We start from the raw sequence: 72,089 nt of genomic DNA on the forward strand, positions 1-72,089 counted from the left end.
AAAAAGCCAAAGAAGAATGGTTAAACCAGGAATGTGAGCAAATAGAAAGAATCCCTATTACTGATCCAAAAAGGTTACACCAACAAATCAAGAATATCACTGGTAAAAAGCTCCTCTGTTCTTCAGGTGGATGTTTGAAAGCAAAGGACAGTACCATTATCATGGAAAAAGATGAGATTACGAAGAGATGGACTGAGGATATACAGGAATTGTTTGAAGACAACCGAGGTGAAAAACCAGAAATTAAGAAAAACATTGAAGGTCCAAGTATTTTAAAATCTGAAGTTCGTAATGCAATAAATAAGATGAAGAAAGGAAAGGCAGCAGGTCCCGATGAAGGAACAACATCTTATATTCCGTCTGGGTAGCCTCCAACCTGATGGCATGAACATTGACTTCTCTAACTTCTGCTAATGCCCCACCTCCCCCTCGTACCCCATCCGTTATTTATCTACACACATTATTTCTCTCACTCTCCTTTTTCTTCCTCTGTCCCTCTGACTATACCCCTTGCCCATCCTCTAGGTTTCCCCTCCCGCCCCCTTTTCCTTCTCCCTGGGCCTCCTGTCCCATGATCCTCTCATATCCCTTTTGCCAATCACCTGTCCAGCTCTTGGCTCCATCCCTCCCCCTCCTGTCTTCTCCTATCATTTTGGATCTCCCCCTCTCCCTCCCACTTTCAAATCTCTTACTAGATCTTCCTTCAGTTAGTCCTGACGAAGGGTCCCGGCCTGAAACGTCGACTGTACCTCTTCCTAGAGATGCTGCCTGGCCTGCTGCGTTCACCAGCAACTTTGATGTTAGGTCCTGATGAATTAGTAATAGAACAAATTATCGCCCTTGAAGATTATGGAATTGAAAAACTTACTGATTTAATCAATGACATTTATGAGACTGGAATAATACCAGAAGAGATGAAAAAATCTGTATTTATCACTCTTCCTAAGAAACCTGGAGCAATAGGATGTGAATTACATAGGACCATAAGCTTAATGAGTCATATCACCAAGATACTTCTAAGAATTTTGATAACAAGAGCTAAAAGTAAGATACAAGCTGAAATAGGTAAAGAACAATGTGGTTTTGTGAAAGACAAAGGTACAAGAAACGCAATATTGATGTTAAGGATACTATCAGAATGAGCTATTCAAGTGCAAAAAGATTTGTTTGTTTGTTTTATCGACTACACAAAAGCATTTGATAAAGTGAAGCACAATAAGTTATTCAATATTTTACAGGGAACTCTAGATCTAGATTCAAAAGACCTCTGCCTAATCAGAAATCTGTACTGGGAACAAACTGCCGCTGTGAGAATAGATGGACAAGTGTGTCAGTTTACGAAAGTCAAGAGAGGCGTTAGACAAGGGTGTGTTTTCTCCCCTGATTTATTGAATGTGTACAGTGAAACAATATTACAAAAAAAAGAGCCATCTTGGGAATCAAAGTTGGTGGTGAAAACATCAATAATTTTAGATAATTGCACTGCTCCTGCGAAACGCTGTCTCATTCTGCCCTGCAGAGCTGATGTACGGTTAGAATGACAATAAAGTTTTTTGAATGTTGAATCTGTGAATCTTTGAATATGTAGATGACACTGTGTTAATTGCAAGTATGGAGGAAGGACTACAAAACTTAATAGATATAGTTGTTGAAGAAAGTGCAAAAATGGGTCTGTCTATCAATTGCAAAAAGACAGAATGTATGGTGATATCCAAGAAGAAGGAGAATCCTATCTGCAGGCTGAGAATAAACGGGGAAGACATAAAACAAGTACAAGTACATAACTTAGGAAGCTGGGTGACATCAGATGGCAGGTGCGACTTGGACATCAAAAGAAGAATATGGATGGCAAAAGACACCTTTACGAGAATGAAGAGTATACTGACCAATACTAAACTAGGTATGACAACCCGCCTCAGAGTACTGAAATTTTATGTTTATCCATTTATGTTATATGGCTCAGAATGTTGGACAATATCTAGTAACATGAGGAAACGAACTGAAACAGCAGAGATGTGGTTTTTGAGGAGAATGCAAAGAATATCATGGATGAAACGAATAACGAGGATGTCATGAACAGAGCAAACATAAAAAGAGAAATAATGTATGAGATCATGAAAAGGCAACGTAACTTCATTGGACATGTGATTAGGAAAGAGGAGTTAGAATGCTCGGTAATTATGGGAAAGATTGAAGGGAAGAAAGCAAGAGGAAGACAAAGACAAATGATGATGGAGACAGCAGCCAGCAAACTGGAAATGAATACCAATGAATTGATCCACTTGACCTGAAACAGGAGTGTGTGGGCCATGGCAGTCAAAGCTCAAACTGGGCACGGCACCTGATGATGATGATGATACCATAAACAATCTTAAGATTCATCTTCTTGCAGGCAGACACAGAATAAAGAAACACAATAGAATCCATCCACAACTAAGACCAACAAACATCCAAGGTGTGGAAAAAAAGAATAAATCATGCAAATACTGAAAAAACATGAGCTGCAGAATCCCCAAAAGTGAGTCCATGGGTTGTGTAGTCTGTTCAGCACTGAGATGAGTGAAAATGGTCCAGGAGCCCGATGGCCGCAGAGCAACAACTGCTCCCGAACCTGCCAAAGTGAGACCCAGGACCCCTGCACCTTCCGTTAGCGAGAGGAGAGGGAGATGGTCAGACGCAGGCTGACAGGACAGGTTTTGGTGAGGGATTTTGGCCAACATGATGAAGTGAGCTGAACACTGCTTCATTTTCTCTGTGCAACATCACCTGAAAATTTCCATGGGCATATAGAATTCTTTATCTTTACCATCTCTCTCAATTCCTCTTCTATCTCTAAATTATCAGACTATCTAACCAACATCCAATGGATGTGTTTTTTAAATTTTTTTTCTAGCCAGCTTTTTATGTTCTACTAAAATCTGTTCTCCTTGTCCCAACTTCTACCCTCCTATTCACTCATTGTCTCTATGTTTGAGGAACCAGTGGGGGAAGCTAGGGAAGGTAGTGTCAGTGGTTTTTGCAGACCCTCGTGACTTCTTCCAGTTAGTCCATGGCATGGTTATTTTTCTTCACTTGTGTCTTTCTTTTCCTTTCAAGGTGGTTGGGGGTCTATCAGATCTACAGTTCAAACTATGGTTCTTTGCAAGCGGTGGGTTTTCAGACCGGTTGTGCAGCCTGGTGCTTCACTACCTCCAGGAACAGTGTGGAGGATGTGCACCTTCGGGGAGCGGCCCCCTAGACGACCCATTTCTTCACCAATTTCACCAAGTGAAACATCAAGGCAGCAGGCAGCGTGTGCGTCTCTTTGAGGAAGGCCTCTGTACTCAAGCAATCCCTCTCTCTCGTCCTCTCTTCCTGATGGAGTGCGAGAGTCTGTGGGTCCTCAAATCAGGGGGACTCAGCAAAGCGATGTGGAAGATTGTAACATTGGAACAGCAAGTTGCTGGTCTCCACTCTCATTGTTGCAGCGGCAAATTCTCTCTCCCTCGATAGGGGACAGAGCCTGTCTGACATAACGAAATACTGGGTTATGAACTATCTTTTTTGATAGACTAGTAGCTGCCTCTCCACCTGTTTCCTGCAGTAAAATGGACCACAAAACATAGGAGCAGAATTAATCCATTCAGCCCATCCAGCCTTCCCCACAATTTAATTAAGGCCGATTTATTATCCATCTGAACCCCATATGATGGTGGCATAACAATGATCAAGTGTGTTGGCTCCTCCGGTTCCACAGATGATATGTTGGTGATCGTTGTTCAGAGACTTGTTCAAGCTGGCCTGGTTGTAGAATGATAGAGAAGGTTTCCGGGTGTGCCGTTTCGTGCCTGCTGATTACATCGCTCAGCTCGGCCAGTGCCTGCTTGAGGATGGCCAGAGGTGGAATGTACACCACTGCCTGGATGATGGTGGAAAACTCCATCTGCAGATAAAATGACCACTAGATGTTCCACGTCGGGTGAGCGGGACTGAGACAGAACCGCCGTATCTGCGCATCATGATGAGTTAATATAAACCATACTCCAAATCTTCTGCTGCTAAAAGACTCAACTGACCTGCCTTTGCGGAGAATGATGAAGTCATCAGGCTGCAGCACTGCGTCCAAAATGCTGCTATCACGTTAATCATTTCCATTGTTTCACTTTAGAACCTTCGATAGTTTTCAACTATTTCTTCATATTTGTACTTCCTGAAATCTGTTGGCATGTTAGTGAATTCCCAATGAAACCTTCCTAAAGACTCACTAATCTTCCAATAGCAGAGATTCCAATAATAGATACCATCATTTAATTGTAATTGCATTAAGGCTTTAATAGTTTCCTGTGAATCAATTTGAACAATCAATAACCAAAATAAAACATGCATTTCTGTAAGGCTTACTGTGATAGCTCTACAAAATATATATCAATAAATGCTGTTTCATTTCAGATTCAGACTTGCAAATAGAAATGAGTTTAAAAATCATAATCCAAATCAGGTCTAATATTACAGGCATATGTTATGAAATTTATTGTCTTTGCAGCAGTAGTACAATGCAATATATAATAGAAAATAACTTGAATTACAGTAAGTGTGTATATATATATATATATATATATATATATATATGTAACAGTAAAGTTAAATAAGTACAAAAACAGAAATTAAAAAGTAGTGAGGTTCATGGATTCAATGTCCATTCAGAAATCTGACGGTAGAGGAGAAGAAAATGTTCCTGAATCACTGAATATGTTCCTTCAGGCTCCTGTACCTCCTCCCTAATGGTAACAATGAGGAGAGGGCATGTTCTGGGTGACATAGAAACTTAGAAACATAGAAAATAGGTGCAGGAGTAGGCCATTAGGCCCTTCGACCTGCACTGCCATTCAGTATGATCATGGCTGATCATCCAACTCAGAACCCTGTACCTGCCTTCTCTCCATACCCCCTGATCCCTTTAGCCACAAGGGCCATATCTAACCCCCTCTTAAATATAGCCAATGAACTGGCCTCAACTGTTTCCTGTGGCAGAGAACTCCACAGGTTCATCCTCAAATGTGACGTGGGTCCTTAATGAAGGCCACCGCATTTTGAGGCGTTGCTTTTTTAAGTTGTCCTGGACACTATAGAGGCTAGTGCCCATGATAGAGCTGACTAAATTTAAAACTCTCTGCAGCTTATTTCAATCCTGTGCAGCCACACCACCCGCCCCCCACGCCCCAACACCAGAGGGTGATGCAGCCAGTTAGAATGCACTCCAGAATACATCTCGAGATATTTCTGAGTATCTTGGGAAAGAAAGTGAACAATTATTACTTTCTTAATGTTTTGTCTTGTTATTTATGTTAAGTTCTGATCATGAAATTATTTATTGTCAATATTCAACCTCTTTCAAAATCTGGGGCTGAGGGCAGTCCTTTCATTCATATTTATCATCAAAAGTGATGCCCTGATGTGAATGTGCTGTATTTCCCAACATGCATTAACAGCAATCTGTCAATGAGGTGGCACACTGACAGAAAAGGATGAGCTAAGAGTGCATAATATGACATTAAAGCTTTAAAAAACTCTACCGATTTCAAGACAAGCAGCAGAATTAATAGTTGATTAAATCCTGATGTTATCAGCATTTTTTCCAAATAAATTAAGCAAGTTAGAGAACAGAAAGGTACTCAGGTAAACATAACATGGGCTAACTCGGAAAGCCACAAAACAGGTGCAGGAATGGTTAACCAAACACACTGATTTCAATGCAGACAGCATACCAACTTCCTGTTGTCTGCTCACTTGAGTGATTGCCATGTATCGTCAGTAGTAACCATGTTGTCTATTGGCCAGATATGTCAGCAGGAACCATGATCACAAGCAGCTTGTGTGGATTCTTAAAGCTAACCTGCACATCTTAAAACGTTGGCTGGTAGTATTAAGATAATGCTGTGTTGTCAAGAAGCAGCAGATTTCATGAGCTGTTAAATTAAGTTCCCAACTTTTCCTCCGAGTGAATGTGGAACTGAGCTGGCAGGGTGGAGATATGTCTCCACATGTCATGTAAAGACACTGCCCAGAAGAAGACAATAGCAAACCACTTCAGCAGAAATATTTTCCAAGAACAATCATAGTCACAACAGAATCAACAAACTCATTCGTAAGGCCAGTGATGTTGTGGGGATGGAACTGGACTCTCTGACGGTGGTGTCTGAAAAGAGGATGCTGTCCAAGTTGCAGGCCATCTTGGTCAATGTCTCCCATCCACTACATAATGTACTGGGTGGGCACAGGAGTACATTCAGCCAGAGACTCATTCCTCCGAGATGCAACACAGAGTGTCATAGGAAGTCATTCCTGCCTGTGGCCATCAAACTTTACAACTCCTCCCTTGGAGGGTCAGACACCCTGAGCCAATAGGCTGGTCCTGGACTTATTTCCTGGCATAATTTACATATTACTATTTAATTATTTATGGTTTTATTACTATTTAATTATTTATGGTGCAACTGTAACAAAAAACAATTTCCCTCGGGATCAATAAAGTATGACTATGACTACTATAACTGCTACGTCATACAACACGGCACTTGATGGTTATGATACTTAATGGCCTATAGAGAGGAAATCCATTCAACAATCGGCATCAAGTCAGACATGGCTTAGAGCTCTTTTCTGATTTCAGTGACAGGAATGGCTGTGAGGAACTACGGTGTTAGTATTTTATGATTTCTAAATGTTCATTTAAATTCTTTTTTATTTTATAAGTTATAGGTTGAATACATTTAAAAGGCTTTACTAGTTTAATATCACAGTTATTCAGAAACAAGCTAACATTTTGATAGCTGCTTCAGCCATTAGGCAGTTGGCAAAGATTAGCTGCTGAAGTTATTTGTTTACGGCTGTTTGCAGACAGGACTTGATTAAGTCATCTCTTTTTGTCAAGTTTACAGAGGGCCAAATGCACAAGGTAAGTTAGAGGCTTCTTAAAATGGGCCAGGGACATGCACAAGTGGCAAATGATGTGTTCTGCCGATGTTAATTGAGGGATAAATAAATGATAGAATACCAAGGAAAAGATACTGGCATGGGTAGGGGAATGGCTGACAGGCAGGAGGCAGTGAATGGAAACAAAGGGGGCCTTTTCTGTTTGGCTGCCTGTGACTGGTGGTGTTCCTCAAGGGTTGGTATTGGGACCACTACTTTTCACAACAACAGTCATTTGGATAATAGAATTAATAGCTTTGTGGCAAATTTTACAGATGATACAAAGAAAGGTGGAGGGGTAGGTAGTGCTGAAGAAGTTATGTGATTGCAGCAGAACTTAAACAAATTGGAAGAATGGGCAAAAAGATGCAGATGGAATACAGTGTTGGGAAATGTATGATAATGTATTTTGGTAAAAGGAACAATAGTGGAGATTATTATCTAAATGTGGAGAAGGTTCAAACATCAGAGGTGCGGAGGGACTTGGGAGTCCTCGTGCAAGACTCCCAGAAGGTTAATTTACAGGTTATGTCTGTGGTAAAGAAGGCAAATGTAATGTTGGCACTTATTTCAAGGGGAGTAGAATATAAAAGCAAGGAGATAATACTGAGCTTTTGTGAGACACTCGTCAAGCCGCACTTGGGAGTATTGTCAACAGTTTTGGGCCTCACATCTCAGAAAGGATGTGCTGCCATTGGAGAGTCCAGAGGAGGTTCATGAGGATGATTCCAGGAATGAAGGGGTTAACATTCGAGGAGCTTTTGGCACCTTTGGGTTGTACTCACTGGAATTTAGAAGAATGCGAAGCGATCTCATTGAAACCCTCCAAATGTTGAAAGGACTGGACAGGATGGATGTGCAGAGGATGTTTCCTATGGTTGGGGTGTCCAGAACTAGAGGGTACTCCAAATTGAGGAGTGACCTTTTAGAACAGAGGTAAGGAGAAATTTGTTTTAGTCAGTGAATCTGCGGAAAGCTCTGCCACAGACTGCAATGACAACCAAATCCGTGGATATATTTAAGGCGGAAGTTGATAGTTTCCTATATCCTGCCATCATATTTGACCTACCAAAATGAACCACCTCACACTTATCTGGGTTGAACTTCATCTGCCACTTCTCAGCCCAGTTTTGCATCCTATCAATGTCCCGCTGTAACCTCTGACAGCCCACCACACTATCCACAATACCTCCAACCTTGGTGTCATCAGCAAATTTACTAACCCATCCCTCCACTTCCTCATCCAGGTCATTTATAAAAATCACAAAGAGAAGGGGTCCTAGAACAGATCCCTGAGGCACACCACTGGTCACTGACCTCTATGCAAAATATGACCGATGTACGACCACTCTTTGCCTTCTGTGGGCAAGCCAGCTCTGGATCCACAAAGCAAGGTCCCCTTGGATCCCCTGCCTCCTTACTTTCTCAATAAGCCTTGCATGGGGTACCTTATCAAATGCCTAGCTGAAATCCATATACACTACATCTACTGCTCTACCTTCATCAATGTGTTTAGTCACATCCTCAAAAAATACAATCATATTATGCCTCTCCAAATGTTCATAAATCCTGCCTCACAAGATCTTCTCCATCAACTTACCAACCATTGAAGTAAGACTCACTGGTCTATAATTTTCTGGGCTATCTCTATTCCCTTTCCTGAATAAGGGAACAACATCTGCAATCCTCCAATCCTCTACAAGTTCTCCCTTCCCCATTGATGATGCAAAGATCATTGCCAGAATATCAGCTATCTGCTCCCATGCCTCTCACTTACCAGTTTCCAATACAGAATTCTTGAGCTGACACATTAACTGTTTCTCTCTCCACAAATATTGTCTGACCTAGAATACCCCAAGTACTTTCTGATTCTTCAACCAAGTCTGCTACTTGATCACCTAATCACACAGATGTTCTTTAGTATCTCCCTTCAAAGACTTGAATCTGAGTGGTACATCAGGAACAACTTAAATTTATAATCTCCTGCAGAATTTCCATCAAGCAGAAGAACTAAAATGGTCTGTGCCAGGTTTAAATCTCTGTTGCCTTTTCCTCTTTGGAAATATGCTCTTTGTGCCATGTATTCAATAAAGTGTCTCAATGACATTAAAGACCCATTCAATAGCCACCTTTTGTGACAATCTCTGTTTTTAAATAGGGTATTCTTCAACTTATTTAGTATGGGACAAGCCACTTTTATACAACATTTTTCAAATTCATAATCCCACCCTTGCTTATAAGGAGTTTGTATGCTCTCCCTGTGAGCACATGCGTTTCCTCCCATCAACCAAAGGCAAACAATTTGGTAGGTTAATTAGTCATTGTAAATCGGCCTGTGATTAAGCTAGGGTTGAATCCAGGTTGCAGGGCAGCGTGTCTCAAAGGGCCGGAAGGGATTGTTCTGTGCTGAATCTCAAAAAATAAATAAATATTTTCTGAACAAATGCAACAGAAGCCCTGCATCAGTACCAGGAGGAGTGCACAACCCCACACCTGCCTGCCCTGTCAGCTACTTCCTACCACATCTCTGAAGAGGCCACTGTTCTCACACTGGTCTCACTAATCACCCAAGAACCTAAAAAAAACCTGAATGGAAGCAAGTCATCCTAAACACCTGGGAGAAAATTCTCTTTGTCTGAATTGAAAACTGACCACTGAAAATAACAACTCATTTGTTTTTAAACAGCTTACATAAATTGTTTGATGTGCCTGCTGCTTAGTTGTATAGCTCTAGAATATATCTGTCCCTGACAACAATTGGAACAGTCACCATAACACTAAGTTGTCTCCATTGCTTCAAAACACAACAATTACTATGTGTTCATATAGATTAAGCATGTAAATTGACAATATAACATTTTCAGAGCAAAAAATGACGCTCTGCTCCTTGGTGGCTATAAAGAGGATTTTTTTAATGTTGTAAATAACTTTTTCCTGCAAAAATACATTGTGAATATTATGCATATTATAACCCTAGTGAAATCCTTTAAATAGAATACAACTGCACAAACATGCAAGTGGCAAGAAGTAATGCAAGTCAAAAGGTAAATATTTCTTCTAAATCTCAAACAAAATTTATTATATACCTAGCCTTTTATCATGTGGGGCTCGAGTTTCAGCAGTATGATTGCTCAGGCAGAAAGAGAGAAAAAATTGAAATCAACTATTACTTTTCTCGTATCACTTCAATGCATCAGTAAATGTGCTGTTGAACTATAGTACTGTGCAAAGGTCTTAGGCACACGGTTGCAAAAAAAAGTTTGTGAACCCTTTGCAACTATCTGGCTTTCTGTATTAATTACTCGTAAAATGTGGTCTGATCGTCATTTAAGTCACAATAATAGACAAGCACAAACTGCCTAAACTAATAAAACGCAAACAATTGTACTTCTTCACATCAATACTGAGTACATCCTTTAAACAATCACAGTCTAGGTTCTAATGAGTATGTGAACCTTTGGGGTAATGCCTTCTACAAATACTATTTGGAGGCAGGTGTTCCAATCAATGAGATGAGATTGGAGGTGTGTGTTATAGAGGTGCCCTGCCCTATAAAAAAGACACATAAAGTCAGGTTACTAACAGCAGGGTTTGGGGTGGTCATACCAGCAAAAGAAATTGGAATCAGCAGAAGAACATCTAATAAGTTAGGGGTGTTTACAGTAGAGATGCTGGCGGTGTTGGTTGCGTTGCAATCGGTGCAGAAAGCCAGACAAGTCAAAGCATTGATATGTTCAGATTCATGCTCAGTTCTAGCAAGTTTAAGGTCTTTTCACACAAACAGTCGGCAAGATGTACTTTATGAAGTCCTTCAGTTAGTTACAAGGATTGCAAATCAGGGAGGTCAGGTAAAATTTCTATGGGTTCCAGCACATGTAGGGGTGAAGGGGAATGAGAGGGTGGATGAGTTGGCAAAGAGGGCGTTAAAGAAAGAAAATGTGGAAATGCTCATTAGTATCAGTAAAGCAGAGGTTAAGTGTGTAATCTGGGAAAAAGTCAACCGAATGTGGCAAGAAAGATGGGACAGGGAAGGGAAAGGGAGGCATTTATATCAAATACAAAAGAGTGTTGCAGTTATTAGGGTAGGTAATGGAAACAGAAGAGAGGAAATTGTGTGGACTAGGTTAAGGCTGGGGCATTGTGCATTAAACAAAACATTGAAAATGATAGGGAAACACCAGACAAGATTGTGTGAGGAATGTCAGGAAGAGGAGTCAGTAGAACATGTAGTTCTGAGTTGCAGGAAGTATGGGACACAGAGAGAGATGATGAGAAATAAATTAAGGGAGTTGGGGATGCAGGAATTCACATTAAAAGGGTTGCTGTGCATGGGTGAGAGAGCACAAGTCCGGGTATTTTTAGCATTTTTAAGGGGTACAGGGGTTTTTTTATAGAATATGACGAATAAACAGAAATAGGATACTAGGATGGTCAAAGATGGGAGGGTGAAGTGTTAGGTGTGTGTGTGTGTGTGTGTGTGTGTGTGTGTGTGTGTGTGTGTGTGTGTGTGTGTGTGTGTGTGTGTGTGTGTGTGTGTGTGTGTGTGTGTGTGTGTGTGTGTGTGTGTGAGAGAGAGAGAGAGAGAGAGAGAGAGAGAGAGAGAGAGAGATTGGGTGAAGGGATTTAGAATGTATGTCTAGTGCACATTCTGGAGCAGGGGGTGGCGGTAATGCACCATTAAGCTGGATGCCAACCGCCGTAAAACAAGATACAGACAGACAGGTTACTAACAGATCCTGCTCTCCTCAAGAAAGATCTGTTTATGTTCACCATGCCTCAATTAATTAGAACTGTAGAGATAGATGAAGCTGGAAAAGGCTGCAAAATCATTTCTAAAGACTTGAGTATTCATCAGTCCACTACAAGAGAAATTGTCTGCAAATGGAGTAAATTCAGTATTGTTGCTATTCTCCTTGGAGTGGCCATCAAGCAAAGATCACACCAAGAGCACAACGTGCAATGTTGAAGGAGGTGAAAAAGAATCCAAAGGTAACAGCAAAAGACCTGCAGAAACTTTTAGAACTTAAGTCTCTGTTCATGTGTCCACTATGAGAAAAACAATGAATGGTGTTCGTGGAAGGACACCACAGAGGAAAACACTGCTCTTAAGAAGAAAAAAAAAAAAATGGTGTATGTCTTAAGTTTCCAGAAGACCAGCTCAATGTTCCACAACGCTTCTGGGATGATGTTCTGTGGACAGATGAGACAAAAGTTGATTTTTTTTTGGCAGAAATGCACACTGCTACATTTGGAGGGAAAAGGACACTGCACACCAACACCAAAACCTCATTCCGACTGTGAAGCATGGTGGAAGGAGCATCATGGTTTGGAGCTGTTTTGCTGCTTCAGGGTCTGGACAGCTTGAGGGAACGATGAATTCAAAATTGTATCAAGCCATTTTACAGGAGAATATCAGGGTAGCAGTCAGTCACGTAAAGCTTAATAGAAGTTCGATGATGCAAGAGGACAATGACCCAAAACACAAGAAAAAAAATCAACAGAATGGTTTAAAAAAAGAAATTTCCTGCTTTGGCATAGCCATGTCAGAATCCAGACTTTAACCCAATTGAGATACTGTGGCACGACATAAAGGCAGCTGTTCATGCACTGTATTCCAGAAATATTGATGAACTTGACAGTTTTGTATGGACGAATGGTCTAAAATTCCTCTCGCCATTGTGCAAATCTGATCAGCAGCTACAGGAAACACACATCAAAGTTGCTGGTGAATGCAGCAGGCCAGGCAGCATCTCTAGGAAGAGGTACAGTCAACGTTTCAGGACGAAGGGTCTCGGCCTGAAACTGGTAGGACCTCCTTTAGCAGCAATAACCTCCACCAAATGTGGAGGTTATTGCTGCTAAAGGAGGTTCTACCAGTTATTAAATACAAGGGTTCACATACTTTTTCCAGCCTGGACTGTGAATGATTAAACGATCTGTTCAATAAAGACATGAAAAGTTTGTGTGTTATTAGTTTCGGTAGATTGTGTTTGTCTATTATTATGACTTAGATGAAGACCAGACCACATATTATGAGTAATTACTGCAGAAAACTAGGTAATTGCAAAGGGTTCACAATTTTTTTCTTGCAACTCTATATACGTGCCTAAGACTTTTGCACAATTCTTTATATGTCAACATGGAGCAGAGAGCAAGTTTGTAAAGCTGGCAGGAGCGAATGATATTGGGAATGGCAGGGATGGAGCTCTGCAGGACAGGTGGCACAGGAGTGCTGGGTGGGCTTTGGCATGGATGCAGCTTCACCCAACCCTGCTTTATTGATTATTACAGAACATCTCTGCTCTCTCCTCTCTCCCTTCCCCTTTACCCAATCATGATTCTCTTCTCCCTGCCCCCTTCCCACTCTCAATCCACAATACAGATCCACATCAGAATCAGGTTTATCACTCATGTCATGAAATTAAAGTTTTTTGTACCAGCAGTACATTGCAACATGAAATTACTACAGTACTGTGCAAAAGTCACAGGCACACCAACTATATACGTATTTCAAATTTTTAATTTAGTGCTAGCAGAAGAGGGACAATGTGAATGTATTTGACAAACACTGGCTGATTTTGGCAACACACACACAAAATGGTGGAGGCAGCAAGCATGGGGAGGAATAGAGTCAACATGAGTTATTCTGGATTTTCAGTATCTCTTGTGAGGCTGACTTTGGCGATGTGTAGGCAAGTTGGATAATAAATGACGATTAAAGATTAGTCTTGATAAGCTTAATAAAACATTAAGGGGAAGGCAACAATATTTCTCCAAAATTACATTGCAGCATTAAGAAGAAATTGCACACTTGTAATATAAACTTTTATTGTGAAAAATATGTCATTTTATTTTTTTTTTTTTTTAAGTATCTTACATTTACACTCTAATGTTCATAACCATTGTGATACCACACTATGGCTAAAGAATTTAGAGCTCCTTTTGCATACAGGCAAATCAAATTAAAGGAAACAATCAATAACACTACTGGTGCATTGCATGGTTAATATTTCATTGAGATCAAAAATACATATAAAATGCATCTGTATTTGAAACTCAATCATTCTACTTCAATTGACAAAATTGAAAACCTGGCAGCTTTAATATTTGTGTTAAATTGCACACTGATTTTTTTTTTTCATTATTCAGCGTTTTACTTAGCAAAAAGTCGAGGCATAACCTGTTCTAAATATTTTGGAAAGCCACAAACCTGAGCATACCAAGAAAACACAATATAGAACATTGCAGTCAGCTATTTCATTTTAGTCGAAGCTACTAAATGCACTGCATTAATGAGGCTCCATCCACATAACTGCTGACCCAAAAGTCCTATCAATTAACACTTCAAATTTTCAGAATGCCACAAAGCAGGTTACATACATCAGCAAAGAATTAGTGATTTGTTTAGGTGCAGCAAAATCCAAGGTTTACATATGTACAGTGAACAATTGATAGTATTAAACAATCCCCTGCATGTTTACATTTGTACATAATCCTACACAATCAGGAATTTTGTCTTCGAAAGCTTTCCTTTTGCGTTATTATTTTCTTAATCACTACCAAGTGTGATTAAAAGCTAACAAGGTTGAGTTATACAACTGGAGGGAAATGTTTAAAAAGGGAAGATTTTGTTTCATTACAGGGCAAGAGACACCAACTTTACCGAAATATATTCAGGAGCATTCAGAATAAATTAGTCTACAATACCCGAGAGGCTAAATGTTTTTGTTCCCACTTAAAACTTGCTATTTTGGATGAAAAGAACAAAAGCAATTTGTACAATATCTTGCTTTAACTGAAACTTCATAAAGGGTGCTTGTTCCAAGTTAATTTTCTTTATTCTAAACAAAATACATATAGTAAACGTCATCATTTCAACTGCAAAAGCTGAAGGACATCCAAGTTTTGTTTTATGAAATAAAATTAGAAGCATTCAAATTTTTGAAGTATCAATAAATAGCTTATTGCTTTAGAAACATCACATCTATGTCAATACATATTGGTGAAAGCAACTTCATGCATAAGTAAGTACTTTTTTCTTCTGCTGCAAGCAGGACTCTAAAAAGTTGGGAGGAGCCGGGAAGTTCAGATAACTATATTCCCTGCAAGGCATGAAATATTCACATAGTAAACTTTTAAAAAATCTGAAATAATAATGTACTTTATGTCCTGACTTTCTAAACAGATGCATGCCAACTAGTGAAATGAGAAAACTAAATAACAAGATAACTTAAAGTGTTTGAAAATTATGCTTACTAAATAACTGCACGATTCTGCCAAATGAGCATCGCAAATGGGTAAAACTTGTGTCTTTTGCTCACATCAGGTATTATATTATTTGTATATGATCACCACACATACGTAAATAACAACATGTTCTAAAAATGAGGCTAAATGTTACACATAGATTAATGGTCTCATAGATATATTATTCACACAACAAAATATTTTTTTTGCACCACCTGCAATCACAGATTGCACTTCATGTAGCAGAATGAGTAAGGAAAAACAAAACTGCAGCTTCTGCAATTTCATACTGGAATCCTTATTTACAACTTTTTACATTCATTTGGCATATCATCCTGATTTCCAGCCGTCAATTTGAAGCCTTCAAATTCCCACACTATTACATCAATCTTGATGAGGTTTCTCTGGAATAACTTTACACTCGTACTGCAATTAAAGAAAATATAAAGTGGTAATGGTTTACAAGTTTTGGTGAAGAGTTCAATGTGTGTTCAATCAAAATCTACTTTATAACTTCAACTGGGATGTAAGACAACTCATAAGAAAATTGGATGTTAAAATTGATGTTAAACCACTCATAGATTTGCAGAATATAGATTTTAAAACAGAGGTTCCTAACCTCGGTTCCATGGACTTCTTGGTTAATGGTAAGACTCTGTGGCATAAAAAAAGGTTGGGAACCTCTAATTTAACATCAAGAATGTGAGAACTAGACTGCTTCTATCTCCATTGCATTTATTTGTCCTTGTACTTCCATTTTCAGATCTGTTCGATTTTATTGCACAACCGCTCCTACCTTGTGCAGTAGAATGTGACAACTGAAGCTCCCCACGGATCTATTCCAGAAACTCAGTTTTTTCTAATTATATTGGGATGAAGTAAGTTAAAAATACAAGTTTTCTAAGCAGCACAGAACATTTCAATGTAGCCCTCATTCCCAATGACCATCCACTACATAATGTACTGGGTGGGCATGGGAGTACATTCAGCCAGAGACTCATTCCACTGAGATGCAGCACTGAGCGTCATAGGAAGTCATGCCTGCCGGTGGCCATCAAAATTTACAACTCCTCCCTTGGAGGGTCAGACACCCTGAGCCAAAAGGCTGGTCCTGGACTTAGTTCCTGGCATAATTTACATATTACTATTTAATTATTTATGGTGCAACTGTAACGAAAACCAATTTCCCCCGAGATCAATAAAGTATGACTATGAAAGACCCTATCTATGTGGACACCTTGGTTGAAATCTCCATCCCAATGACATCATCATACACTGTTTCAAAGGAACCTCAAGGAATAGCAGCTCAGTTTTAGACTATTATAACCTTGTGACAGCAACAGTATATTCAACAATATCCAAAATAGTCCTACTTTCACTTTAGATTCTTCCAAAAGCAATCTAATGCTCATCAAATCTAACCACAATGACCTTTTACCTGGCACCACTACACCTTTAATTATACTGTGGCTATGATGCTGCTCCAGCTAAGCTTTGCCATTGTACCTATGCATAGAAGTAGAAACACAGAAAACCTACTGCACAATACCAGCCCTTTGGCCCACAATGCTGTGCTGAACATGTACTTACTTTAGAAATTACCAAGGGTTATCCATAGCCCTCATTTTTCTAAGCTCCATGTACCTATCCAGGAGTCTCTTAGAAGACCCTATTGTATCCACCTCCACCAACGTTGCTGGCAGCCCATTCCACGCACTCACCACTCTCTGCATAAAAAATTTAACCTCGACATCGCCTCTATACCTACTTCCAAGCACCTTAAAACTGTGCCCTCTCATGTTAGCCATTTCAGCCCTGCGAGAAGCCTCTGACTATCCACACGATCAATGCCTCTCATCATCTTATACACACATGACAATAAGTACATGCACACATGACAATAAACATGGCTGACAATTAGCAAAGGTTCTTGTTCCTTAACATTGCGGGACTAAATCCTGGAACTGCATAAACCAGGGGCCTCCAACCTTTTCTTAATGCCATGGAACCAAGGGGTTCGTGGACCACAGGTTGGGAACCTCTGAACAATTTAGTAGCATTTTCAAGAAGTCATCATATTGGTAAAAATAATTTGTTTCACTTACCAATGCTAACTGGCGTCCTATATTTCCCATTGTTATTCCACCAGCAAAAAATATACAAGGTAACCAAGAGCGAACATAGAGGAAATCTGGAGATGTGTATCTGCAGAACAAGATATAATAGGCAAAACCAAAATCATGACATACAATTGACTCAAAACTAATGAAAGTTCTGTAAAGCAGCAATTCCTCTACAATAGCTATACCAAATTTATCAGTAAAGACTGAATCCTATATAAAAATAGGTGTGTGAATTAATTTTCAGAAGAAATTTGAACATTAAAGATAATGGAAATTTCAAATAAAAACAGAGAAAGAGCAAACACCCAGCAGGTCAAGCAGCATTTGTAAAAAGAAAAACAAAGTTAACAATTCTGTCAAAGATTCTTTGTCACAAGTGGTAAAGACCTGAAACACCAACTCTAGTTTCTCTTTCATAATTGATATGGTCAGTTCACCAAACTTAACTTATGCTGACAGTTGAAAACTATTTTGAGTCAGAAATTCATTCAGCATATAAACTTTAGTTCAGTAACCATGGTAGTCATCAACTATGTTAATCCCATTTTTAATCAGTTGGGCCACTACCTTCTATACCACAGATTTTTGTGTGTGTCTGTGTGTCAAATTTTTCCACAGAATTAGTTTGCCATTGCCTTCTTCTGGGCAGTGTCTTTATTTAACGGGCAACCCCAAACATTATCAAATATTCTTCAGAGACTGTCTGCCTAGTATCAGTGGTCGCATAACCAGGACTTGTGATATGACCATCCACTACCTTTCCCATGGCTTCACATGACCCTGATCAAGGGACTAAGCAGGTGTTAAACCTTGCCAAAGGCTGACCTGCAGGCTAGTGGAGGGAAGGAGCGCCTTGCACCTCCTTTGGGAGAAACGCATTTCCACCCTGCCATGAACCAGTCCATTTATTATTTCGGGCAAGGATGAAAGTGTTTCACGCAATTGTTAAATTTGTGTTAACTTTTTTGACTAATAACTGCTAATTTGCAAAGTACTCAAGATCAAAATAATGGTGATGAATATTGCCATAAAATGTAAAAGCTTGAATTTAACACAACCACCGCAACCGGATTTTAATTTCAAAAACAGTTACTGTAGCTCAGCTGCATGCTTAAACTTGTATGAACATGCAGCCATGATCCCTGGCTTACATAGCTGGGCATAAAGGGCATTACTGACTACACAAGGAAAACAGTGTCTGCCGACTGTACCAGTGACACCTCCCTCACTGACACTCTAAATAACTTTTATGCACGCTTCAAGACATGCAATACAACGCTATCCATGAAAGATGCACCCCTCCCAGGTGAGCAGCCAGTGTCGATAAATGCAACAGATGTGAGGACTCTACAGAGTCAGCCCATTAAAAAAAAGGTTCAAAGGTTCATTTATTATCAAGTATACAACTTGAAATTCTTCTCCTCCAGGTAGCCATGAAACCAAGAAAGAAAAGAAAGATGCACGATTGTCAACCCCCGAAATGCCCCCTCCCTGCACACAACCCCCCCCCCAAAAAAAACGAAACAGGCACAATGACCCCCAATTCCAATCCCTTGTCCATAATATGGCTTGGCCAGACAACATCCCAGGCTGAGCACTCAGGGAACCTGCACACCAGCTCAAGGATGCCTTCAGATATCTTCAACCCTTCATTCACCCAGGCTGCTGTCCCCACATGCTGCAAATCAGCCATCATCATCCCTATAGCAAAGAATTTACACTCTCCAAACTAAACGACGACCATCCTATGACACCGATGCTAACCATCATGAAGCACTTTAAATGGCTGGTAATGGAAAATATCAAAAACTCCATTCCTGCCACTTTGGACACTCACCTACAGAACCAGTCTACGAAAAATGCCATAGCATCTGTCCCTGATACACAGAAAACAAGCAACAAATGGCAGATGAACTAATTAAGTATTTTTGCATAAGTCTCAATGTGGAAGACACCAACAATGTGCCAGAAATTTGAGTGTCATGAGGCCGAAGTGAATGTAGTTGCAAATACTAAGGAGAAGGTACTTGGGAAGATGAACGGTCTGAAGGAAGGAAGTCACTGGGATCAAATAGACTACATCCCAGGGTTTTGAAAGAGGTAGTTGAAAGGATTGTGGAGGCATTAGTAGTGAACTTTCAAGAATTACAAGATTCTGGAATGGTACTCGAGTGGAAAATTGGAACTGTCAGTCTACATTTTAAGAAGGGAGATGGGCAAACAACAGACAATTACAGGCCAATCAGCTTGCCTTCAATGCTTGGCAAAATGTTAAGAGACCAGTATTAAGGATGAGACTGAGGTCTTGGGTTACCTGGATGGACACAATAGGTGAAACTCAGCATGGTTGCCTTAAGGATAAACTTGCCTGAAAATTCTGCTGCAATATTAGTGGATGTTGTATACTTGAATTTGCACACATACTGTTGTTAAAAAAAAAGAGAGTTCATGATATTACAGAAAACATACTAGTGTGGACAGGAGAATGGCTGACTGGCAGAGGGTAAAGAGTGGGAATAAAGGAAGCCTTTACTAGTTGGCTGCTGATGTTTGGTGGTGTTCTGCAGGGGTCAGAGTCAGTGGCTTTGTGGTCAAGTTTGTGGATGATACAAAGATTGGTGGAGGGGCAGGCAGTGTTGAGGAAGCAGGGAGTCTGCAAAAGGACTTGGACAGATTTGGGGGAATGGGCAAAGTGACAGATGGAATATTTAGGGAAGTATATGGTCATGCACTATCTTCTAAACAGAAAGTCCTAATGGAGTATTCCCTCAAGGTTAACTTGCAGGTTACATCAGTAGTACAGAAGGCAAAAATACAAAGTTTTATTATTTATTTTCAGAGAACTAGAATATAAATGCAAGGATGTAATACTGAGGTTTTACAAATTGCATTTGGAGTATTGTGAACAGTTTTAGGCCCCATATTTAAGGCAGGATGTGCTTGTATTGGAGGGGATCCAAAGGAGATTTACAAGAATGATCCTGGGAAAGATAGAGTCAATGTATGAGGTGTGCTTGATGGTTCTGGGCCTAATTTGCTGGAGTTCAGAATTATGGTAGGGTGGGGGAGGAGATCTCATTGAAATCTACTGTATATTGAAAAGCCTAGTTAGGAATGGATATTGAGAGAATGTTTCTAATAGTGGGAGTGTCTAGGAATGAAAGGCACAGCTTCAAAATAGATGGTCTTCCTCTTAGACAAGAGAGGAATAGGAATTTAGCTGGAGTGGTGTATTTCATTGCCACAGACACCCGTGGAGGCCATACATTGGCTATATTTAAAGCTAAGTTGATAGGTTCTTGATTAGTTAAGGGTGTCAAAGGTTATAGAAGTAGGCAAGAGAAGACAGGTGAATGGAGATGAGAGGGAAAATACATTGGCCATGATCGAATGGCACAGTAGACTCAATAAGGGCCCAATGCCCAATTCTCCTCCCATGTCTTATGACCTTACAATCTTTCTACAGCCTTGCAGGTCCTTCAGGCAATACAGATTAAGTCTGAACTAGACTGTGTTAGCTACAACATTTATTTTCCATATGATCAAATATCATATTTATGCCTTTCCAAAGAAGTGATTAAAATGCATGAGAATTATTTATTACAATAAACTACTAGATAGCTACATTCAAAAAATATTTTTCATATTTCAATGAATCAAAGTTTGCAACTTTTCTTTCTACATGCAGGGCAGCTTTATAACATTGTAATTGCTCATTGATCAAGCAAGAGTTAAAAGGTCAAAATTATTTCAAATGTGAACTGTATAGAATCTGGATCCATGCATTCCAGTCATAATAAACTTTTGCCCACAATTAAAATTACACAAAAGTATCTGGCTGGAAAATGCAGAAAGTCTTTTCTATAAATATTAGCACAACACTCCTTTACTTATTCAGACACCCTAGGCCAAACATTTCTCCCCACTTTTGTTCCCCAATAGAAAGAATTTTTATTGGAAGTGACAGCCAAAGCTTTGAAGTCTCAGTCTCCTGCAGTAGAAAAAAAACTTCAAAGCTTATAAGCTCTGCTTTTCATTACCAAGGATAATGAAGCAATTAAACCATCTGAAATACCTGCAATAATTAGCTGCACAAGGCATGATAACCAAACACAACTGCACACCCAACAAATTTCACTTTTAATTGTAAAATGCTAACAGTTTGAAAATGCAGGTTTTAATGTTAAGGTGACAATGCAATTAGTGGGAGATTAAGCAAAATAATTTCATGATGCAGAAGACACATGCCAATGTATCACAAATGGCAAGGCAGCAAATTCGGATTTTTTTTTCCTTTAAGGCTTGGATCCCAATTTATCACAATGAACAGAAGACACCAAAGTTAATTCTTGCATTTCACTTTTCCATTTGTTTGGGAAGATATAATCAACGAGTTAGCTCAGATATTTAGCTCACTGCTTCTGGACAACATACTAATGACAACTTCATGTTTCTATCTTACTATGTTATGGCTACAAAACCCACCACAAATGCCTTTTTTGATCATTTTTTAATTTCTACTGGTAAATGTGGCCAATACTATCTGTAGATAAAGTGTATTTCTCCATTTGGAACTTGGGTAAGCTGATGTATTTTTTTAGTTGAATTGGACGTTGTTTGTAACCACTCATATTCCAGATTAAATAGTAATTGACGTTTGTTTGCTTTATTGAGCTAGTGATGGTAAAATTACTATTGTTTTCTCACTGATACTAGTTAAGATGCAGGAAGTGGCACAGCAGAGTTGCTACCTCAATGCCAGAGGCCCTGATGTCCAGTGCCATCTGTGCGAAGTTTGTACCTTTGCCCTGTAATTACACGGGTTTCCTCTGTATGGTATGGTTTTAGCCCACATCCCAAAAATGTGTGAATTGGTAGGTCTAAGGCAGAGTTAAGACTGCACCAAGTGGCTGCTTCTTTGAGCTCACTGGCAGAAACAGCTTAAATACCTCTCCTTAATGTCTCCTTTGTTCCTTTTCAAGGTGGCTGGTGTTCTATCAAGGTCCCTGATCTGCAACATCACTCAAAACTCTTTTTTTTCCACAGCGATGAACTCCTGTTCGCGGAGCTCACCAGCCGACCGGCCATCTTCCGACATTCTACAGGTGAGGCACGGAAGACGCCGGGGTGCGGCCCTGCGTGGCCCTGTGGACGACATTACAGGCTGATGCCTGAGTTGTCGCGGGATTTCACGACAGCAGGTGCTGCTGCGGAGGTCTCTACGGAAGCAATTGCTTCCTCTCTTCCTCTCAATGGCGGCGAGTTTGCTGCTGATTCTCAAGTTTGGGAATCTCAGAATAAAAAGCAATGTGCAAACTGTATCGTCGTCAACAGTGACTATTAGTCTCCCCTTTTGCTGTGAAACGAGTGACATCTGTTTGACCCTTGTTAGAGCGAGAGAGAGCGCTTGTGGCATGTCAAACTGTGCAGTACACAATAGTTTTTGTTAACTGAAGATCATGGTCTCTCTTGGGGCTTTGCTGTTGTTTGCTGGGTGGTGGGTGCTGACGCTTTTTTGCTGAAATGGGTAGGGGAGGGGGAAGTTGATGCTTGCTGGGGGACAGGGGGTTTTGGGGGTCTAACATTTTTCTGTCGTTCATTTTTTTGGGGTTCTTGTTTATCGTGGACACCTGCGAAGACCAAGGGTTTCAGGTTGCATACTGTATACATTCTCTGATAATCAATGGAACTATTCAACCACTGAACTCTAAATTGCTGCTATTGGAAATTGATGAACATTTCAAGAATAAAACAGGTTACTGTAAAAATGGGTGCTTTGGATTTGGTGCAAACAGTGGGACCATTGCCTGTTTACATTTGTATCGGTCACTATGTATTTGTCTTCCCCACAATTTAGTAATAAAACTAAAATCAGAAACATAAATTTGAATAATTAAATATGATTAGAATGTACTTTAAATGGTCTTTAAAGGGTACTGCTACACGAAGAGAGGAACAGACAGGAAGTCGAATATTCAATTTGTATTTGGGCATAAGCTGTCATTCAATTCGTCTGAGTTATAGCAAAAATCATGAACGAAGTTTGACTGATGCAGAAAGGCTACCAGATTAGCTTAGATCAAACATGTTATCTTATAAAGTCTATGCTGCATATTAAAGAATACAAATGAGACCAGAGCAACAGCAATGCTTTAAGCATAAAGGATCCCTTTGTCAAGGTTCCTTGCGCTGCAGCAGATAATTAACACTCAATATTTTCAAAAGAACCTACTTGTGCATTCTGTTATGCCAGGTTATTGCAATTGACAAAGTATCAGGACATCCACAGATGTTAGAACGTCGTAACAAGTTGTTGATGCTAGACACTGATATAGATGGAGATTCACAAATCAAAGATTTAAAAAGAAAGCTGAACTTGTAAAATAAAGCTGGGGTACTAAACTCTGGCTTTACTTTAGCATGAACATTAGGGATTATTAATACTAAGATTAACTACTTAGATTGCTAACTTTTGGTAATCTGTTCTTTTGTATGCTGTTTCAAAAAGATGATTTGTAATTACCATTTGGTTTGCAGGCAACGTCTAATTTAATTCAATTCAAACAGTCAGGCATTTACCCAATGCAAATTACTTGTTTGCATGTTAATGATAAATTTGTGTTGAACATTTGAACACCTTTTTGATTGATATGTATTTTCTGTTGTTATTCCTGTATTCTATATCAATGAGGAATGAGGGAAGAATATAAAAATGGTACAAAATTTCCAGCTAAAGTGCATTGGCCTAAGGTGGACAAACTAAGCAATACTGAGTTACTAACAGAACCTTTCCAAGATCCATCAAGAAATTTGTTTTCTTTTCCCCCTCCAAGCCACCCGTAATACCCCTTGCCCAAATCTGCCTACATTCCTATGAGTAACCTTTAATACCTCAAGTCTCATTGCTTGGAAACTCACACAAGATAGCAGACACTATCAGCTTCATCATGGGCACTAGCCTCCATAGCATTCAGGATATCAAAGAGCGAATGCTTAAAAAGGCAAAGTCCATCATTAAGGACCCCCATCACCCATGACATGCTCTCTTCTCATTGCTACCATTAAAAAGGAGGTACATGAGCCTGAAGGCATACACACAGTGATTCAGGAACAGCTTCTTCCCTTTTGTTATCAGATTTCTGAATGGACATTGAACCCATTAACCTCTACTTTTTTTGCTGCTGCAAAAACAACTAATTTCATGACCTATGCTGGTGATATTAAACCTGATTCTGACTATCGAGGGATCCTAACATACTTTTCCTTCACTGTACACCATTCTATAGTATGCAATTAACAGGCATATCCGGAACGACTACAAAACATCTGGGCTCTACTGCAGGAGTGGCACAGTGATGGTTTCAAAGGGAAAAGGGCCCAGCAGCTGGAGTTGCAGAGAGACAGACAGACAATCACAACCAAGCTTATGGTCAGTGGTCAGAGCTAAGTCAAGAGTTAGAATGTAGCCTAAGTTGGGACCAAAGTGAGGGAAATGGGAAATGGAAACATAAAACATAGAAACATAGAAAACATACAGCTCAATACAGTCGCTTCAACCCACAAAGCTGTGCCAAACATGTCCCTACCTTAGAACTACCTAGGCTTTACCCCATAGCCCTCTATTTTCCTAAGCTCCATGTAGCCATCCAGGAGTCCCTTAAAAGACCCTATCGTTTCCGCCTCCACCGCTGCCGCCGGCAGCCCATTCCACGCACTCACCACTCTCTGCATAAAAAACTTACCCCTGACATCTCCTCTGTACCTACTTCCAAGCACCTTAAAACTATGCTCTCTCGTACTAGCCAATTCAGCCCTGGAGAAAAGCCTCTGAATATCCACACAATCAATGCTTCTCATTATCTTGTACACCTCTATCAAGTCATCTCTCATCTTCCATCGCTCCAAGGAAAAAAGGCCGAGCTCACTCAGCCCATTCTCATAAAGCATGCTCCCCAATCCAGGCAACATCCTTGTAAATCTCCTCTGTACCCTTTCTATGGTTTCCACGTCCTCCCTATAGTGAGGCAGCCAGAAAGGGAAGCTAAATCAGCAGAATTTCCATGGCAGTCCATAGAGTGTAACAGCCTTCAGAAAGTGGACTTCGGAAGTAACAAAGCTTTGATGGATACAGAGGAAAATCAAATTAGCTTTTGGCTCAGTCGTGTAACATTGGTGCAAGTAAGGTGCCTTTTCTGATACTCCTCAATTTACACATTTTAGTGAGAATGAGACATGACGGGACAGCTTGACCAACTAGAATGCAAATTCTGCTCCGTGTGTGAGTTTATCAATTGCTCCAAACAATCACATGTAGGAAGCATCTCAAGCTGCAATACAAGAAGCCGTGTTCTGGAGCTGGAGTGGTGGCTGCAGTCACTGCAGGGCATCACAAAGCTGAGAATTTCATAGACACCACAGGTTAAACATGAGCAGGCAAAGAAAGTATACTAACTGCCAGAAAGACTGAGGAACGTGGGCACAGGCAGTATGTGCAAGAGTCCCTTCCCATTCAGCCCAATGAGTCTGCTCTGCCATCTGGACACAGCTGATTTATAATTCCCTCTTGGCCTCATTCTCCTGCCTTCTCCCTGCAACCCTTGACACCTTTACTAATCAAGAACTTACCAATCTGCATTTTATATACACCAACACCTGCAGATGCTGGAAATTCAAGCAACATACACACGGCCCGAAATGTCAACTGTACCTCTTCCAATAGATGCTGCCTGGCCTGCTGCATTCCACCAGCATTTTGTGTGTGTTGTTTTAAATACACCAAGTGACTTGGCCGCCACGGTCACTCCCTGCTGGCTAAGGAAGTTCCTCCTCAGCTGTATTAGAAGGATCTTTCTATTCTGAGGCTGTGCCTTCAGGTCTCAAACTCATCCACTACTGAAATCCTCCTCCCCATGTCCTCTCTATCCAGGCCTTTCAATATCCATTAGTTTCAATACTCAATAGCTTTCAATGACATTTCCCCTTATCCTTCTAAACTCCAGTGAGGACAGGTCCAGAGCTATCACACGCTACTCATACATTAACCCTTTCATCCCAGAGATCAAGTTAAAACCTCCTCTGAACCCTCTCCAATGCCAGCACATCCTTCCTTAACTATGGGACCCAACACTGCTCAAAACACTAAATGCATTCTAATCAATGCTTTATAAAACCTCAGCATTAAACCCTCACATATATATTCTGGTCCTTTGGAAATAAATGCTAACACTGCATTTGCCCTCCTGATTACCGACTCAACTTGCAGGTTTACTTTTAGGGAAAAAGTAAATCCACTCCCTCCCCATTTAGAAAATTAGCTACGTCTTTATTCCTTCTACCAAGATTCAAGTTTATTTGTCACAGGTACATCAAAATATAGAGTGAAATGTGCCATTTGTGTTAACAACCAACACGTCCAAGGGTATGCTGGGAGCAGCCCACAAGTGTCACATATTCTGGTGCCAACACAGCATGCCTATCATGCTCTGCAGAACACCACAGAACACAATTCCAGCTTCCAGTGGACACTGACTTGGGCCTGCAGACAACAGGCTTCAACCTCCCCTGCAGACTCGCAGAGATTCACAAACTCACCGCTAGCCAATAGGCCTCAACTTCGAACTTCCAACTCACCCTTGGGCCTCACTATTAATCATCGACCCTAGGATAATCACTGAACATCAGACCTGGAAAATTTGGACTCGCTTATGGCAGGACCCAAAACACTGGACTTTCAAATCCAGTCTCATTGTTCTGCTAACCTAGGGATTCGTCGGAACTAGTTTCTCCACGTCTGCGTCACTAAAATGCGTGACCACACACTTCCCTATGCCGTATTCCATCTGTCACTTATTTGCCCATTCGCCCAAACCATCCAAGTCCTTCTGAGACCACCTGCTTCTTCAACACAACCTGTCCATCCACCTATCTTATTATCATCTGCAAAGACAATCACAAAACCATCAATTCCATTATCCAGATCATCAACATATAACAGAAAAGTAGCAGATTCAACACTGACTCCTGGGGAATACCACTAGTCACCAGCAGCTAACCAGAAAAGGCCTCTGCCAGGTACCCAACATTCTATCCATGCGAGCACCTCTCCTGTAATAGCAGTTATTAGAGCACATGGCATCTTGTTAAAGGCCTTCTGAAAATCCAAAATAAACAACATCCACTGGCTTTCCTTTGTCTATCCATCCTGTTACTTCCTCAAAGAGTTGTCAGAGATCGTACTGAATAAGCGGACTGTGGAAAATAAGGTTAGTGAGCTTCAGGAATATATTCTCACTGGCCACTGTATTAAGTACCTCCTGTCGCTAATAAAGTGGCCACCAAGTACTGTTGTGGTCTTCTGCTGCTGTATAAACTACCCACTCCAAGGTTTGACATGTTGTGCATTGAGATGTTCTTCTGCAGGCTGTTGTAATGCTTGGTTATTTAAGCTACTGTCATCTTACTGCCAGCTTGAGCCAGTCTGGCCATTCTGCTCTAACCTCTCTCATTAACAAAGTGTTTTTGTCCACAGAACTGCTGCTCACTGGATTTTTTGTTTGTTTGTTTGTTTTTGCACCATTCTCTATAAACTCTAGAATCTGTTGTGTGTGAAAATCCCAGATCAGCTGTTTCTGACATACTCAAACCAGCGTCTGGAAACAACAATCATTTCAGTCACTTATATCACATTCCTTCCCCATTCTGATCTTTAGTCTGAACAACTGAACCTCTTGACCATGTCTGCATGACTTTATGCAGTAAGTTGTTACCACATGATTGGCTGATTAGATATCTGCATTAATGAGGTGTACGGGTGTACTTAGTAAAGTGGCCATTGAGTGTATAACTATGCGAAAATATGGTTTAGTGTTCAAAATAGAAACTTGTGCAGAAAGGGACAGGACGAGGCATGAAGTATTCCTCAACTTCAATAAGGATAGAGAAGGAAAGACTGTCAGCAAGGTAGCACTGTTGGTAAGAGGAGACAAAAGCAGAAGTTATTGGGTTAGAGTTAAGACAGAATAGAGGGAACAAGACACTGATTAGTGTGCTCTACATGTCACTAAATGGGCGAGATAAAGAGAAGCAAAAGATGTCAGTATAACCAAAGAACTGACTATGGACTTCAGAAAGAGTAAGATGAGGTGTCACACACCAGTCCTTGCAAGAATCAGAAGTGGAGAGAGTGAACAATTTCAAGTTCCTGGGTGACAATATTTACCCTGGGCCCAACATAATGATGCAGTCACAAAGAAGGCAAGACAGCAACTATATTTCATGAGGAGTTTGAGGAGATTTGGTATGTCACCAAAGACACTCATAAATTTCTACAGATTTACCCTCAAGAGCATTCAAACTGCTGCTTTTTTTTGCGGAGGGTGCTACTGCACAGGATCAAATTAAGGTGGAGTTGTAAAATCATTTAGCTCCCCAGCATCCAGGACATCTTCAAGAAGTGATGCCATCCAGGCCCTGCCTTGTTCTCATTATGACCATCAGAAAGAAGGTATAGAAACCTGAAGGCACACACTCAATGATTCAGGAACAGCTTCTTCCACTTTGCCATCTGATTTCTGAATGGATATTGAACCCATGAACAAACACATTATATATGATGGGTGAGTCCTGGGCTGGACGACCTGCTCATTTAGGGAAGGTGAAGTGCATCCCACAGCCTTTCCTTTCCAGGTGTAGTGCTCACCGCAGGACCACTGCTTGGCTTGTTATGCAGAAGGTCACTTGCATATGGCCGCTCCTAACTGCTGTGTCCGCAACAATGCCTTCACGTGGCACCCCTGTTCTTACTGAGTTCGCAATGTCCTGGTGCGACCGAGTGTCCAGTCTGGGCTCATCAGCCTTGGCTGGCAGTCAGACTAGGAGAAGGACAATTCTAATTCCAAACCTGGGTAGATGGAACTCATTAGCCTTGCCAGGCATCCTGTCTAGAAGGAAAACTCCGATACTTAACCTACAGCCTTGTGGTTGCCGCAGCTCACTGTGCCATTGTGGAACAACCCCACCCCCCAGCCTAGAGTGGCATCGTTCCGTGTGCACCTATCCTAACTATGAACATAGACGGTGTAGGCAAGAAAAGTCTTACAACAATGGAGATATTCCCTCCCGATTTTCGCAAATGAAGAACCAGTCATCGTCATCTGCAACTCATCATCAGCTCTGTGTAAAACGTCTGTTAAGGTTTCCTTTTCGGTTATTTTTGCTCCTCTCTTACTGTACCATTTAAATGGCTGTGTGTGCTCTTGTGCCAGATGTTGGAGAACTGGGAGACCCAGAGTCTCCCAGGGAACTACATCTGTGTGAAGTGCATCCGGCTGCAACTCCTTGAAGACCGTGTTAGGGATCTGGAGCAGCAACTGGATGACCTTCTGCTTGTATGGAGATCGACGATATAATTGATCAATGTTACAGGGAGGTAGTCACCCCAAAGTTGCAGGAAGCAAGCAGCTGAGTAACTCTCAGGAGAAATGGAAATAGGCAGTTAGAGCAGAGCATCCTTGTGGCCATTCCTCAAAAACAAGTATACTGCTTTGGGTACGTTTGTGGGGGGATAACCTCCTGGGAAAATGTCACAGCAACTGGGTTACAGGCACTGAGTATGGGCCCGTGGTGCAGAACGGAAAGAGAGAGAAGGGAGTGGTAGTGATAGGGGACACAATAGTGAGAGGAACAGGTAGGAGATTCTGTGGATGTGAACGGGACACCTGGATGGTATGTTGCCTCCCAGGTGCCAGGGTCAGGGATGTCTCAGATCACATCCACAACATTTTGGAGAGGGAGGGGGAGCAGCCAGATGTCTTGGTACATATTGGTACCAATGACATAGGAAAGAAAAGCAATGAGGTCCTGAAAAGAGAATTTAAAGAGCCAGGTAGAAAGCTGAGAACCAGGACCTCCCGAGTAGTAACTTCTGGATTGCTGCCTGTGCCACGCGGCAGTAAGGGTAGAAGCAAGATGATTTGGCAGATAAATGCGTGGCTGAGAAGCCGGTGCAGGCCGCAGGGCTTCAGGTTCTTGGGGAGGTATGATCTGTTATAAATTGAAGTGTTGCACCTGAACCCGAGGGGGAACCAATATTCTAGCAGGCAGGTTTGTTAGAGATGTTGGGGAGAGTTTAAACTAACTTGGCAGAGGAGTGGGAACCAGAGTGAAGGGACTCAGGAAAGGACAAATGCTAAAAATGTAAAGATAGTGTGCAGTCAGATTGTCAAGAAGAGCAGGCAGGTGTTGGGACTTGGTTGCAGCCAACAGGCTGAGTATCAAATCATTAGGGATGCAAAGTCAGAAAGGATAGCAAATACGGTACTCAAGGTGTTGTATCTAAACGTACATAGCATAAGAAATAAGGTGGATGATCTTGTTGCAATATTACAGATTGTCAGGTATGATGTTGTGGCCATCCCTAAATCGCGGCTGAAGGATGGTTGTAGTTGGGAGCTAAATGTCCAAGGTTACACGTTATATGTGAGGGATAGGAAGGTAGGCAGAGGGGTTGGTGTGGCTCTAGTAGTAAAGAATGGCATCAAATCAGTAGAAAGATGTGGCATAGGATCAAAAGATGTTGAATCCTTGTGGGTTGAGTAAAGAAACTGCAAGGGTAAAATGACGTTGATGGCAGTTATATACAGGCCTCGTGGCTGAGAGGTGGACCACAGGTTACAACAAGAAATAGAAAAGGTGAGTCAAAAGGGTAGTGTTCTGGTAGTCATGGGAGATTTTCACATGCAGGTCAATTGGGAAAATCAGGTTGGTAATGGATCTCAAGAGAGCAAGTTTGTCAAATGCCTAAGAGATTGCTTTTTAGAGCAGTTTGTCGTTAAAACAACTAGGGAATCAACTATACTGGATCGGATGTTATGTAATGAACCAGAGGCGATTAGGGAGCTTAAGGTAAAAAAAAACCCTTAGGAACCAGTGTCACAATATAATTGCGTTCAACTTGAAATTTGACAGGGAGAAAAGTAAAGTCTGATGTAGCCGTATTTCAGTGGAGTAAGGGAAATTACAGTGGTATGAGAGAGGAGTTGGCCAAAGTAAATAGGAAGGAGCTGCTGGCAGGGATGTCAGCAGAGCAGCAATGACGTGTGTTTCTGGGAAAAATGAGGAAGGTGCAGGACATGTGTATTAATAAAATGAAGAAATACTCAGATGGTAAAATAGTACAACTGTGGCTGACACGGGAAGTCAAAGCCATTGTAAAAGCAAAAGAAAGGGCATACAACAAAGCAAAAATTAGTGGGAAGATAGAGGATTGGGAAGCTTTTAAAAACCTACAGAGAGCAACTAAAAATCATTAGAATGGAAAAGATGAAATATGAAAGCAAGCTAACAAATAATAAAGTGGATAGTAAAAGCTTTTTCCAAGTATGTTATAAATAAAAGAGAAATGAGGGTGGATATAGGAACACAAGAAAATGAGGCAGGAGAAATAATAATGGGGGACAAGGAGATGGCTGATGAACTAAATGAGTATTTTGCGTCAGACTTCACTGTGGAAGACACTAGCAGTATGCCTGATGTTGTAGTGTGTGAAGGAAGAAGAGTGGGTGAAGGAAGAAAAGTGGGTGCAGTCAATATTACAGGAGAGGTGGTGCTCAGAAAGACCTAAAGGTACATAAGTCACCTGGACCAGAGAAACTGCACCGTAGGGTTCTGAAAGAGGTAGCATTAGAAATGATCTTTCAAAAACCACTGGACTCAGGCATGGTGCCAGAGGACTGGAAAATTGCAAATATTACTCCACTCTTTAAGAAAGGAGGAAGGCAGCAGAATGGAAATTATAGACCAGTTAGCCTGACCTCAGTGTTGGGAAGATGTTAGAGTCAATTGTTAAGGATGAGGTGATGGAGTACTTGATGACACAGAACAAAATAATACAAAGTCAGCATGGTTTCCTTCAAGGAAACCATGTTGTATTTGAACTCATGCAGCATAAGTAGTAAAACGGACGATCTTGAAATTCAGCTACAGATTGGCAAGTATGACGTTGTGGCCATCTCTGAAACTTGGATAATGGATGGCTGCCATTGGCAGTTGAATGTCCAAGGATATACGGTGTATTGGAAAGATAGGTCAGTAGGCAGAGGAGGTGGTGTGGCCCTGTGTATAAGAAATAATATTAAATCATTAGAAAGGAATGACATAGGATCGGAAGATGTAGAGTCTCTACGGGATGAGTTACGAAATGGCAAGGGTAAAAGGACCCTAATGGCAGTTGGATACAAGCCTCCACACAGCAGCCAGGATGAAGATTACAAATTACAGCAGGAAATAGAAAAGGCATGTCAGAAGTCAATATCATGGTAGTCGTTGGGGATTTTAACATGAAAGTGGATTGGAAAAACCAGGCCAGTACTGTACCTCAAAAGAGAGAATTTCTAGAATGTTTAAGGGATGGCTTTTCAGAACAGCTTGTTGTTGAGCCCACTAGGGGATCGGTTGTGCTGGATTGGGTGCTGTACAATGATCTGGAGGTGATAAGAGAGTAAGGTTAAGGAACCCTTAGGGAACAGTGATCACAATATGATCGAGTTCACTTTGAAATTTGAGAAGGAGAAACTAAATTCCAATGTGTCGGTACTTCAGTGGAATAAAGGAAATTACAATGGCATGAAAGCGGAACTGGCCAAGGTTGACTGGAAAGGGACACCAGCAGATAGGACAGCAGAGCAGCAGTGGCTGGAGTTTCTGCAAAAAAATAAGGCAAGTGCAAGACAGATATACTCCAAATAAGAAGAAATTTTCAAATGGAAGGACACGACTGTGGTTGACAAGTGAAGTCAGAGCCAAAGTAAAAGCAAAAGAGAGGGCATACGAGGAAGCCAAAGCTAGTGAGAGGATTGAGAAGCTTTTAAAAAACTTGCAGAAAGAAACTAAGGAGGTCATTAGGAAGGAAAAGATGAATTATGATAGGAAGCTGGCGACTAATATCAAAGAAGACACCAGAATTCTTTTTTAAAGTATACAAAGGGTAAAAGAGAGTTGAGGGCAGATATAGGACCAATAGAAAATGATGTTGGAGATATTGTAATAACAGACGCGGAGATGGCAGAGGAACTGAATGTATATTTGCATTAGTCTTCACAGTGGAAGGCATCTGCAGTATACCAAATATTCAAGAGTGTCAGGGAAATGGAGTACATGCTGTGAAAATTACAACTGAGAAGGTGCTCTGGAAGTTTAATGGTCTGAGGGTGGATAAAACTCCTGGACCTGATGGAATGCACCTTCAGCTACTCAGGAAGTAGCTGGAGAGATTGCGGAGGAATTAACAATAATTTTTCATGAATTGATAGACTCTGTCATTTTACTGGATGGCTGAAAAATTACAAATGTTACTCCACTATTTAAGAAGGGTGGGGGGTAGCAGAAGGGAAACTATAGACCTATTAGCCTGACATCAGTGGTTGGGAAGTTGATGGAATCGATTGTTAGGGACGAGATTACGGAATATCTGGAGGCACATGACAAGACAGGCCAAAGCCAGCATGGTTTTCTGAAAGGAAAATCCTGCCTGACTAACCTACTGCAATTTTTTGAGGAAATTACAAGCAGAGTAGACAAAGGAGATGCAGTAGATGTGGTGTACTTGGATTTTCAGAAGGCCTTTGACAAGATGCCACACATGAGGCTGTTTCGTAAGTCAAGAGCCCATGGAATCACAGGGGAGTTACTAGCATGGGTGGAGCATTGGCTGATCGACAGAAAACAGAGTGGGAACAAAGAGATCCTATTCTGGCTGGCTGCCAGTTACCAGTGGAGTTCCACAGAGGTCGGTGGTGGGACCACTGTTTTTTATGATGCATGTCAGTGACTTGGACTATGGAATTAATGGACTTGTGGCTAAATTTGCCAACGATACAAAGATAGGTGGAAGAGCAGGTAGTGTAGAGCCTGCAGAAAGACTTAGATAGTTTAGGGAATGGGCAAAGACGTGGCAAATGAAATACAATGTTGGAAAGTGTATGGTCATGCATTTTGGTGAAAGAAATAAATGGGCAGACTATTATTTAGATGGGGAGAAAATTCAAAGTGCAGAGATGTAAAGGGACTGTAAGTCCTTGTGCAGGATACCCTAAAGGTCCATCTCCAGGTTGAGTCAGTGATGAAGAAGGCAAATGCAATGTTGACATTCATTTCTAGAGGTATAGAATATAAGAGCAGGGATGTGATGTTGAAGTTCTATAAGGCACCTGTGAGACCACACTTGGAGTATTGTTGTGCAGTTTTTGGCTCCTTATTTTAGAAAGGATATACTGACATTGGAGAGGGTGACAGAATATTCACGAGAATGATTCCAGGAATGAAAGGGTTACCATGTGAGGAACTTCTGGCAGCTCTTGGGCTGTATTCCCTGGATTTCAGGAGAATGAAGGGGAATGTCATAGGAACATTCCGAATGTTAAAAGGCCTGAACAGATTAGATATGGCAAAGTTATTTCCCATGGTAGGGGAGTCTAGGACAAGAGGGCACGATTTCAGGATTGAAGGATGTCCATTTAGAACAGAGATGTAGAGAAATTACTTTAGTCAGAGGGTGGTAAATCTGTGGAATTTTTTGCCACGAACAGCTGTGGAGGTCTTATCATTGGGTGCATTTAAGGCAGAGATAGTTAGGCTCTTGATTAGCCAGGGCATCAAAAGGTATGGTGAGAAGGCAGGGAGTGGGCACGACTGGAAGAATTGGATCAGCCTATGATTGAATGGTAGAGCAGACTCGATGGGCTGAATGGCCTACTTCTGCTCCTATATCTTATTGTCTTACGGAAAATCCTGCCTGACAAACGTGTTGGAATTCTTTGAGATTATAAGCAAGATAGATAAAGACGATGCAGTGGATATTGTATGTTTACACTTTCGGAAGGCCTTTGACAAGGTGCCACACATGAGGCTGCTTACCAAGTTAAGAGCCCACAGGAAAGTTACTGGCATGGTTAGAGCATTAGTTGATTGGTAGGAGGCAGTAAGTGGGAATAAAAGGATCCTTTTCTGGTTGGCTGCCAGTGACTGGTGCTGTTCCTCAAGGGGTGCTGTTGGGACCACTTCTTTTTATGCTATATATAAATGATTTAGATTGATAGGTTCTTGATTGAACATGGCATCAAAGGTGATGAGGAGAAGGCCGGGAACTAGGATTGAGGAGGAGATAGGAGAAAAAGGATCAGCCGTAATTGAATGGCGGAGCAGATTCGATGGGCCAGATGGCCAAATACTGCTCCTATATCTCATGGTTTTATGGTCTTCGTGTTTTTTCTATTAATATGTATTGCATTGTACTGCTGCTGCAACACATTTGTACTGCTACAAGGCAACAATTTATGCTGGTGATACTAAACCTGATTCTGAGATAGAGACTGTACCAAAAAAGATTAACAGTCAACACAAATTCAAATCCTAAATTAACTCCTGCAAATATAGGTGGCAAAATGGTAACTCATGGAGGAGGCGTGGAGTCCATTCAGGGTCAACATGGGAACTTGCACATGGTCCCTGCTGTACCTACTTCTGATCATTTTATTTTATCACAAACTGAAGTACTTTCACGTTCCTTCTATTACAATTTCTCAAATTCCACTGCAATATGTTTCACACCTCAATCCAATATTCACTTAAAGCCAGTTTTGAAATAAATTTTATTCAAATTCTTGGCTAACCATTTGGTTCAGCAACTACTTTTACATCCACATGAAACAGTGTGGACATAATAAACATTAAGAGTACTTATGAATTCACGTCGTTATTGGTCAGAAAAAAATGTCACAACAAATATCTAAGTTCTTCCTCCAAATTCAATCATTCTGTGAAGAATTCTGAAAAGTAAAGCAGGTTTCACACTCCGCATACCTAACTGCTGAAGAATGAGCCTTACCTCCACCATGGAAACACTCCCATTTTAAAGAATTTTAATTCTTAACTAGAGTCCATGAATTAAAATAATAGCTTAAGTGTTACATTTAAATGAAAGGTTCCTTGGAACAGAGGTTCCCAACCTTTTTTATGCCAAGGACCCTTACCACCCACCGAGGAGTCTATGGACTCCAGGTTGGTAAACCCTGCTTTAGAAAACATATAGCAACAATCCAAGTCACCTACATACAATTCAGTTTTGTACAAAAAGCTAAAGACAAAAAAATTAATGTCCACAGAAAAATCATATTGGCACAGACCTTTCAATAGGTAAACCTTCTCTTTTATACTTACTGGTAAACACCATTGTAGACTAAAAGCTGAGTGACTAGTGTTGCAAGAAATGCAATTCCTATTCCAAGTCCTAAACCACTTCGAGATCTGTCAAATGTCCACCACAATCCAATGGAAAGTGCTGCTAATGTAAGGGATAGTTGCATATTGTTGGCAAAGTCTACTTTCTATAATAAATAGGTTAAGGCTTGAAACAGAGAATTCAACAATATTTAGATTAAATAGATATCTAAAATGTTAAGTTAATAAATAAATGTAAAATAAATCCCAATAAAAACCTCTTTGAATAAACTTTCTTAGCAGATACTTTTAACAGTAGGAACAACTATGTTCAAAATTAATCATTGATACAATGTGTTTGTCTTCTTGATATGATACATGTATACAGTCAAAATATATATTTTTAAATCAACCTTTTGTAGGTTGGTAAACAAAGGATACAGCACTAGCATGGTTTATCCCAACAAAAACTGCCACACAACGCATTACGCTGGACCATTCTCTCTTGAATTTGTGTGGTTCTCCCAGATGGCTGTCAATGCAAGGATAAAGCAAACCAATCACAGCTAGAACAAAAAGAAAAAGGCATTGATTTGTGCACCCAAAAATACCATACTTTTACATAATTGTTTTATGTTGTTATTTAAAGGTTCTTCCTGCTGATATCTGCGAACTTGCATGGAACAGTTATTACCCATCTGCCTCCTGAACTGGCATGGACAACTCCACTCACAATTTTGAACTGATTCCAGAACCTAGAATGACTTTCAAGAATCCTACAACTCATGTTCTCAGTTATTTATCTATGTTTTAATTTGCAAAATTTGTCTTTTGCACATAGGTTGTTTGTCAATCTTTAAATATAGTTCATAAATTCTACTGAATTCCTTTATTTTCCTGTAAATGCTTGCAAGAAAGCAAACCTCACGCTAGTTTACAGTAACATATGTACTCTGACAATAAATTTATGCTAACTCTAAAGACTGATGAACTGACAGCATGAATCAATACACAGAATTATGACATTACGGCCATTACCGAGACATTTAGATATTTAGAAGACGATGGAGTGGCATTACTAATCACACATACTATTATAGCTGCAGATTGTGATGGGATTGTCTGCTGAGTCAGTGTGGCTGCAAGTGTTCTGGGACTTCGGCTCTTTGTGAACTTTATAAATAACGGATGAGGAAGTGAAAGGGAGGGTTATCAAGTTTGCAGATGGCACAAAGGTTGATGGTATTGTGGCTAGTGCAGAAGCTTTCAGCACAGCATTATGATGGGATATAGATAGGATGCAGAGCTGGGCTGAGAGGTAGCAGATGGAATTCAATCTGGAAAAGTCTGAAGAGGTACATTTGGGAAGATCGAACTTGAAGGCAAAGTACAAGTTAGTGGCAGGATTTTTAGGAGTGTGGAGGAACAGAGCAATGTCGGGGTCCAAATACATAGATTCTTCAAAGTTACTACGCAAGTTGAAAGGATAATTAGGAAGGTGTCTGGTGTGTTGGCCTTCATTAATCAAAGTTATAGGGTTCATTAATCAGCAAGGTAATGTAGTTCCATAAAATTCTGTTTAGAGCACACTTGGACTATCATGTTCATTTTTAGTCACCTTATAGGAAGGATGTGAAAAGTTTAAAGATGATTTAGAGATTTACCAGGATGCTGTCAGGACCAGAGAACATTTTTTTTGAGTAAAGGTTGAACAAGTCCATGCGTTTTCCTTTGGAGCAAAAGAGAATGAGGAGTGACTTTATAGAGACGTATCACATTATGAGAGGCATAGATAGTGACAGCCAATACCAGCAATGGCCAATATCAGAGAACATCCATTTAAGGTTGAGTGTAGGAAAGCTTAGGGTACATGTCAGAGGTAGGTTCCTACACAGCAATAGGTACCTGGAATGCACTGGCAAGGTGACGGTAGAGATAAATATATTACAGACATTTGAGAGATTTAAAAGACACATGGATCTAAGGAAAATGGAGGATTATGGGCAATGTAAGAGGGAAGGGTTAGTTTGATAGTGGACAGAAGGGCCCATACTGTGCCGGAACAAACCAACTAGAACCACTGCTAATTCTGACCCACAAGTTTTCAATGTTATAGTAAGGATGTTAACCGGCCACACCTTTAGCAGTTTCCATTTTTCCAGCTACTTCTTGATATCATGTGGAGTGAATTAAACTGAGTGGAGACATCAATTTTTTTCTTTCACATGGAGCTATGTCATTGGTATAAACCACTCCAACAAGGGTTCCCAATTCTTTAATACCATGGAGCCCTAGCATTAACCGAGGAGTCTGTGGACCACAGGTTGGCAACCCTTGCCCTAGAATAACACATGTAAATCCTGTCCTCATACAACAAGTAGAATAATTTCAATCAGGAAGCTAACATTAACAGTTTATTTTGTACTTACAAGATTTATCAGCAAGAATGAGAGAAAATTAGCTTGTCTAAGTGAAACCGATTTGCTCAAATGATCTTTATTTGCACCACTACACAAGTTTTTCATAAACACGGAAACCCATTTTGACTTACCAGACGCTGTGCCACAACATGGTGGAACCCACCACGCTGATGAGAAAATGCTGGCAATCACATCAGGAGGAAAGAGAGTAACGTTTCTTTGAATCTGCAACAAGTTCAATACAAGTGCTAAGAAGACACCAATGGAAAAGAGAACCACTCCCCGAATGAGCAAGTTCATGTTCTGGTTTGTGATAACAGAGAGATAAAGGCTATGTCCAATCTGCACAGTTGAGGTTTTGTTTCGTTCCTCGTCTGCCATTTATGCAAATGTGCTTTGAATTCTGCCGCCTCAAAGATGTGGCTATAGTACGTCCTCTTCACTCGACATTGTGTGTGCAACCTATCGGGTATTGAAATATATACATTACACAATTGCCACAACAAACAATCTACAAAAACTTGCATAACAGTTGTTACTACATAATCCCTTCACAGACTTCAATTCAAAAATGCAGACCGACTGCTATGGAATAAGCAAGAGTGTTAACATTTCAGAGTGAAAATATTTAATCAAGATGAGGAAAGAGATAAAATAGGTTAGTTTAAACAGAGTATGAGTCAGGTGAATAGGACAAAGGGAACATTTATTTATTTATTTATTGAGATACAGCTCAGAGCCCTTCTGGTCCTTTGAGCTACGCTGCCCAGCAATCCCCCATTAACCCTAGCCCAAACAAGGGACAATTGCAATGACCAATTAACCTACCAACCGGTATGTCTTTGGACAGTGGGAGGAAACCCACGCGGTCAGGAAGAGAATGTAAAAACTCCTTGCAGACAGCAGCAGGAATTGAACCTGAGTTACTGGTAAAGCGTTGTGCAAACCACTCAACTATCAATAACTTCAACTTCTGACTGGAGGGGCAGGACTGTTACAGCAATAACAGTTGATGAAGCCACCCTATTGACAGATTCATTTAGGTAATTAGACAAACAAAATAAAGTGACCTGCTAAAAAATGGAAATGCAGGTTGAAACCAAAGGAACATGCAGTAGATTGGGCAGTGGATGCCTATGTAGAATGAGAAATTTGATCAACTCTGTGACAATATTACAGATGAATTGGGCTGTTTCTGATCTAAACAGAAAGAAATTGTTTCATTTGGTATTGATCCTGACGACCGAACCTGCCCAAGTGGAGGAAGTGCAAGTGAACTGTTACTTCATTCAAAAAGATTTGTTTGGGACTCTGGAAGATATGAAAGATTTGTTTGGAACCTGAAAAGGAGAGAGGTCTTTGGAGATAGAGGAGCATTTATCAAAAATAGATATGGTGGATCACTGACAAGAGAACAAAATGTTTATGGCTAGAATAAATTTTAATTCTAATTTACCTTTTGTCTTTTCATCCAAATGTAATAAACTATCAAAGAAAATTAGTTTCTTTTTGCCCTTTTTGTACCACATTGTGGAAATCAGTAGCAAGAGCATGAACAATCCTCAATAAAGTGGTCAGAGCTAAAAATGGCACCAGGGGTGACTTCTCCCAGCAAATCAGCGAAAGAGTTCTTCCTATTCTAATTTGTCTTTGCTTTCCTATTGCTTTCTTCAGTTCAATCTTTCCCATAATTACCGTGCATTCTAACTCCTCTTTCCTAATCACATGTCCAATGAAGTTACGTTGCCCTTTCATGATCTCATACATTATTTCTCTTTGTGTTTGCTCTGTTCATGACATCCTCGTCAGATACTTCTTTCGTCCATGATATTCTTTGCATCCTCCTCAAAAACCACATCTCTACTACTACAATTCATTTCCTCATGTTACTAGATATTGTCCAACATTCTGAGCCATATAACATAACTGGATAAACGTAACATTTCAATACTCTGAGGCTGGTTGTCATGCCTAGTTCAATATTGGTCAGCATACTCTTCATTCTCGTAAAGGTGTCTTTTGCCATCCCTATTCTTCATTTGATGTCCATGTCGCACCTGCCATCTGATGTCACCCAGCTTCCTAAGTAGCAAAAGTTCTGTACTTGTTTTATGTCTTCCCCGTTTATTCTCATCCTGCAGATAGGATTCTCCTTCTTTTTGGATATCACCATACATTCTGTCTTTTTGCAATTGATAGATAGACCCATTTTTGCACTTTCTTCAAGAACTATATCTATTAAGTTTTGTAATTCTTCCTCCGTACTTGCAATTAAGTGTCATCTACATAGCTGAAATTATTGATGCTTTCACCACCAACTTTGATTCCCAAGATGTCTCTTATTTTTTGTAATATTGTTTCACTGTACACATTACAGTGAAACAATACACATTGCAGTGAATCAGGGGAGAAAACACACCCTTGTCTAACGCCTCTCCTGATTTTCTTTTTTTTAAATTTTATTTTTATTTGGATAAGGAATTCACAAATATCATGTACTTTTTTCACACATATAACCTTTTCCATTTTTTTATATGTATAAAACTACAATTTTTTATACATTCTTAAGTACACATTGAGATGATATATATAAGGAAAATAAACATTTAAATAGATAATTATGTACTGTGGTAAATCTAACCTATTAGGCTAAGTAATGGAATTAGTTGTTAAGAAAAATGGTAATAATAGTTTCCATATAACCCTCCTGGACCATTTCCACTGGTCCAAAATGTTGTATATAAGCCTATGTATCAACCATTGTAGGTGCTTATATCCTAATTTGTTCATGCTTGCTCCTGCCCGCAGACATAATTATCCAATCCCTATGTACTTATTTACTTAATTTTTTCATTTTTTTTATCCCTTTCCCTTTACTTGTGTTAATTCTCTATTTTCCAAAAGAAAACACAAAAAAACAAACATTTAGACTAGGGGTGCTTACGTTAGCAATATTACTGTGTTGATGAGAAGAACAGTATAAATCATTAGGAGAGTCATCTAAAGTCTGCTCGCATTGGGGTTATATGTTCAATCCATTTATTCCAGATTTGATAAAATTTTTCTTTTTGAGTTCTCAGGGAGTAAGTCAACTTTTCCATTTTAAATATTTCGAGAGATAATTTCGTACCAATCTTCTAATGTAGGTGATATTGGATTTAGCCATTTTCTAGTGATTGATTTCTTACTTGCCGCTAAGAGGGCCTGCAGCAACTTTATATCTTCCGTCTGTTCAAGAAACAATACATGCCCCAAATAGAGCGTCTCAAAGTTCAGAGGTATCTGGGACCTAAGTACCTTAACTAATGTTCTATGAATACCCTCCCAAAATAGACTTAATTTAGGGCAATCCCAAAAAATATGAAATGATTTGCCTCCTTGGAGCCGCACCTTCTCCAACACATCACATTTGTATCTTTATATTTTTCCTGATATGGGGTCTTGAAGTATCTTATAATGTTTTTCCAACAATGTTCTCTCCAAGTCAAAGAATTAGTCGAGGACCATTGAAAGCTGCAGATTTTCTCCCAAGCCTCCTCTGAAAGTACCAACCCCGCTTCTTTCTCCCACTTCTCTTTAATATACAGTGTATTTACATTTTTAGCATGGGAGAGTGCATTATATACTCGAGAAACTGATTTACTAGGTATTGAACTGCAAGCCGAATTCAGAATCTTGAAAAATTCTAATTCTACTGTTGATAGGTCTGTATATCTACAACTCTGGTTAACATAGTTTCGTACTTGAAGGTACCTAAAAAAGTCATTATGTTCTAGGCCATGTTTGTCCTGCAGGATTTGGAAACTTTGTAATACTCTTTTATCTATAAATGAGAGGTAGGTTGTAAGACCTTTCTTTATCCATAGCTCAAATCTTTTATCTCCTCTGTTGGGAAGGAATTCGGTATCATATGCACACCGCCTAAAGAGTTTTAACATGTTATTAATTCCACATGAATTAACCACCTTCTGCCATACTTTTAATGTAAGATTTATCCAAGCGTTTTTAAATTTTTCCAACTGGGCCATCAATCCTTTGTCAGCTATTGAGGCCTGAAGAGGAAAACTGTCAACTAATCCAAATTCTATTTCCTTCCATCTAGCCTTATATTCCCTATTACACCAATATAACAGAGGGGTTATCTGTGAGGCATAAAAATAATTTCTCAAGCAAGGAAGAACCATACCTCCTCCTTCCTTCCCTAACTATAAGGTGTTATATCGAATTCTAGGTTTCTTTCCTTGCCAAATGAAGCGGGAAATCCATTTGTCCCATTATCATCCATTATCATCCACCTCCACCGGTAAAGTACGGAAAAGATACAATAACTGAGGAAGAATATTCATTTTTATAGTATTTATCCTTGAATTTAAACTTAAAAAGGGGATAAGATTCCATCTATGCATATCTGCTTTTATCTCTGAGATTAATGGCCTATAATTTACCTGTGACTGTGTTGAAAGATCCTTCGGCAGGGTTATTCCTAAATATTTTAATGATTTAGCTTCCCACTTAAGATCATATGTATCCTGCAATTTTTTGGATGGTGTATAATTTAGGGACATAACCTGCATTTTCTTTACATTTATTTTATAACCTGATATTTTCCCAAAGTCATCCAACAGTGTAAACAATCCTATAAATGATCTTTCTGGTTCACTCAGATAGACCAAAACATCATCTGCGAATAACGCCACTTTCTGGTCAATCCCTGCCACCTTGATACCTCTTACGATTTTGCTCTGTCTTATTAGTTGGGCAAGCGGTTCAATATTTAGCGCAAAAAGGAGAGGAGAAATTGGGCATCCGTGTCTAGTGCTTCTCTCTAAGATGAAGGAGTCAGAGAGGTCCCCATTTATCTTAATTCGGGCTGTAGGGCTGTCATATAGAGTCTGAATTACTTTAATAAACTTTTCTTGAAAGCCGAATCTTCCTAACACTCTGTATAGGAATGCCCAACTAACCGAATCAAAAGCTTTCTCAGCGTCCAATCCTACTACCATTGTCTCTGTCTCGTTCTTATTAACCTGTTCTAATATGTGCAGAGTTCTCCTTATGTTGTCCTGTGTTTGTCTTTGTTGAATAAATCCAGTCTGGTCTAAATGGATTAGGCCAGGTAAAAGCTTTTCCAATCTGCGTGCTAATATAGATGTAAATAGTTTGTAATCTAAATTAAGAACACTAATTGGCTGATAATTGCCACATTCTAGTTTATCTTTACCCTCTTTAGGAATAACTGAAATAATCGCTTCTCTCCAGGAAGGTGGAGTTTCTCCTCTCTGCAAGATCCAATTAAAGGTGTTAAGTAGTAATGGGGCTAACTGTGTCTTCAGGGACTTGTACCACTCTGAGGTAAACCCATCAGAACCTGGGGACTTTCCAGCCTTTAACCTAGAGATGGCCACGTTCAGTTCTTTGACAGCTACTGGTTCTAATAAACTTTCATTTTGTAAATCTGTAAGTTTAGGCAGATCTAAAAAATTCAATACACTGTCTATATAGGGCTCATTGGGGGCCCGGGGTTGGGAGTACAGCTCTCGATAATATGTTTCAAAACTCTCTTGAATTTTCCCTATTGTACTCTCCACAAGCTTTGTCTTTGGATTCTTTATTTTATGAATTGTATTGTCTGCTTGTTGTTTTCGTAATTTATATGCTAATAATCTAGCTGATTTACCTCCTACTTCATAATTCTTTTGTCTCAGGTAAAGAAAATTTCTTTGAGTTTCCAACGTTTAAATATCGTCAGTTTCACTTTGCAATTTCCTAATTTCCTGTTTTCGATTTGAATTACTTTTGTTGCTATCTACAACTTGAAGTTGTTTTAATTTTCCTTGAAGGTCTGCTAATTTTTGTGCATTGATTTTTTTCATGTGAGTGGTAATGGAAATAATTTTCCCTCACAGTACAGCTTTCAATGTATCCCATAAGATCACTGGTGATGTTTCTCCCGTGTCATTAAGGTCTAGATGTTCTTTGATTTCTCCCCTTAATCTCTCCATTACTTTCGGGTTATTGAGTATATGTGAGTTTAGCCTCCATAGTGTTTTCCTCATTTTCCTTTCCAGGATTAGAGACATAGAGACTGGGCTATGATCCGACAGGTCAATTGTTGCAATATTACAGTTTTTTATCCTGAGTCTATCTGTATTAAAGATAAAGAAATAGTCTATCCTTGAATAGGCTGAATGAGGGAAAGAGTAATATGTATAATCTTTACTAGTAGGGTGTAATTTCCTCCAGACATCTATAATTCCCAACTCCTCCATCAATGAATTCACTTTCCGAGTCAGAGGTTTATTCTGAGTAACTATTCTTGAAGAATCTAATATAGGATTTACTCTAATATTAAAATCCCCTCCACAAATTACTACCCCTTGAGAACTGACCATTAGATCAAAAATGTGTCTATAAAATGACCATTCACAACCTGGAGGAGCATAAACATTCAGCAATGTTATTTCTGTACCTTCTATTCTTCCTGTGATTTTTACGAACTGTCCTTCTTTGTCTCTAGTCTCTGAAATATGTTCATAATTAAGAGTACTTGATATTAAAGTAGCTACCCCTCTTTTGTGACTCAATTTATATGATGAATAAAATACATGCTTAAAGCCCATTCTTTTTAATTTTCCATGTTCAGATTGGCTCATATGTGTTTCCTGGAGGAAAGCTATTTGTGCCCTCTCTTTTTTCAATTTAGACATAATCTTATTTCTTTTAATTGGATTCAAAACCCCATTAACATTATAGGAAATTATTTTTACCAATTCAGTTTGCATTTTTCTCTAGTAGAAAAAAAAGCTCTCCTTTTCTAACCAAACAGTAAGCAATCCCTTCTCAACAGTAAACCAAGACATATAACCACACCCTAGACATTTTTGAACGTGCAACATTTGAAAATTTTTCCCGACTTCCCACAGTGAGGCCTGAGCACCCACCCGCCTCAGTTCAGAGGGATAACCTCTATCTTCACCCTGTGTTAGAGGGCCCTCAGCAGTTTGAATAATCATAGAGAATTTTCTCCTATTTATGTCTCGACCACATTGCTATCATTCAAGTTATTCAGTCTAGTTTATTTTCAGTTACCAGTTTTCATTTTACCTTTAAGTCCGATTTACTCTTTTCAGTCATTTCTCTTAATTAATCTGTGTTCTCTGTACATTCGCGTCTGAATATTTGCAGCTTTTCCTTGTAGTCTGACACTCTGGTTCGTGTGGAGCGTCCTCGCCGCACTAACTGCCATGACTTCTGCCGAATCCTTTCCAGTAGCGACTCCTGTTGGGTGATAACTTTAATAGGTAGTCCCCGGTCCGCCAGGTCCGACATTGCCTCCTCCACCGTAGCGTAAGTTTTTGTCCCTTCATCGTAAAAGACTCTCAGCCGAGCTGGATACAGGGTCTGGAATCTGATGTTGTTTTCCTTCAGGACTCTCCGTGTTTCCGTATATTCCTTCCGTCTGGCAAGAATCCCCGGTGTGTAGTCGTGGTCTAAACTGATTTTACAGTAGTTCCACATGAAACCTTTCTTTTGCCATGCCCTTTTAAGCACCTCTTCCTTCGTTCTGTAACTGAGAAATCTGACCAGAATCGATCTGGGCTGGGTGCCTGCTGGAGGCTGTGGTGCCAACGCGCGGTGAGCCCTTTCTATCTGTAGGTCTTTTGCGGCCGGTATATCAAGGTTCTCTCTAAGTAGCTTCTCCACTAAGGGAATCATCAATCCGGGTTTACCTTCAGTTCCTTCGGGAACTCCGTAAATCCTCACATTTTCCCTTCTCGAGTGGCCTTCTTGATCTATTAGTTTCCACTGGAGCTGGTCTTGCAGCTTCAGCATTTCTGCTATCACCTCCTCTGCGTTTTGTAGCTTCTCTTCAATTCCAACAATCCTCGCTTCGGCTTCATCTATCCACGAGTTAGTTTTTACTATTTCTCCTTTAATATCTTCCAGCTGGTTGTTGTTATCTTGTCGGAACTCGCGAATCTCTCTGAGAATCAAGGACAGAGTCACCGATTCCCCCTCATTATCTCCGTCCTGGCTTGCTGTGGGGGAGCTAGGCCCGTCGCCTTGCTGCGTCTCTTTATGTTTATCAGCCTTCGGAGCGGACTTTTTAATCTTGTTCTTAGACATCATCCTTGCCCCTTTTATTAATATAGTTATGCAATATTAAGTATTTGTCTAAATTCGATTATGGGGCAGTTTACTTTCTCTTTTGTCGAGAGACCTTTTCCTTACGCCGCCGTTCCCTTGATGACCCGGAAGTCCTCGCCTCTCTTGATTTTCATAAACTGACTCACTTCTCCATCTATTCTTACAGCGGCAGTTTGCTCCCAGTACAGATTTCTGATGAACAGCTAGTAAGATTGAATCTGCTGTAGATCTATTGTGGCGATTAACAAATCGCAGCAGGTCAAAGTCCTTCCTTTGGCAGAAGTTGATTCTGGCCATGACTGACCACTCAAAGCACTTCATCACAGTAGGTGTGAGTGCGACTGGGCGATATTCATTGTGGCATCTCACCCTGCTCGTCTTGGGTAATGATCATCACCCTTTTGAAGCAAGTGGGAACCTCTGACCACAGCAGTGGGAGACTGAAGTTGTCTTGGACATTCCCAACAGTTGCACGGTACAGGGTTTCAGTGCCCTACCAGGTACACTATCGGGCCTGAGGCCTTACAAAGGTTCACCCTCTCCGACATTGGCCTTCGAGACAGAGATCACAGCATAGTGTTACCAGATGCCGCAGGGATTTGCACAGGTATAGTTTTATTCTCCCTTTCAAAGCTGCATAAAAGATATGAGCTCACCTGGGAGTGAAGCAACACAGCCACTCATGTTAGGTTTCGCCTTGAAGGAAGTAATGGCCTGCAAACCCTGCCAAGTCTGATATGCATCTGATTGTGTCTTCAACTTCAATTGGAATTGGCTTTTTGCTCTTAAAATAGCCTTACATAGGTCATCCAGGACTTTTTGGATGCCACAAATCTAGTCCTCAACAGACTATAAGGCTCTTGGTTCATCCATGGCATTTGGTCTGCGTATGTTCCCAAAAGCACACTCTCATCCACACAGGTCTTGAAGACAACTCTGGTGTATTAATATACAGATCCAAAGATGAATCCCTGAATATTGTCCAGTCCAGCAACTCAAAGTAGTAGTGCTTACAAGACTACGCCTCCCTTGACCATACCTTTGCAATCCTCTCCACTGATGCTGCAGTCTTTAGCCTCTGCCTACATGCCGGGAGTAGAAGTGATCGGACTTTCCAAGGTACAGTAAGTTTTCTTGATGATGGTATAACAGTGATCAAGTGTGTTGGCTCCTCTAGTTTTATAGGTGATATGTTGGTGGTAGTTGTTCAGGGACTTCTTCAAGCTGGCCTAGTTGTAATCCCCCACGTTGACAGAGAAGGCATCCGGCTGCTGATCACATTGCTCAGCTCCAGTGCCTGCCTGACATTCACCTGAGATGGCATGTACACAGCTACCAGGGTGATGGCAGGAAACTCCCTTGGCAGATAAAATAGCCACTTACCACTAGTCTCTTACCAATAGTCTCTTACCACTAGATGTTCCAGGTCGGGTGAGCAAGAGTGAGACAGAACCATCACATCTGTGTACCATGATGAGTTAATCATGAAGCATACTCCTCTCCTCTACCTTTAAAAAACTGAGCTGACCTGTCTTTGTAGAGAACGAAGCACCATGCCCAAAATGGCGACAGAGAGTCATGTTTCCCTGAAGCAACGTTGACAGATGTTCTTCTGGTACTCCAGTCTTACTCTGAGGTTTTTAATTTTATTTTCCTGAGATTGTACACTCACCACCAGGACTCCAGAGTGCAAGGGTAAGGGGGGGCCTGAGGCTTCTGTGTTTCAATCCTACCTGTTGACCAGTGCACCTACCTAGCTTCTGTTTTCTTAAAGGAAAACTGCACTCGTGGCCCAAGTCTGTCATCTGGGGTTTGTCAACTTTGAGGATTGATAAGATTGTTTAAGCATCACAAAACAATGTTGCTTACTTTAGTACCTAGGGCTGTGACTATGGATTTGAGTTGTAGTAGCTCTAAACAGAAATATTTGGTGATTCCCATCTGAACTGCACGCAAAGAGTTGCCTCTTATTGGCGCCAACTTGCAATGAATAATCTTGGAAATCGTTTACTGCAAATATTTTGTCAGCTACTGAAAATAAAGAGAATAAGCTTAAATTTCATTTTACAATCTTATATTTAACACATTTTCTCTTTCATGCAATTAATTCAGCACCACCTCAACAAACTGCACTTTAAAACCTCCACCAAACGTTCATTACCATTTTTAGAATGACAAACATTTACTCTATAGTTTCCAACAAATCAGAATTTAAAAATGTCACATTTTTAAAAATCCTAATGATCAGAACCTGAGAAATTTAATGACAAATAATGCAGATCACTAAAATATAATAAAGAAGCAATGCTGGGAATGTTCTGCAAGCTGATTTGACAAGTTGAATACCCTTCATCAGGATAAAAGTAATATTTCTCATAGGGTTGTCAATTAGTAAAAAGCTATGGAAGTCAGCTGGTTAAGAGACAGTTACAAAAAGAAAAATAATGAACAAAAGCTATGAAATGAGAGCAGTAAAACAAAAGAAATATGAAATATCTGTAAAAGCAGTGTTGTAATACATGACCAGCAGGACAGTTTGTGCTAATGGGGTGAGGAAAAGTATGAACCAAAAAAAACAACAGTTTGAGAGGGAGAAGACAAAGCCAGGTGTATCCATATTAGAGTGGAGTAAAGGGAGTGGAGTAGAGAGGAGCTGTCCAAAGTTGATTGGAAGGGGGCACTTGCAGGAATGACAGCAAGGCAATTTGGAAGGCGCAGAATAAGATACATCCTAAAGATGAAGTAGTATTCTGAAGGGAGGATGAGGCAAAGATGGCCGACAAAGGAAGTCAAAAATAGCATAAAAGCAAAAGAGAGGGCATACAACATAGCAAAAATTAGTGGGAAGTTTGAGGATGGGGAAGCTTTCAAAATTCAACAGAACAACACACACAAAATGTTGGAGGATCTCAGCAGGCCAGGCAGCATCTAAGGAAAAAAGTACAGTCAACGTTTCGGGCTGAATCCCTTCAGCAGGACTTTGGCCCGCTGAGTTCCACCAGCATTTCGTGTGTGTTGCTCAGATTTCCAGCATTCGCAGATTTTCTCGTTTGTGGTTTGAAAATCCAAAAGAAGGCATTTAAAAGAGCTGTAAGGAGAGAAAAGATTAAACTAAAAGGAATCTAACCAATATTATACAAGAGGATACCAAGAGCTTTTTTTCCCCCCACAAGTAGATAAGAGTAAAAACAAGATGAGTGAACATTGACTCCTGGAAAATGACGCTGGAGAAGTAGTAACGGGGACAAATACATGGCAGAGGAACTTAATAGGTATTCTGCATCAGTCCTCACTATGCAACACACTAACAGTACACTAGAAATTTGAGTGTCAAGGGGCAGAAGTGCACTATTTTTAAATATATTCTTATTGTAATTTATTGTAAGCTGTATGTATTGCACTGTACTGCTGCTACAATCCAAATTTCAGGACATGTGATAATAAACCTGATTCCCATTTTTATTATTACTAAAAGCAATCTGGCTGTTTTTATAGCTATTATGTAAATGTAACCGTCACATTTCATAACTTTAATTTGATATTTAGACAAAATATTAAAATATGATTCAAGAAAACTCCTATTAACAATACCTTAAAATCCACTCAAAGAAGCTGGCCTGCCTTAATACTTTAATTTGACAGACAAGATGCAGCACATCTTAGCTACTGTAATGAGCTTTAGGTTAGGTTATGAGGATTTAGGTTATAAATTATTTATTGATCTGATTGCCGACATTCAGCTGTTTACCTCACTTTTGTTTTTGCACTACTTATATAATATTTATTTACTCTAACTCGCGTTTTCTATTCTGTATTACATTGCACTACTGCCACAAAGACAAGTTCCACAACATATGGCAGTGATATTAAACCTCACTCTGCTCTCTCGAAATTTACTCAAACCCTATTACTCATCTTCAGTGTACGTCATTCTCTGCTAAGCAAAGATGTACTACAAGAGGGAAGACATAAATGTTTACGGGAAACATTACCAATGTCATTAGAGACGCTGCTCTGTTGGCATTACTCTCACAAGTTCGTTGTCGTGAATAAAAGACTACTCTCGCAACATCAAATTGCCCGCAAACTCAGCTGCAATGTGCTCCAAGCTGCATTCTATTTACCGGCAGCACAGTAGAACCATAGAACCATAGAAACTACAGCATAGAAACAGGACCTTTGGCCCTTCTTGGCTGTGCCGAACCATTTTCTGCCTAGTCCCACTGATCTGCACACGGACCATATCCCTCCATACACCTCCCATCCATGTATCTGTCCAATTTATTCTTAAATGTTAAAAAAGAACCCGCATTTACCACCTCGTCTGGCAGCTCATTCCATACTTCTCTGTGTGAAGAAGCTCCCCCTAATGTTCCCTTTAAACTTTTCCCCCCTCACCCTTAACCCATGTCCTCTGGTTTTTTTCTCCCCTTGCCTCAGTGGAAAAAGCCTGCTTGCATTCACTCTATCTATACCCATCATAATTTTATATACCTCTATCAAATCTCCCCTCATTTTTCTACGCTCCAGGGAATAAAGTCCTAACCTATACAACCTTTCTCTGTAACTGAGTATCTCAAGTCCCGGCAACATCCTTGTAAAACTTCTCTGCACTCTTTCAACCTTATTTATATCCTTCCTGTAATTTGGTGACCAAAACTGAACACAATACTCCAGATTCAGCCTCACCAATGCCTTATACAACCTCATCATAACATTCCAGCTCTTATACTCAATACTTTGATTAATAAAGGCCAATATACCAAAAGCTCTATTTATGACCCTATCTACCTGTGACGCCGCTTTTAGGGAATTTTGTATCTGTATTCCCAGATCCCTCTGTTCCACTGCACTCCTCAGTGCCTTACCATTAACCCTGTATGTTCTACCTTGGTTTGTCTTTCCAACGTGCAATACCTCACACTTGTCTGTATTAAACTCCATCTGCCATTTTTCAGCCATTTTTCCATCTGGTCCAAGTCCCTCTGCAGGCTCTGAAAACCTTCCTCCCTGTCTACTACACCTCCAATCTTTGTATCATCAGCAAATTTGCTGATCCAATTTACCACATTATCATCCAGATCATTGATATAGATGACAAATAACAATGGACCCAGCACTGATCCCTGTGGCACACCACTAGTCACAGGCCTCCACTCGGAGAAGCAATTCTCTACTACCACTCTTTGGCTTCTTCCATTGAGCCAATATCTAATCCAATTTACCACCTCTCCATGTATACCTAGCGACTGAATTTTCCTAACTAACCTCCCATGCGGGACCTTGTCAAAGGCCTTACTGAAGTCCATGTAGACAATATCCACTGCCTTCCCTTCATCCACTTTCCTGGTAACCTCCTTGAAAAACTCCAATAGATTGGTCCAACATGACCTACCACGCACAAAGCCATGTTGACTCTCCCTAATAAGTCCCTGTCTATCCAAATGCTTGTAGATTCTGTCTCTTAGTACTCCCTCCAATAACTTACCTACTACTGACGTTAAACTCACCGGCCTATAATTTCCCGGATTACTTTTCGATCCTTTTTTAAACAACGGAACAACATGAGCCACTCTACCGTACGGTAGGTACGGTAATTGGAATGATAAAATGACATAGTGTAGACAGGTAGGTGAAGAAGATCAGCCCACCTTCAGCTTATCCGCACATAACCGCAACACTCACACCATCACGGAAGACATCCAACTAACCATGAACCGACCGCTGGGACTACCGCGGCGTTAGCAGTAAGCCCTAATAAATTAAGCAGGAAGGGGTTTCCTTTATCAAGGGAGAAACCCGGACTCCCACCGGCCGGCAGAGGATCCCCGTCTAGTGCCAGCAGATGCCTAGGCCGCACGCAGCCGGCTGCTCCGAACAGCCCTTACCCAACACGGGCGCCGGGCTTGCTGCCGAACATTCAGCGGCACAGACAGACCTCCACGGGGCTGCCGCACACACCGGACCGGGGCACCAGCGCCGCCGCTACTTACCGCTCTCCGACTCCCATCACCGGCGTCCGGCGAGCGGCCGTGCGTGCGTGCGCACTCCCACGTACAGGACGGGCCGTCTGCGTGCGCGCCACCCACACTCCCACGTACAGGACGGGCCGCCTGCGTGCGCGCCACCTACACTCCCACTTACGGGACGGGCCGTCTGCGTGCGCGCCACCTACACTCCCACTTACGGGACGGGCCGTCTGCGTGCGCGCCGCCTACATTCCCACTTACGGGACGGGCCGACTGCGTGCGCGCCACGCGCAGGTATATGGAAGAGGGAGTTCAGCTGCTTGTGTGCGTGCGTACGCGCTCCCGATATATGGGGGGGGGAGGGAAAGAGGAAGTAAACGCATGCGCACCCCCCCCTGCAAAACAAATGGATTGAAGCAACACATATCAAAGTTGCTGGTGAACGCAGCAGGCCAGGCAGCATCTGTAGGAAGAGGTGCAGTCGACGTTTCAGGCCGAGACCACAGTCCTGACGAAGGGTCTCGGCCTGAAAAGTCGACTGTACCTCTGGCCTGCTGCGTTCACCAGCAACTTTGATGTGTGTTGCTTGAATTTCCAGCATCTGCAGAATTCTTGTTGCTTGCGTTTTTTTAAAATGGATTGAAGCCTCTGGGCAAGCTGATATAAAAAGTTGAAACAAGGCGTGCGCGGCCCTACGGTGCCTCTGCTTGAGGATGCCAGGGTATGCATCCTTCCTCGTTATCTGAACAGGATAAACTGGGGGACACAGACACACATATTCTCCCAGATGCAAACATACAAAACTGCTGGGACCTGGGAGAAAACGTATGCAGGGATTTGAGAATGTGCCTGTGTCCCCAGTAAATGAGTAGTCTTATATTCCCGATATATGAACAAATTAATAGTGGACAGCCAGAGGCTCTCATTCTCCTGCCTTCTCCTCGTAAGCTTGGACATTCCTACTTATCAGCAATCTATCAACCCCTGCTTTAAATATAACCAAAGACTTGTCCCATATAGCATCTGTGGCAATGAATTCCACAAATCTATTACCCTGTGGCTAAATAAATTCCTCCACAGTGTTGTTCTATAGGGATATCCTTGCATTCTGAGATTGTGCCCTCAGGTCCTAGACTCTTCCACTACTGGAAACATCCTCTTCATATCCACTCTGTCTGGGAATTTCATATTCAGTATGTTTAAAAGAGATTCCTCCCCCACCCCCCCCATCCTTCTAAATTCCAGTGAGTACAGGCCCAGAGCCATCAAATACTCCCACATATGTTAACTCTTTCCTTTCCAGTATCACTCTAAGGATCTCTTCTGGATTCTCTCCTACATCAGCACAGCCTTTCATAGATACTGGGCCCAAAACTGCTCACAATGCTCCAAATGAGGCCTTACCAGTGCCTTATAGAGCTTCAGCATTACATCCTTGCTTTTGTATTCTGGTCCTCTGGAAATGAATGCTAACATTGCATTTGCCTTCCTCACCACAGACTCAACCCGTAAATTAACTTTTAGGGAATCCTGCACAAGGACTTCCAAGTCCCCTTGCATGTCCAATTTCTGGATCTGCTCTGTATTTAAAAAGTAGTCTATGTCTTTATTACTTCTACCAAGTTGCATGACCATACACTTTCCTACATAGAAATTAATAGATTGGTAGGGTTTTTCAGCATAGCAACAGGTCCTTCTGTCTGACTCAACTGTGCTGACCAAGACAGCCATCCAAGATGGATGGATCCATTTGGCTGGATTTAGTCCACATCTCTCTAAACTTGGGGTTCCCAACCTGGTGTGCAGGGATATCTTGCTAATGGTATTGGTCCATAGCATAAAAACAGTTGGAAACCCCTGCTCTAAATCTTTCCTATCTAATCACCTGTCCGATGCTTATTTGAACATTGCCTCTGACCTTTACCATCTTCTCTGGAGGCTTGTTCCATATACCCACCAACCTCTACACAAAAAGCTTTCCCCTCAGATTCCCTTTAGATCTTTCTCCTTTCAACTTAAACCAGCACCCTTCAATTTTAGATTCTCCTATCCTTGGGGGGAAAAGACTGTGATAAACTCTCCTCGGCGTCCAGCCGGGTACAGCTATCGATTTTCAGGTATTGACGGCAGAGTCTGTCATCGAAATGCCGGTTAATGTCGATAGCTATACCCAACGGGAAGCCCAAGAAGAGTTTATTTGTCAAATATGCCAGGAAAGCACTAGACCCTCTTTTAGATTGTGATTATATTCCCTATTTATACCCCTCATGATTTTATAAACCCCTATAAGATCAGTGCTCAGCCTCCGATGCATCAAGGAAACAGGCCCAGCCTATCCAACCTCACCTGATAACACAAACCCACCAGTGCAGATAAGCTGGTTTATTGTTGCCACACGTACTGACGTTGAGTGAGGAATTTGTCTTGCATACCATTCATACAGATCACCATGGATCAATGGAGCTATGCTACTGTGGTGCCTTCACTTAACAAAGAGACCAAATCCACTCTCCTTTGTCATCCACCTGCCTCTGTGTCCTCCTCGCTTCCCCATATAGTTCCAACTCCCTATCATTCTTCACCCCTCAGTTCACCAATCGCATACTAGTCTCTGTCTCATCACATTCCCTCTCCACGCTCAGTTCCGATGCAGCACTTCAAACATTGACAATTCCTTTCCCCTCACTAGACACACTGAGCTCTTTCAGCAGATTGTTTACTGTTCTGACAGAATGATTATGTCCCTGCCTCTCTGCTCATGAATCATGGGGACTGCTTGTGCACCCTGATATACTTTCAGGTTAAAGAGACTGGATATGATTTGGCTTCAATATTTATGCAACAGGGAGCCCACATGCATATAGCAGATATACCCAACGTTTGGAGAAGCTGTGTGCCCATCTCTGCTTTAGTCATAGGTTATATAATATGCTTACCTGGCCCTATGTGTGGTGGGGTGGAGATACGTCTCTTCCAAAGGAGATGCAAGGTGCTCCCTCCCTCTGCTAGCCTGCAAGGTGTAGCACCTGCTTAGCCACCCAATCAAGGCCATGTGAAGCCATGGGAGCTGGTGGTGGGTGGTCGTATGAGCAGCTGGTGCAAATCACGTCCTGGTCAAGTGACCATTGACACCAGGCAGACAACCTCTAATGACGATTGATAGTGGCTGGGGTCACCCGTCTTGTGAAGACACGGCCCAGAAGAAGGCAATAGCAATGGCAAAATTTGCCAAGAACAATCATGGTCACAAGACCGTGATCACCCACATCATACGACACAGCACATAATGATGATGATGACCTGGTCTTAAGATTGTGTGTGTGTCCATAACATACATCACAGGGAGACTACCTATGTGTCCCAATATACATTTAGGTTGGGAGGCCATGTGCAAACTTACAATTTATGCACAGATTAGGAAAGTCAAGGAAACTATCACAGACACAGATGATGGAATGTAAAGCAAAAAAAATCTGCTGGAGGAACTCAGTGAGTTAAACAGCATCTGTTGGGGGTGGAATGTTGTTAAGATATTTTGATTAGAAATCCTGCATCTGGACTGAAAGTAGAAAGGGAAGATTGCCTAAAAATATCTCTTCAAAGGACAATCCAATCCCAGGAATTTATCTGGTGGATCTTTGTGGTTGTCATCAGCCTTGCCAGCCCTGTGCACCTGTATTTATTAATTGTTTTCTCATCTGGAGTTGTTAAGCTCTTGTGCTTTCTCCTTAATCTTGTCAAATTTATTTTAACTGGCACGGGTTTTCATCCTATTGTAATTATTTAAAGTGGACTCCCAATTAACACTTATTGTGGGGTCTGTGTATGTGTATGTGGGTCTGTGTATTGTGGGGTCTGTGTATGTGTATGTGGGTCTGTGTATTGTGGGGTCTGTGTGTGTGTATGTGGGTTTCAAGAATGATTCATCTCATAGTGCCGCTTGATCAAGCCACTGAAGTGTAATTGGCGTTCCGATGAATAAACTCTTGTTTCTGTCTCAATATGGGAGCTTATGGTTCCACTGCACCTGACTTCAGTCATCTGTCAATACACACCGTGACAGTAGTGTCCGCACTATTACAAACAGAGACTTGTTTAGCATACAATTTTCCAAGTGCGGTCTTATCAGTGTCTCATGCAATTCCAGTAAAACGTCCTTATTCTTGTTCCCATATCCTTTTGCAACAAAGGTCAACATATCATTTGTCTTTGTCATTGCTTGCCCTACCTGGATATTAACTTACACTAATTCATGTATAAAGTCAACAATTTCGGTGAACACCAACACTTGTCAATATCTCATCATTTAGAAAAAATCGTTTCTCTTTTTTTCTGCCAAAGTAGATGACTTCAGATTTTTCCACATTATATTCCATCTCCCACTCACTTCTTCTGACTGTATCTATTCCCTTTAGGCCTTTCTACATCCTTGTCACATTCACACTGTCAGACAGATTTATATCGATAACAAATTTTGATATATTTCACTTGGCTTTGGCATCTAAATCATTAATAAAGATGATGAACTGGAACACGAGAAGACATTTCCAAATGTGAATTTTGCATTTGCCCCAATTCTGTTTTCTGTCCAATAACTAATCTCCAATCAATACTAGTATACTGACCCTCATACCATGTATTCTAATTTTACTCAACAACCTTTTATGTGATGCCTCATCAAAGACATTCATGAAATCCAAGTGCATGCACAACCAATCCTAGTTTGTTTGGTTGTATGTTGAGATACAGCACAGAATAAGCCCTTCTGACCCTTTGAGCCCTGCTGCCCAGCAACCCCAATGTAACGCTAGCCTAATTACAGGACCATTTAAAATGACCAACTGACCTACTAACTGGCATGTCTTTGGAGTGTGGGAGGAAACCCACGCGGTTACAGGGACAACATATAAACTTACAGGGAGCAGTGGGAAATGTACCCAGGTCGCTGGTACTGTAAAGCATTATGCTAACCATTGGGCTACCATTCTTCCCCATTAATATTTTATCCCCAAGCCATATGCTCTGATGTCATTTAATAATCTTTTTGTGACACCCTATTAATGACTTTCTGGAAACCCCAAGTCACCAATGTGCTCGGTTGGGGCTGGCCTCTCCTGTTGGTGCTGCTCTCCAGTGTTTGATCGGTGGAATGACAGGCTGGATTGCCAGGAACTGTACCATCAATTTGCGGGACATGTCCATCAGGGCCTTGGACTATATATATGTTCTTTTTTTGCATGACTATGGTTTTTTTTCTTGCTATTTTGAATGTGCTGTGCATGTTTTGCACCTTGACCCCAAAGGAATACTATTTTGTTCAGATGTATCCATGTATGTTTGAATGACAAGCAAACTTAATTTAAATTGATTTGATTCTCTATCTACGATCATGATTGTCTTGGCAAATTTTCTACGGAAGTGGTTTGCCGTTTCCTTCTTCTGGGCAGTGTCTTTACAAGATGGGTGAGCCCAGCCATCATCAATCCTATATAGATTGTCTGCCTGGTGTCAGAGGTCACAAAACCAGGAATTGTGATATGTACCAGCTGCTTACACGACCATCCACCACCTGCTCTCATAACGTCACGTGACCCTGAATGGCGCGGGTGAGGGTTAAGCAGGTGCTACATCTTGCCCAAGGCTAGTGGAGGGAAGGAGTACCTTACACCTCATTTGGTAGAGACATGGCTTCACGCCACCACACAAAATATGTCCTTTCTTAAGTTGATAAAGTGGATAAAATAGTGTTCTGCTCTATGTGCCCCAGATTTTACATTTATTCCACTTAGTTTCTCTGAAGGGTGTCAAATGCCTCAAAAATTTTATCTTCACTGATAGCTACTGAATCAACAAAAGGTATCCAGAAAGATGAGTTTCACATCTGTGTAATAACAGAAGAGAAACATCACCAGCCGCCTGTTGGCCCTCTAATATGGGTTTGTTCCAAAGCTCAGCATTTAATACCATAATATCACCATCCCCTCAAAACTAACCAGTAAACTCCAAGGCCTGGGTCACAATAACTGGATCCCGGATTTCCTTACTTGCAGATCCCAGTCAGTTCTGATTGGCAAAAACATCTCCTCCACAATCTCTATCAGCACAAGAGCACCACAGGAATGTATACTTAGCCCCCTGCTCTACTCACTTTACACCTATGATTGTGTGGCTAAGTACAGCTCCCACACCGTATACAAGTTTGCTGATGACACCACTGTTGTGGGCTGTATCAAAGGTGGTGATGAATCAGCATACAGGAGGGAGATTGAAAATCTGTCTGAGTGGTGTCATAACAACAACCTCTCACTCATTGTCAATAAGACCACGGTCGTAGATTTCAGGAGAGGGAAACTAGAGGTCCATGAGCTAGTACTCATCAGTGGATCAGAGGTGGAGAGGGTCAATAGCTTTAAGTTCCTGGGTGTCACTATGCACGAAAGTGCTTCGACTTCCTTAGGATTCTGCATTAATTCAGCAAGTCACCTTGTCAAACTTATGTAGATACGTGGTAACAAGTGGGCTGATCAGCTACATTACAGCCTGGTATGGCAACACCAATGGCTCTGAGTGGAAAATCCTACAGAAGGTTTTAAATTACTTCCTTCCTTCCCATTTTTCTATTTTCTATTTATGATTTATAATTTAAATTTTTAATATTTTTAATATTTGGTATTTGTAATCCAGGGAGTGTGAAGCGCAGAATCAAATATCACTGTGATGATCGTACATTCTAGTACCAATTGCTTGACAACAATAAAGTATAAGGTATAAAGTATAAAAGTATTCAGCCCAGTACATCACAGGTAAAGCCCTCTCAACCATCGAGGACATCTACATGAAACACTGTTGTAGAAAGGCAGCACCTATGATCACAGATCCTCACCACCCAGGCCATGCTCTTTTCTCACTGCTGCCATCAGGTAGAAGGTACAAGTGCCTCAGGACTCACACCACCAGGTTCAAGAACAGTTTCTATCCCTCAACCACCAGCCTCTTGAACAGAAGTGGATAACTACACTTATTCTACTTCTGGCGTTTCCACAACTGATGGTGTCACTTTAAGGACTCCTTATCTTGTTATTTCATGCTCTTGTTATTTATTGCTATTTGTTTATATTTGTATTTGGACAGTTTGTTATTCATTGATCCTGTTTACATATCAATCCGTTCTATAGATTTGCTGAGTATGCCCACAGGAAAAAGAATCTCAGAGTTGTGTGTGGTGACATACATGTACTCTAATAATAAATTTTACTTTGAACTTTGAGCCTGTAGCGCCACTAATTTCCAAATCAATTGTGCACATGGTAGATATGCAGTGCAGAAAGAAATTGATGATGTAGCAAGTGAGGGAAGGTCTTTTATAATTCCCTATATGACTTCCTCATTCAATGAAATTGGCACGCTCTGACAAATCCACCTCACTCCAACTAACCACCTTGCTCTACTCCCTCTTTATTCCCAATGAATGCATGCCAGTGATTCCCTCAATTGCCTGATGTGTGACACTGCTACTGAGGGTGTTGTTCCAGCAATTGGCCGATGCTGTGAGATATATAGCAGATTTCCTCTCTAATGTCAGTGATGGAGAAGCCAAGTCTCTTTCTTTTACGGTCTCAAATTCAGCATTTAAGGTTTTGATTGATAAACTGTGGTGCATGAATCAAGCACTTCAGTCTTTTGCAAAGGGCTTGTGGGATCTCATATCTGCCATCATTCCATCAGTCAGGGTGCTGCCAGGAGGTGGGGGCCATTGATCAAGATAGCTTTGCTTGGTTGACTTGTGCAGATTGATTGGCTGATGGGTGGCAGCACCACCCTGGGTCCCAGCCTTAGATCAATAGGCATTTTACCAACTACATAAAATGCCATAGTAGTGTAGTGATTTGTGCCACACTATTGCAGCTCAGAGTGTTCTGGAATTTGGGGTTCAATTCTAACGTGTTCTGTAAGGAGTCTCCGTACATCCCCCCCTGTGGATTTTCTCTGGGTCCTCCATCGCCCGAAGATGTAGCAGGTAGGTTAATTGGTCATTGTAAATTGTCCCGCGATTAGGTTAGGGTTCATCAGGTTTGTCTGGGCTTGATGGGGCAGCACGGCTCGAAGGGCCGAAGGGGGCTACTCCATGCTGTATAGCTAAATAAAATAAAAATAGGCTAGAATTTCAGTTCCACATTGTTGGAATGTATGCAATTATGGGCACACTAGTCATTAGACTTTTATCACACCACTGTGCCCTAATTTTCAAACTATAGCTGGTCGTCAATGGCCAGGTACCACCAAGGCTGAGTGAGATGTCTTAAGGGATTTGTCAGTTAGGGAAAGCTGTCAGTCTGGAAGATGTTCTCCTGCCTTGTTTCTACTATTCAAGATGCAGAATTAGAAATGTTGAATATATGAAACCATCAAAATTTTGTACAGGACAATTAAAATTCCCATAATGTCAGCAAATGCAAATGGTCATTGAGTTCAGCAAGAGAGGGCGGGGGTGCACATATTACGGTCTATCTCAATCAGGCAGAGGTTGAAAGGGTTGTGAGCTTCAAGTTCGCAGGAGTGAACATCACCAATACCTTGTCGTGCTCCAAGCAAGTAGACCCCATGATCAAAAAAGCTTACCAATGCCCCTATTCGTCAAGAGGATAAAGAAATTGGTCACATCTCTTCTAACCTTCACTAATTTGTATCAATGCACCAAAGGAAGCACCTGTCTGGATGCATCACGGCTTGGTATTGAAACTGCTCTGCCCATGACCTCAAGAAAATGCTTGGACTGTGGATAAACTCATCTCACGGAAACCAGCCTACCCTATGGTCTCTGTCTGTACCTTCTCACTGCCTCAGCAAAGTAGCAAGCATAATCAAAGACCCCACCCACCGTAGACATTTGCTCTTCTCGTATCTCCCATTGGGCAGAAGGTACAAAAGCCTGAAAGTGCATTCTACCAGGCTCAAGGACAGTGTCTACCCTGTTGTTTTAAGACTATTGAATGGTTCTCTAAAACAACTTCACTATCTGTGACAATAATAAACCAATTCCATGTCCAATTTTGTATCCCCTAGAAACTTGAAGTGACACGTTTGATATAATTTTCTACACCTAGCCTATGTTTCCTTCTCTTCCCCAATCAATTTTTCAATATAAGACCATAAAACCATAAATACAGAAGCAGAATTAGACCATTCGGCCCATTGACCGAATGGGCTCTGCCATTTCATCATGGCTGATCCATTCCGTCTCAACCTCAATCTCCTGCCCTCTCCCCATATCCCTTCATGCCTAACCAATTAAGAATCAATCACCCTCTGCTTCAAATAGACCCAATGACTTGGCCTCCACATCTGCCTATAGCAATGAATTCCATAGATTCACCACTCTCTGGCTAAAGAAATGCTCCTCACTTCCATTCCAAATGGACGTCCCTCTATTCTGAGACTGCGTCCTTTAGTCTTGGAGGACCAGAGGGGAGAGTGGATGTTGGACCACTGGAAAATGATGCTGGCGAGGTAGTAATGGGGAACAAGGAAGTAGCGGGCGAACTGAATAAATATTTTGCATCTGTCTTCACTGCGGAAGAACCTAGCAGTATGCCAGAAGTTTGTGAGTGTCGGGGGCAGAATATTAACCAGAATTGCCTTAATACAAGGGCTTAGGTGGGGAGGAATTAGTAACATGCATTCAAAAGGTTTTCTGGAGCAGTATGTAGAGAGAGGAGAGTGCTTGATCTGAAGGAATGAAGGTGTACAAGTGACTGAAGTGACAGTGGAGGAACCTTTTTCAGAACAGAGACCAAACAAAAAACAGAATGGGCGGCACCTTAGAGGAGTAGTTAACACAATGTCTTACAGAACCGGCAAGTTGGGTTCAATTTCAGTCACTGCCTGTCAGTGGCATGCACGCTCTCCCTGTGACCATGTGAGTTTCCTCCAGGTGCTTCAGTTTCCTACCACAGTCCAAAGATCTACCAGTTGGTAGGTTAATTGGTCATTGTAAATTGTCCCGTTAGACTAGGATTAAATTGGGCTATTGATGGGTGATGTGGCTCGATGGGCCAGTAGGATCTATTCCATTCTGTATCGCAACAAATAATTGAATAAATAATTCGAGGCTGTCGTGAAAAAGATAAAGTAGGTCCTCAAGTTAGGTCCCAGAGCTTGGGGAAGGCAAATGCTGATAGCGTAAAACAGAAGCTGGCAGAAGTAGATTAGGAGTAGCAGCTAGAGAGAAAAACAACTGAGAAGTGTGAGTCATTTCAAAGTGAGATAATAGACGTTCAGAGTCAGCATGTCACTGTAAGGGTAAAAGGCAGAGATGTTAAGTTTAGAGAACCTTGGCTAACAAAAGATATTTGAGAAGGAGAAGCTAAAGTCAGATATATCAGTATTACAGTGGAGTAAAGGGAACTACAGAGGCATAAGAGGAGAACTAGCCAAAATTGATTGAAAGGAAACACTGGTAGGGATGACAGCAGAGCAGCAATGGCTGGTGATTCTTGGAGCGATTCGGAAGGTTCAGGGTAGATACACCCCAAGGATGAAAGTGTATTCTAAAGGTAGGATGACACAACCATCACTGACATGAGAAGTCAAAGCCAACATAAAAGCCAAAGAGAGAGCATGTAACAGCAAAAATTAGTGGGAAGTTAGATGATTAGAGAGCCTTTAAAAACCAACAGAAGGCAACTAAAAAAGTCATAAAAAAGTAAAAAATAATGAAGGTAAGCTAGCTAATGCTATTAAAGAGGATACCATGTTTCTTTCGATATATAAGGTGTAAAAGAGATGTTCCATCCTCACACATATTTCCATTATTACAACATTATCATAATTAGACCTTTAGCTCACTTACTCATCTAATCTGTGAGGCTCCTTGCATTAAATAAACACAGTTAAGCCCACTGACCCTGTTAGGTTCGTCTTCCTGGTTCTTCCCACTGGATATATCTTGTAGTGGTTAATTGAAAAACAAACCAAAACTACGAGAGAATGAGTACTAGAGATTGACGTGCTTCAAAATAGTGAAGTTCCAAAGTAAAAAAAATACGTTCAATCCTTTATTATGAAACGTCACTTCAGCTGTGATGAAACGTTTGTGACCTAACCCCCAGGCTCAGTGCACAAGCCTACAAACAAAAAGCTGACAACTCCAAATCAATCCCTGTCTTCCACTTGAAAATAAATCCTGTCCCTTGGAAGATTTTTTTTCTCTAATAGTTTCCCTACCAGTAACGTAAGACTCACTGGCCTGTAGTTCTCTGCTGTATCCCTGCTGCCCTTTCTGCATAAAGGAACAACATTTCCTCACATCAAGCAGTCCAGTACTTTATCTCTTGTAAATGCTACCAACATTTCAGTTCCCATAAACAGCTAGTTACTTTAGAGCAGGGGTTCCTGGCCTTTTTTAATGCCATGGGCCAAAACTATTAAGCAAGGAGCTGTGGTTGGGTATCCATGCAAAAGAGTCATTGGACCCTTCCTGTTTCTGACTTCCACTCACACTGACTCAGCAGACAATCCCTCCCTTTTTGCAGTTGTGCAACTATTCCTAGTTAACAATGCCACTGTCACCCCCACCCCTTATTCCTTCCCTATTCCTTTTGAAACATCTAAGTCCCAGAAGATCAGGCAGTCTAACTTGTCCTGTTCCCTGAAAGTGCATAAGGTGGTTAAAAAAATAACATGGCATGGTATGCTTCTCTTTGTCAGTTGGGACATTGAGTATAGACTTAGGAAGTCAAATTGCAGCTGTATAATGTTTTGGTTATTGTGTGCATTTTGTGCATTGTTGATCGCTGTCTTAAATTGAGAGCAGGACTTCCCAAACTTTTTTAGACAAGTAAAGTAATAACACAGAAAAATATTAAATAAATAATATTTTAATATACTTTTTAGTTCAGGATGAGGATACTTACTTTATGTTCATAAAAATAATACCTTCATTGTTTAAATCTTCATATTGAAGTTGCTTATGCTGCTTCTAATGCAGAGCAGGAAATTTTTAAACAAAGTTTGTGAAGGATAACAAGGCAGCTGAACTTTGGCAGTATGATATCTGATAGTTTGGGCATGAAATGTATACTGTACATCTTATCCTCCTTCCATAGAAACCAGCATAAAATGGCAGCTACCAAAGCAAAACTCTGTGGAAGTTGGCAATCCTCATTAAGCCAGAACACTGAAAATTATCAGCATGTCAGACAGCAGTTATACAGAATATCCTTTCATCAGAATTGGGAACTCTGTATCTATAAAGTCAATGTCCTTTCATCAGATGAAAGGGTTAAGGGCAGACTATATATAGTGTATGCAGTACTGTATTTCTCAACATGGAATGGAGAGCAAGTTTGTAAATCTGGTGGGAGCAAAGGATGTTGGGAATTACGAGGGTGGAGTGCCATGGGAGGGGTGTAGGAGGAGTGCCGGGGCGAGGGTAGCATAGGGGCACTGAGAAACGAGCAAGATCATTTGATTCCAAACAATTGGCTTATTGATCATTACAGAATGTCTCTCTGGTGCTTCCCACTCCCTCCCCTCTCCCTTCCCCTTTTCCCAACCATGATTCTCCTCTCCCTGCCCCTTCCTTTTCTCAGTCCACATTAGAGACCAATATCAGAATCAGATTCATCATCACTTACATATGTCATGAAATTTGATTTTTTTGTGGCAGCAATATAGTGCAATACATAAAATTACCACAGTACTGTGCAAAAGTCTTAGACACCCTAGCAATATATACTCACCTAACACTTTTGAATAGTACTGTACACATATCTATAGTCAGTACTATTTCAGCACAGTAGTGTAGTGGTCGGCACAACATTTTACCGTACAGGTAACCCCGGTTAAATAGCTGCCGCTGCCTGTAAAGTGTTTCTACGTTCCCGTTCCCCTGTGACCATGTGGGTTTCCTCTGGATGCTCCGGTTTCCTCCCACAGTCTGAAGACCGTAAGTGGTTGGGTTCCTGGGAGGCACTGCTCAAAGGGCTGGAAGGGTCTGTTCGACACTCTATCTCAATAATTAATTAATTAATTAAGAAATGTTGTTAATGCATTGCAGGGAGTTCCTGGAAGGTTAATAAGCCTACTTGTCAGAATAGTTGGGCTAAATTATGAGAGAAGATGGAAAATAATGCATGAGTTTAAAAGGGTGAGAGGCGATGCAGGAAACTAAGAGATATGATTGATATGGAGAGGATGTTTCCTCCAGTGCAGGGGTTCCCAACCTTCTTTATGCCACGGACCAATACCATTAAGCAAAGGGTTCATGGACTCTAGGTTGGGAACCCCTGCACTCTGGTGGGAAGAAACTTGAATGAGGAGTCACTGTTTAAAAATAAGAGCCATGACAGAGATGGGACATTTTTTTTCTCTTTCAGAAGATCATGCGCTTTTCAAACTTTCTTTAAAGCGTGGTGAAAATTGTTTGAATATATTTAAGGCAGAGTTTCATAGATATTTGATAACAAAGTGAGTGAAAAGTTGCTGCAGGCTGGGGGACCAGAGCAGTGGGTAGAAAGTCTGGTGCAGAGGGATCGTAACTTTTCTTAGGAGGCCTCGATAAGCCGACACAAAGCCTCACAAAGAAATGGGAGAGAGAAACATTTTTATAGCTTAATGCAAGATTTCTCATGCATGCCTCTGGCTAAAAAATGTAGTCAGCTAGCTGATGAAGTAGTTGGTGACAAATACATACGGAAACATGATCTTAACATGTCTCCCTTAATTAAAATCAGACCCCAAATTAACACTCCAGAACCTTGAAAACCAATTTGAGGCCTCCGTTGGTTGATCAACCATAGATATTGTGTCCTAGGTGTTTACGTAAACACAAGCCAAGGCAGTATAATATGGAGAGCAAGCTGTTGTCCATGCAGCAGGCTCCCCCTCCCAACACAGCTGATAAATCCAAAGGAAACGCAGAAACCAATACAATTGGCACCAGCAGCATCACAGGAGCTGCCAGTCAGTGTTGAATTCAATGTAGGACTGCCTTAGGGACTCCAGCTCTAGATTTTTCCTCAGGAGTTTACTCCTGAAGCTTTCCTCATGAGTGGGTATAGCTACAAGTTTTCTGATGGAAAACTTGATAACCAACTCACTGGAAAATTTAACTGTAAGCCCACATATTTCAGTCTTCACACACATTCATAACTCATTGGTGGTTGCTAATTAACTCGAACTGAAAATAATCTGGAAAATCACCACAGGCTTGAGGCAAATGATGTGGCCGCTCTGCAGTCAAACCTTGGAGGTTGAGTCTATGGTGAGGAAGGCGATTGCAATGTTAGCATTCACTTCAAGAGGACTGGAATATAAAAGCAAGGATGGGATGTTGAAATTTTATAAAGCACTGGTGAGGACTCACTTGGAGAATTGAGAGCAGTTTTGGGCCCCTTATCTTAGAAAAGATGTGCTGAATCTGGAGAGAGTTCAAAGGAGGTTCATGAAAATGATTCCAGGATTGAATGGCTTGTCAGATGAAGAGCATTTGATGGCTCTGAGCCTATATTCACTGGAATCCAGAAGAAAGAGGGGTGACCTCATTGAGACTTATTGAATGGTGAAAGGCCTTGATAGAATGGATGTAAAGAGAAAGTTTCCTATCGGGGGAGAGTCCAACACCAGAGGACACAGCCTCAGAAAAGAGGGACATCCTTTTAGAATGGATATGAGGAGGAATTCCTTTCCCAGAGAGTGGTGAACCTGTGGAATTTGCTACAGGAAACTGTGGAGACCAAGTTTTTATGTATATTAAAGGCAGAAGTTGATAGATTTTTGATTGGTCAGGGCATGAAGGGATACGGGGAGAAGGCAAGAGATTGGGGCTGAGAGGAAAATTGGATCAGACATGATGAAATGGTGGAGCAGACTTGATGGGCCAAATGGCCTAATTCTGCTCTTATATTCTATGGTTTTATGATCTTGTTTTCTTTGAAATCAAAGGTTGTGCTAGAGCTCTAGATCAAATGTTGATTTGAAAATGGAAAGTAAGTAACTCTGAAATATTATCAGAAAATTATGAATTTAAGTAAGACTTAAATTTTTCATTGACTTTAAGTCTTATATAAGTATTAAAATAAAAGTCTTAAATTCAACAGGAGATGGATCCTCATGAGGAACAAGCGAGAACATGGAATTCAGATCTACATCACATTAATTATGTTCCTTTTGAACGGTGGAGCGGTTTCAGGATGGGCCAGCGGACCTGATACTGTGCTGTGGTGCCCTATGACTCTGTGACCAAGTCACCTACACTTAGTCCTATTTTAGAACCTTGTGACATACTAACTCACTGTGTATTTGAATGCTCAGTGAGCATTGGCTCCACTCTCTACTATGATAGTCCAGTAGTTAAATTCTCAGATCAATATCCAGTACTCTGGATCATTCATCTATTCTAGAGACATGAGTTTGAAATTCATTGAGGCATCTGGGGAATTTAAATGCAGTTGATTAACTAAATCTGGAATGAACAGCTCACTAATAGTCATCATGAAACTAATGGATTGTTGTAAAAAAACACATTTGGTTCATTATATCCTACAGGGAAGAAAATCTGCCATCCTAAATTTGGTCCATTTATGTCTTCAGATTTCACCAATATAGTTGAATCTTAACTATCTCTTCACTTCAGGAGTAAATAGCAATGGAAAATTAAAACTGGCCTTTTTAGATTTATACCCTGTGAACAAAATTAACTTCAAATTTGTTGGAACAGTTTATCTGAAACAAATTTCTCTTAAGTTTTTAAATAAGCAATGGAAATAAATAAATATGAACTTAAATCTAAAAAGTAAAAAGAAAGTAAAGAAAAACTAACTTAAAACTATATATAAGTATTCACCACCCCCATCCCCCAGAAGTTTTCATGTTTTATTGTTTTACAACATTGAATCACAGTGGATTTAACTTGCCTTTTTATGACACTGTTCAACACTTTGTGTTATAGTGAAAACAAATCTTTACAAAGTGATCTAAATAAATTACAAACATAAAACACAAAATAATTGATTGCACAAGTATTCACCTCCTTTAATATGAAACACCAAATCATCACTGGTGCAGCCAATAGGTTTTAGAAGTCACATAATTAATTTAAAGGAGATCTGTTTTTGGAGACCTGTGTACAGTTAAGGTACTTCAATTGATTGTAGTAAAAATATACCTGTATCTGGAAGGTCCAACTGCTGGTGAATCAGTATCCTGGAAAAAACTACAACATGAAGACAAAAGAACACTCCAAGCAACTCTGTAAAAAAGTTATTGAAAGGCACGAGTCAGGAGATGGATGCAAAAAAATTTCCAAGTCACTGAAAATCCCTTGGAGTACAGTTAAGTCAATCATCAAGAAAAGAGTATGGCACAGCTGTAAATCTGCATAGAGCAGGCCATCCTCAAAAACAGAGTGACTGTGCAAGAAAGGGACCAGTGAGGGAGGTCACCAAGAGACCTGTGACAACTCTGGAGAAGTTACAAGCTTCAGTGGCTGAGATGGGAGAGACTACATATACAATATCTGTTGCCCGGGTGCTTCACCAGTCGCAGCTTTATGGGAGAGTGGCAAAGAGGAAGCCATTGTTGAAAAAAATTCACATGAAATCTCAGCTAGAGTTTGCCAGAAGGCATGTGGGAGACTCTGAAGTCAGCTGGAAGAAGGTTCTATGGTCTGATGAAACCAAAATTGAGCTTTTTGGCCATCAGACTAAACATTATGTTTGACGTAATCCAAACACCAGACATCATCAAAAACACACCATCCCTACCATGAAGCATGGTAGTGGCTGCATCATGCTGTGGGGATGCTTCACTGCAGCAGGTCCTGGAAGGCTTGTGAAGGTAGAGGGTGAAATGAATGCAGGAAAATACAGGGAAATCCTGGAGGAAAACCTGATGCAGTCTGTAAAAGAACTGTGACTTGGGAGAAGATTTGTTTTCGAGCAAGACCACCCCAAGCATAAAGTCAAAGCTACACAGGAATGGCTTAAGAACAACAAAATTAATGTCCTGGAGGGGCCAAGTCAGAGCCCAGATCTCAATCCAACTGAGAATTTATGGCTGGACTTGAAGATAGCTGTTCACTCACAATCCCCATGCAATCTGACAGAGCTTGAGCAGTTTTGTAAAGAAGGATGGGGAAAAATTGCAGTGTCCAGATGTACAAAGCTGATAGAGACCTATCCACACAGACTCAAGACTGTCATTGCTGCCAAAGGTGCATCTACTAAATACTGACTTGAAGGGAGTGACTACTTATGCAATCAATTATTTTGTGTTTTATATTGTGTTGTATAATTTAGATCACTTTGTAGAGATTTGTTTTGACTTTGACTTGAAAGAGTCTTTTACTGTTGATCAGTGTCAAAAAAGCCAAATTAAGTCCAATGTGATTCAATGTTATAAAACAAGAAAACATGAAAAATTCCAAGGTGGGTGAACACCTTTTATAGGCACTGTATGTCACCATATATAACCCTGAGATTCATTTTCTTGCATGCTATAATAGAATAAAAACTATAACAGAATCAATGAAAGACCGCCCCAACTGGGCATTCAACCAGTGTTCAAAAGGCAGCAAACAAAAAGAAAGGAATATTAATAATAAATAAATTATTATTGGGGTAGCACAGTAACATAGTGGTCAGCACAATGCTTTACAGTACCAGTGACCCAGGTTCAATTCCTACCAAAGCTTGTAAGGGGTTTGTATGTTCTCCCCATGACTGTGTGGGTTTCCTCCAACTGCTCCGGTTTCCTCCCACAGTCCGTTAATTGGTCATTGTAAATTGTTCCATGATTAAGCTAGAGTTAAAATAGGACAATTGTTGGGTGGTGTGGCTCAAATGGCCATATTGGCTTATTCTGCACTGTATTTCAATAATAAATAAACAAAATAAGCAACAAATATCGAGAACATGAGATGCAGAGCCCTTGAAAGTGCGTCCATAGGTTGTGGGACCTGGTCAGTGATGGGGAAAGTGAAGTTGAGTGACGTTATCCCCTCTGGTTCAAGAGCCTGATGGTGGAGAGGTAACACCGTCCCTGAACCTGGTGGCGTGAGTCCTGCCAGCAACTTCTGCCAACATTAAAGTTGCTAATTTATAGATTTCATCTTTTTAGTTGAAATTGAGCATCATAAAGAATAGCAAACTATAGGTTGTTACAGATTGTTAATTTTCATATTATGCTTCATTAAGACTGGGTCATCTACAAATGTTTTCACCACTTTTATAGATTTTAAAACAAATCAAGATTTTTAAAGGTTGATGCATTGATATTGAACTTGTTAGACCAATGATAATTTTTAGTTACATTTTAATGCATTCATACAAGTTCCATCTGCTTGTATACAATTGCTGTACTGAATAATACTATGTAGATGACTAACCTTATTGTACTAAAAAAAAATGTTGAGCTAGAAAACACACTATTTCAGAAACATGAGTAAATCTGCAGATGCTGGAAATCCAGAGCAACATACACAAAGTGCTGGAGGAACACAATAGGTCAGGCAGCATCTATGGAAATGAATAAACAGTAGATGTTTTGGGCTGAAACCCTTCTTCAGGACTGAAAAGGGAAGGGTAATACATCAAAATAAAAAGATGAGAGGAGGGGAAGTGTTACTCCTGCCTATTCACTTCCTCCCTCACCTCCATTCAGAACCCCTTCCAGGTGAGGCAACATGACACCTGCGAATCTGCTGGTGTTGTCTATTGTCTCCAGTGCTCCTGCTGTGGCCTCCTCTACACTGGTGAGACCTGTCATAAATTGGTAGACCGCTTTGTCAAGCACCTCCACTCCATCCGCCAAAAGCTGAACTTCATAGGTTCATAACTTCATAGGCTAAACATTTTAATACTGATTCCCATTCCTATTTCAACATGTCAGTCCTTGGCCTCCTCTTGTGTCATGATGAAGGTGGAGGAGCAACATTATGTGACAAGAATACACATAGATTACGATGTAGCTGTCCTGTGCTGGCACCAGTGGAATCAGCAGTTGGTCTGCCACCTGTCTTC

At 40.8% G+C, this 72,089-nt stretch overlaps 1 protein-coding gene across 3 annotated transcripts; it reads right to left on the minus strand.

Annotated features, from left to right (window-relative positions):
* Nucleotides 1–13,770: 13,770 nt before the first annotated feature.
* On the minus strand, nucleotides 13,771–53,187 carry insig2 (insulin induced gene 2). 3 transcript variants are annotated; one of them, XM_072259694.1, is made up of 6 exons: nucleotides 53,095–53,187; nucleotides 39,085–39,415; nucleotides 36,975–37,099; nucleotides 36,534–36,700; nucleotides 17,304–17,403; nucleotides 13,771–15,624 (listed from the first exon to the last, which is right to left on the minus strand). In XM_072259694.1, the coding sequence occupies exons 2-6, from the start codon at nucleotides 39,332–39,334 to the stop codon at nucleotides 15,583–15,585; spliced, it is 684 nt and encodes a 227-aa protein (XP_072115795.1). In that variant the 5' UTR covers nucleotides 39,335–39,415; nucleotides 53,095–53,187; the 3' UTR covers nucleotides 13,771–15,582. The 3 variants fall into 3 exon arrangements, with proteins under 3 accessions (XP_072115795.1, XP_072115797.1, XP_072115796.1); XM_072259696.1 differs by lacking the exon at nucleotides 53,095–53,187 and adding an exon at nucleotides 48,979–49,086; XM_072259695.1 differs by lacking the exon at nucleotides 53,095–53,187 and adding an exon at nucleotides 48,971–49,086.
* Between the last annotated feature and the right edge of the window lie 18,902 nt (nucleotides 53,188–72,089).

The sequence above is a fragment of the Mobula birostris genome, chromosome 6 (genome assembly GCF_030028105.1).
Source record: "Mobula birostris isolate sMobBir1 chromosome 6, sMobBir1.hap1, whole genome shotgun sequence".
In the NCBI taxonomy this organism is placed as follows: domain Eukaryota; kingdom Metazoa; phylum Chordata; class Chondrichthyes; order Myliobatiformes; family Myliobatidae; genus Mobula; species Mobula birostris.

Bases quoted from the DNA above. Each gene is read 5' to 3' on its own strand.
- insig2 (XM_072259694.1), bottom strand. From the start codon at position 39,334: ATGGCAGACGAGGAACGAAACAAAACCTCAACTGTGCAGATTGGACAT. The intron at 36,701-36,974 runs GTATCCTTTGTT...TATTTATTATAG, and splicing joins GGATAAACCATGCTAGTGCT to AAAGTAGACTTTGCCAACAA. The intron at 17,404-36,533 runs GTAAGTATAAAA...CTTGTTCTGCAG, and splicing joins GTCTACAATGGTGTTTACCA to ATACACATCTCCAGATTTCC.